Source organism: Eucalyptus grandis, chromosome 7 (genome assembly GCF_016545825.1).
Source record: "Eucalyptus grandis isolate ANBG69807.140 chromosome 7, ASM1654582v1, whole genome shotgun sequence".
NCBI classification, from domain to species: domain Eukaryota; kingdom Viridiplantae; phylum Streptophyta; class Magnoliopsida; order Myrtales; family Myrtaceae; genus Eucalyptus; species Eucalyptus grandis.
Genome location: NC_052618.1, coordinates 42392002 through 42462316, shown reverse-complemented (window position 1 = coordinate 42462316; position 70315 = coordinate 42392002). Strand labels below are relative to the sequence as shown.

Genomic DNA, 70315 nt, shown 5'->3' with positions numbered 1-70315 from the left:
CAGTCAACTGTTCTTCATCAGAAAAAGAAATATCCCAGTAAATTCAATAATTTGTATTTAGTTTTCCTTTATATTATTATATGGTCCGATATTATATTTATGGTATCTTTTGTCTCTTTCTTAGGTTCGAAGAATGTAAGTTGGAGCTTAACTGCCAATTGAAAGGCCATCACAAGAGCCAGGGTCCACAGGGGCCACCAAAGGTCACCAAGTACCACCAGAAATGCTAACATAAGGTGTCATTGAAGCTGAAGGGCTACATACAAAGACAACTAGAAGAAGGCCAGGTGAATGGGTAGTTACAAAAAGGTTATCTAGAAGACGCCCAACTGAAGAATTAGTCAAAGAAGCCTCGGTTGTAGCTGAAAGGCCAAAAGAGGGGCTTAAGAAATCATAGGAGAGAAGAAGAGCTAACAAATCACAAGTTTCTGAAAGTAACGCCCCTCTTCAAACAAAATGGGCACTTGTGAAGAGGATAAGACAATGGGTGCGTTTAGGATAGCTTTTGGGAAAAGCCTTTAAGGAAATGCAAATGCCTTTAGTCTAAAGGGTTTTGATGAAATGCAAAAACTGTTTGGTAAACTATAATTGAAAAGCGCCTTGAGAAGCAACTTTGGAAAAATGCTGTTTGGTAAACACATATTTGGAAAGTCCTTTAGCGAAACCAATTTAAGTTTTTATTTTTATTTTTTTAATTGAAAACAAAAATAATGATTTTTTTTGCATTGAGACTGAGATGTATATATAAAAGAGATATATTAACAAATTCAATGATTTTATATATATATATATATATATATATATTTTTGCACTAAGATGTATATATAAAAGAGATATACTAACAAATTCATAAGTTAAAAAATACATCAAAGTGGACTTTTTCTCAATTAAAAAGAAAGAGTAATTTCATTATAATAAACTTGATTATATATGCATCGAAGAAAGAAATAGGTTTTTATTGAAAATTACAAACATCCTTAAGTATTTACTAAACTCATTGCTATTTGATCACGTAAACATGCAATGTCATAAGATAATTTGTCATTTGAAGTACCGGCCCCCTCATTTGTATTATCAAGGTCAACTGGATATTCATAATTGGGATCCAAATTTGCTCTTGCAAAATGTCTATCATTGGCGGCGTTTCGTCGTATATAATTAAGCAAAATCATTGCTGCTATAACAATTTTTACTTGCTTCTCAAATGGAAAATTAATCATATGCTTTAGAATCTTCCACTTCTTCTTTAAGACACCAAAAGCTCGCTTAATTTCCGATCGCAGCGAGGAATGAGCATGATTGAATACCTCTCGATAGCCTGTAGGGGTAGGACCTTGTTGAAATTCTAACAAATGATATCTAACTTCTTTGTACGGTCTCAAATAATCTGTTGGATTTGGATATCAAGCATCTACTAAATAATATTTACCTACACAAATATAATATAAATTTAATTAACATAGACTACATTAATACATATTAATGTACAAAAACCACTTGGAGGAGGATGAGGAAATTGCACATCACATCTCCCTAAAACTTCATAAAAAAATACGAATATCATGGGCTTGGCCCTCCCAACCAGCCCAAACATAAGTAAATTTCATATTAAAATCACACATCGCTAAGATATTTTGAGTCGGATGTACCTTTTCGACCAATAAAACGAATATGATCTTTTATAGGTATCACCGCTGGGATATGAGTGCTATCAATAGCTCCAATACAATCCTAAAACAAAAACGCAAATATTATTGTATAATCAAAATTTGCTTTTAATTCCTTCTTCCTATTGTATAATCAAAACATACCTTAAAATATGGAAAATATCTTTGATTATTTTTTATCTTCTCTAGAACATCCCTCAATTGCCAATTAGCTAGTTGAATCAAATCTTTTCCCATTTCACATACTTATGGTTTCCATTCTAAGCAGGTACTAAGCTAAAGTACCTGTTTATGGTTTTCCTAGAATGCTGAAAGCGCTCTTGTGTTAACATATTACCTATATCATGTCCTAAAATATGAAAAAATATTTCTAGCATTTCTACAACATCAATATTCCTAGTTCCTTCAAGATCATAACATATTACTAAATCATGCATTAAATTATTAAATACAATCTTTTCTATTCTAAACATTTGATAACACCTTATCGGATTAGCATCTTCGTCCATTAACTCTTCTACCCATGCATTTCCTATATATGATGATGTTCTACAAGGTTTTTTGTTACTGTATATTGCCTAATAAGCGATTGCGGCTTGAGTAATTTTTACAAGTTGCCAATATTTTTCGTCCTCTTTTTCATGATTTCTCTTTCAAGAGAGTCGTCCGTATATGTTTAAAGTAACAAAACAATAAGAAAAATGATGGGTAATCATCCATCAATGAAACAATTATCATCCATAATATATATGCAAACTCCATCCAATCAAAAGAACACAAACTAAAAACACAAGTCTCAAAAACATAATTAAGAAGAGAGTTCACAAGTAGTGCAAATTAGGGGTGAGCATGGTTCCCGGGTAGAACCGGGAACCGGAGAACCAAACTGCAGGTTCCGGCGCGGTTCCCGGTTCTAGAGGGGCCAGTTCCGGTTCCCGGTTCCGGTTTTCAAGGAACCGGCGGTTCTCGGTTCCGCCCGGTTCTTATGGGAACCGGAACCGGAACCGGCCCCTTTAGAACCGGTTAGGGTTCCTTAAAATTTAAAGCCCCCAAATCAACAGTTCAGTTCTCCTCTCTCGTTCTCTGCCTTTGCCCCTTCCTCGACGCCGCTTACCCTCGATGCCACCACCGGATGTCGCTCGCCCTCGATGTCCCTGCCAAACGCCGCTCGTCCCGTCGCTGGATGCCAGTCGCCCCCCGCTCGCCCCGCCCTTTCCTCTCTCGACGCCATTAGCCCCCTCTCGCCCCACAGCTCAACCGTTGGACATCGATCGCCCTTGACGCTGCTACTAGACGCAGCTCGTTCCCCCGGTGGACGCCGTTCGCAGCTCGCCCAATTGCCCCTGACGCCGTTGGCCCAGTCGCCCCCGACGCCTCTCGCCGCTCGCCTTTCATGCCGGTAATCTCTGCCGCCCCCTCTCTCCGTCGTTTTGCGAAGTGTCGCAAAACTGAGCAAAGCCCTTTGCTGTCCTGCAGATTTCAGTTCTCCTTCAGTGTCATTTTTTTGCGTTGCCTGTGCATTTCGTTCAGAAGAGGAGAGTGTAAAGGTGGGTATGTTCAAGGGAGCATTTATAGCATTCAATCAGGTCAAAAAGTTTGGACAACGTAGAAATTGAAGGTGGGTATGAGACTCCGATGTCTACGTGCATTGCTGGTACGCCAAGAAGCGTATATGAACAAGCTGAAATTATCCCCCCCTCCTCTGTATCTTTCTCAGTCGTGTAGATTCAAAGCTAATTATTATGATGATTTCCAGGTACACCAAGTTTGGGGGAGCGGTTCCTTATAGGCCAGCAAAGGATTTGGCATTCTCCTTCGCGAGGTTCATTCAGAACAGCGGTTCATTCATCAATTACTATATGATAATCTTGACTTCCGTAGCATTTGTGGCTCTGTAACAATCACTTGATTTTGCCTTTCCATTATGCTGCAAATTATAATCATTAGTTAACCTTTTTTTTTGTCTCCTTTTAAATGATTGCATACTTGTTCTTTATATGGGTCTTGTTCGTGGTCCTTTCATTGCCACCAGCTATGACTACGATGCTCCTCTTGATGAATATGGTATGTGACTTGGAATAGATTGTTAGTATCCTGGCGTGGGCAAGGCTAACTTTGCTCTTGTGCCTCAATTTGTTTCACTTTGAGCATTTGATGGATCTAACAACTTTAAGACTGGAGTAATTGGTAACACCGTCAGAAGTTTAACCGAGTGAAGGCAAATCTACATCTTGTTGCTTAAACATTAAACCTTTCAAAACTAAGTCTAGAAGTAATTCATGACATCCTATCATGGCGATTACTAAGTCATCTTCCTTACATCAGAATTTGCGTAAATGTTGCAGGTTTACTGACGGAACCAAAGTGGAGTCACTTGAGAGATTTGCACAAAGCCATTAAGCAAAGTGAATGGGCTCTGGTTTCGCTAATCTGCGGTGCAGTCACTTGGAAGTAATCAAGAGGTTTGGTTTCTCAAGCCCCCTTAAAATGAATATGCATGAAAACACTCTCACAGCCTTGTGGGTTGTTAATTAAACTTTTACCTGTCAAATTCTATTTTTCTTAGGCTCACGTGTTCAAAGCTGGAAGCGGATGCGCGGCCTCCTAGCAAACTATGGCACGAAGTATTCTGTCAGAGTCAATTTTGGAAACGGGCAATATGACTTGCTGCCTCGGTCCATCAGCATTCTTCCAGACTGCGAAACTGCTATTTACAACACTACAAGGGTAAGGCACAGACCATTTGGTGTCTCTTTGTGGAAGCTTTTTAATAAGTTTTGTCACAAATTTCCAAAGTAAGCAAATGATGAGTTGGTTGATTTTAGAGGATGCCTTGATATTATTCCACAGAAATGCTCGAACTGAGATTAGTGTTTTTGAATGTCAAATTTTTGTTAGTGCTTTTTCTAGACCTTGTTGTTTTGCCATCAACGATGCTGTTGCTGTTTGGACTTTGATGATGAGCAGCCCGCATGTCGACGAGCTGCCATGGAAAAAAGTTGCACGTGTCGCTGTTCAATTTTATTTGTTTTGTATTCTCTCTCATAAATGACAAACTTGTTTATTATTGTTGCGTTCATTTTCGTTTTGTTTAACTAAAAATAAAAAAAAAAAAAAAGAAAAGAAAAAGAACCTGTTGGACCTTGGAACCTGTGATAGGGTAGGTTCCAGGTTCCACAAAATGAGGAACCTGTACCCGAGGGTAGGTTCCAGGTTCCAGGAGGAACCTGGAACTGCTCACCCCTAGTACAAATCACCAATCCAAAATAAGTTTCACATTACAACATAGATTAATATGAAAAGCTCAAACAAGTAAATAGCATCCTAGTGACGACTATTATGCTCCTTCAACTTATACTTCAGCCACTCGACTTTCTCTTCATTTTCATCCAAGTTCATAAAAATTTGCCTATTGTCTTTTTTCTCAAAAAGATGAGAGAGTGCAAAGAAGAACAACTTTATGTCTTCCTTAATCTCAGGAATGGCTTTCAATGTTTGCATAATCTCTTTGTAAGGGTCTAATTCCCTTGCAATCGATGTTGCATTGTTCCTACTTTCAACTACTGAACAAAGTCTGTCGATTTGCGATGCTAACTTAGCAGGTCCGGTCAAATTTCTCTCTCTTTTTCCTTGAGCTTCCTTCGTGGAACTTTGTACCATTCTTTTATGATTCTTACTTTGACTTGGTTGGGCATTCATTTCACCTACATCACACTCTAAAGTATCATCAATAGATCCTGCACAATCACCAATATCAGCTTATGTGGCCTCAAGATTCTCAGTATTGCATAAACCTTGTGTAGGATTCTAAGTAACACTTCTAGTGGCAACCGTACCCTAGAACATTCTGTCCAACAAAACTTCCATATCCGGATGTATGCCTTTCGTTGAAAGACTTTAAGCTTAGGATTGGCCTGTTATAATAAGATATTTTCATGAGTTATATCACAAAAGATGAACTTATAAAAAAATGTGGCAAAAAAATAATAAACACCTAAATCTTTCTCTCCCACCATTCATCACTTGCATTAATGGTTTTCTTCCTTGAATCCCATCCTAGTCCTGTTTCCTTTTGAATCAATTGCTTCCATCTTTTCCATTCTTCATTTAGATTATCCCACTTACTCTTCATTTGATTTTTATTGTATTTTTTGCCCCTCAACTCTTCAAACTTGATAATTATAGCTGTCCATCCATATCTTTTGTTGCTCACAAGACGATTACCTTTTTCAATTTATTCAATGCACAATCGACAAAACGTTTCTACATCTTCCGGGCTCCAATAAGCCTTTTATTTTGATGAACTCGCCATTTTCCAATAGAATAAATGCAAACACATTTGAAAAATGAAAACAAATGAGATTAACTATGGCCTAATTCCCTATAGATGAATGAACACATGTATAGATAGAACTATGCATAGCACAAAGGTTGAGTTCAGGACGTTCATCCTCCATTTTTAGCTAATTTCCTCTTTTAGATGGAAAGGATCCTTACAACTACGGATGCATTTAGTCTCCTATAAGATTTTGCAAATTCACAATCTATTGAGCACATACCTAAAAACCATATGGGTGATAGGAAAAACATTGTGAACGAGGAGCTGAATCAAGGTTGTTAATTGCATTAAACAAAAAAGAGGCGAAAAAGCTTCACGACGAGGGATAGACAACACAGATACCAAACTGAGACGTTAACAGGAGAATTCTGATTACGATATCTAGTACTAAGCATGCCTAGCTCTATCACTGCAGCAATCTCAATGATCTCAAACACAAGTGTTCCATAAGATTCAGACTTTACAAGCAGAAACAAAGACTCCCTCAGACTATCCGAACCAACGACACATCAGTCGAACCCAAACAACCCAAGAAAATGAACCCAGAGAGCAATTCTACAACTAAAGAAACTCTATGCTACAATCTCACACCAATTGCTAGACATCATCATATCATTGAACAAGATGGAGCTGCTTTTTAGATGATCATAACCCAACCAGGTCCGAGTCACTTTGAGGACCCATCTCTCACCTCAGCTTTCATTTCGCCTCTTCTTTTCTAATATCCCAAGTTCTTACAGCTGCACACCACTTTTAAATCTCCAAAATTCCTCATCTTTACCAAACCATCCTTATTTCGCATCCAAAACCAAGCAAGCTAAATGGACAATTATGCAAATAGAAAGATCACTGGCTCTCCATTCTCTAACTAGCTTAGATGATCGTCACTAAGAAATCAGCAACGCCAATAAAGACATTGAATGACACTTTCTCTTTTTATTCAGTTCACTATCAATAAAGCAAAGTAGAGGAAGGGCAATCTCAAACCGAAGGACTAGCTGCATACGAATCCCACAATCATCAATTTCACATGCCGATTAAAGCCATCTAGATACGCGTAATACTAAGTCAACTTAACACTCGATCTATCAATTACTTACGCAGGAAAACAAATAAACCAAAGACTTGATGTAACAATAATAGAGAGGGAACAAATGTACCGGTGAACATGCCGAGCTTGAAATTGGCGTGAGAGCGCTCTGCAAAGAGCTCGGCGCTGTTGTTAGGGCTAATCGAGATAGCTTGAGTGAAGAGCTATATAGCAAGCTTGTAGTCTCCGACCACAATCATTGCTTTGAGCGCTCGAGTCTCCAGATCCGCATAACGGAAGAATTTGAGGACATATAACCGTAAAATTGTAGCTAGAGGAGAGAGAAGACGGGCAACTCGAAGGTAGCTAGAGGAGAGAGAAGACGGGCAACTTGGAAGCTGAAGACTTGAAGTGAAAGCAAAAGTGAAGCCACAATCTCAAAGCAAGCCAACCCTAGCAAGTCCTCGCACACGTTTCAGTGAAACCCACTAGCACTTCGACCTCTCCCCCACACACCTAGTTTTAAAAATAAAAATAAAAATCAGAGTAGCCCAAACCCAAAAACCTTCCTTAGTTTTCTCTGCATTTTCCCACAACACCCAAATAGAGAGCTTGCAAGCGAGCTAAAAAACACATCCAAGAAAGAAACCCAAATTGATGAACACATGAACAAGGAAAAGGGAACATGCTCGGGCACTACAAGATGAAAATTCCCAACTCACCTAAACACCGGACCTCCTGAAGTTTAGCTTCGAAGTATGTCGGGAAGAACAAAGATGGCTTTACCAGAACCCGGCCTACTTCGACTTCTCTCTCTTTGTGTGATCAAGGAACCACAAACACTTTCTAATTGTATGGTGTGAAGACAGAAGATGACCAAGCGGTGACCAAATAGCCAAGCAAAAGAGCAACAATGACAAAGGCGCAGCGAAACCAGAGGTGTATTCCACAGGAGCGTGAGAAGATGGCTTTCGGGTTGTATGGGGGAGCTCAGTTTGATGGCGATTCTTGGTGCGTGCTTGTGGATTTGAGAGAGAAGAAGAAGACAAGAACTTGCAGGTGGGTCAGGCTCGTGGATTTGAGAGAGAAGAAGAAAAGATGATAACTTGCGGGTGGGTAAGGAAAGGAAGATGAAAGCGTGTGCAGATCTAGGGTTTTCAGAAGGGTTAAACTTGGAATTTCGTTAAGTTATGAGGGCAACAATGGCAAACAAACAAAAATGCATTAATCCCCAGCCAGCTTACCGAGAAAGTTGAAATGCCCAAGCCAGGGTCATCCCTTTCTTGGGCTTTAAGCCTTCAAAAGGCAAACTTTAAGCTAAGGATCTTTATAAATTTTTTTGCCAAACGCTCATTTTTAGCCCAAAGGGCTTTAGAAGCCTAAAGTAGCTTGGAAAAGTCGAATCCAAACACAGCCAATATTGTTATGGCCTTTATATAGATGAACGTACTTGAATAGTCATTTTGAATGTAAGTTTTATTGGCTGTATTTAATTTAATTTATGCAGCAAACTTTTGCTGACAATTTATTGTCTTTTTATAACCTGAGAGAAGTTCAAATGTTCTTATTTCTCAAGGCCCAACTCAAGAATCAACTACTGTGCCGACAAAGAAGAAACATTAGCTACGCCAATAAGAAATAAGAGTAAGAACCCAATTGCAGGTCCATCTAAATCAATTCAGTCTAGGATAGTTGCAGCTCCTTCTGAATCAATTCAACCTGGGGACATTTGCAGCTCCATCTGAGTCAATGCATACTAAGAAGGTTGAAGAAGAAGTTACACATCCAATTAGAAAGAGTGCAATGATTATGAATAAAGTGAAATGCCAATCAAAAGGAACACGAACATGGGACGTGATAAGATTTGTGGAGCTTAGGAATAAGTTTTGTAACGTTTATAATAACTTACTATGGATGATTATCTTTTTTTTTTTTTTTTTTTAGTTTGTCATTGACTTTTTGAGACTTAATTTCAATATTAATGGAATGATCTTGCTGCTTGCTTTTCGTAAGATATGGGTTCTGTTTTTACTTGTTGCTGTTGGTGTTGGGTTTATGGTGGTAGCTGGAGTACTAGTGTGGTTGGTGGTGGTAGATGGTGATGCTTGGTGGTAGTGAATTTGTTGTGGGGGTTTAGTTGATGGCTCGTGCTACATCTGGTTCAAAGTGCAATGGCTGCTGGGTAGTGGTTGGGTGTTGTTGTGGTGGATGTGTGGTTGGTGTTGGCGGCGGCTGGTGATGCTTGGTGATTGTGGGTTTGCAGTGGGGGTTGGGAGCTTATGCTACACCTGGTGCAAGTGTGTAGTGTGTACATCTCACACGAGGTGTATTGATGCAAGCTAGTGCAAGGCTCAACTTATACCAGTATTTTGTGCAACAACACCACCAGCATAGTGGTGACTGGAGTGCCTAGTGTGGCTAGTTGTGACATCCCGATTTTTCTCAATTTTATTTTCAGTCAATTGAGTCGGATGATTCATTTGTGCATGTAGTTCGTCTCTCAGAGTTGGCTACTCACAAGGGAACTAATCTATTGAGTAAAGCAATTAAGGAATTTTACCGCGTTAGACTTGGGAACTGATCACCTCGGGTCGGATGCAAAAAAATTTCCCTAAAAGCTACTCAGTGGATTAGGCGCGCCGAAATCGCACCAGATTGAATTTAACCGTGAAAATTGGGATTGAATTTAGAAATTGAAAGCCCGGTTATGTCACATACCTTATTAGGATCATGGGATAATTTGGTGGACTTTAATTGGACTCAATTAGAAGAGAATTGAATGAAAATTTGAAGAAATTGGATGTACAAGAATTGAACCCCGGCGGAAAATGAAAGTGCAACCATTGAAGAAGTTATGGAGGAGTTAAGTTAGTGGATGATGACATCATGGGATGATGTCATGGTGGGTGGCCAAAGTGAGGGAGATCTTGACAAGTGGAGGGCCAAGATTTGCCCCCACACCCATCAACATCATCTTCTTCATTTGAACTTAGAGGAGAGAGAGAGGGGAGACCGTTCGGACAAAGCCAGCCCGACGCCGCCCCCTTCGCCGCTCGGTTGCTTGCTCACTGTCCGCCCGTTCGCTATTCGTCGCCGTCGTGCAATGCCGCCGTTGCCGTCCCGCACGAAGCCCCGCGCGTGTGCGCCTCGCCCCTCCGCTCCGCTCCGTTTCTCTTCGCCCGCGCTAGTCGCCACAGCCATCATCCCAAGCTGCCATCAGTCGCCATAGACCCCGCCAAGCCATCGTGAGCCACCGCCTAGCTGCAGCCGCCCCTCTCCTTCGCCCCTACCGCCTCTAGTTGTCGCCGTTCTCCCTTCTCCGGCCTCGTCGTGCAGCAAGAAGAAGTGGGTCTCACAGTCCGGTTAAGGCCCGTTTTGGCCGTCTTCCCGGCCCTAGAAGCTAGGCTTGCCTTTGGAAAAGTTGATTCGGGCGTCACCCTCATCATTTTGGTCTAAGCGGCAAGTTAATCAAGTGAGTTTACCTCACTAAACCTTTATTAGAGTGTTAATGATGCCCTAAGTGTTTAGTTTAAATTAAGTAAGTTTAGGTGGGTAGATTAGTGTATTTAATTATAAATTGGATTAAGAGGTTGGTTTATGTTAAAGTGTATTTAATTAAAGGTTAAAAGAAGTTATTTAAAGTTAAGCCTTGATGGGACATAATAGGATTTTAGTTTTGAATTATTTAATTACTTCGAAATTCTGGAAAATATAATATTATATTATAATCCGAAATTATTAAAATATTATTAAAAAAGCGCAAAAATTATTTTTGACCCCGGTTGCTCAGAATTTTGTGCCGATCGCTGCTGTGCATTTAGAATTTGAAATTGATGATTGGTTGTGGCAAATTGAGTGTGATTGCGATAAATAGGGATTCTTTAAAAAATCCTAAGTGTGGAAATTGATGGGAAATTGGCCGTGATTGACCACCTATTAGAGGTCATGCCTAGTGAGATCGTGATTAACCACCTATTAAAGATTGTGCTCAATGGGGCTGTGATGGACCACCTATGAGAGGTCGTGCCCAATAGGGCCGTGATTGACCATCTATTAGAGGTTGTGCCCATCAAGCCGAGATCTACCACCTAATTAAAGATCGTACCAAGTGAGGCCGTGATTGCTACTGGTTATTAAAACTTCCTATAGGGTCATGATTGGAAGCGGTAATTGATTTGCTAGAATGACATGTAATCGGCCAAGTTGATTGATCGCTAAGATGATCCAAGTGATTGAATTGTTCTGATAATGTGATTGTGCCTCAATTGTTTGGTTATCAGAATTGCACATGGTTGAATTATATAAACTGTGCTAACCTGCAGATAAAGGCTAAGGCGAGATAAGTCTTATTGATGTCATGGCTAGGCCACTCTGGGGTGTATTTACTTTCTAATAGGGGTTTATGAGGGGTGAACTTGCTGAGACAAAGTCTCATCCCGGTTTGGGGAAATATTACAAGGCCGTAGATGGCGGCACCCTTGGAGAAGAGTGGCATGCCGACGGAGATTCACCAGACGACGCAAAGTGCTCTTGACCCTGGAAGTCCTTGGGTCTATCAGTTGGTTAGGTCCATTGTCTAGGTCCAAGTGATCGTTGATGTCAGAGTACCTTATATGTTTAGGGCTTAGTTTAGTTCTGGGGCTGATGGCGTTAGGGTTGGCCCACTGGATAGCATGGACATTTCGTTGACCGTAATGGACGCCCTTTTAGGTGAAGGCGTGGCGGATCTTCCTGACGGTGGAGTGATCAACGCATCACCTCTGGTCTCTTGGGTGTCAGAACCTGAGGATGTGGGATCGACGAACGGGTCCAACTAGTAGTCATAGGACCGTTCTCTTTATTTTGTGGACCGATCACTAGTGTGCAGACTGACCCTTTTTGATGCACATAGTTTCTAACCCATTTTGGTTGTATGTAAACCCTGATTGACTATATGAAAGTATGTTGGTTTGTAATTGAATTGTTTTCTTCCTGCTGTCCTATCCCGTAATTTATTTGTTAGGGGTTTCGTAATTCGTTCCGCATGCACATAATAAAATAAATGGGGTCAACGGCACTACCTAGGAATGTCACATTTATACGACCATGGCGGGTTGTTTCACGTGTCTCGGGGCTCGGGGTGTGACACTAGTAGTGATGGCTAGTGGCCGGTGGTGGTGGCTGGCACAATTTTCAGAGAAAACCTACAAAAATTGACACTTAACTTATCACGTTCTAAAAAACTTGGCACTTAAGTGTTCACTTTTAATTATGAGTGAAACTTAAATTATTACTTTAATAATAACTTGACATTTAAGTGATTTACTTTTTCATCGCGACTAGCACTTAAGTGATTACTAAATACAACTTATGACATAGAACATAAGATTAACATGAGAGAGTGTGGGGGGTGGGTAATCACTGCGTGTTTGTCTTGTGTATATGCTGGTTTGCAGCAAAACAAAGAAGATGGTGGTAGTTTAACTTATGGCAACTCTATTCAATTTCAATGTTTGCTGCTGTGGCATTGCGGGGGTCTCATTCTCATGTGGGATGATCAAGTTCATGTGGAAATTCTGGCCAGCTATGAGAACCTAATTGATATTAAGTGCAAAATTCACAATGAGGTGATATGATGAGAATCTCCCTTTTACATGCACCTACTTCTTTCGGGAGAGATTAAATCTATGGAAACTGCTTAGCTCAATTAATTCATCCAACAACCTCCCTTGGCTATGTATGGGCGATTTTAATGAAGTTCTATACCTTTGGGAAAAAGCGGGCAAGCGTGAAGCAGATAGACATAGAATGGTCTCTTCGAGACTTCCTAGACTCATGTTCTCTAATGGATTTGGACAGTAAAGGATGCAAATTTACATGGACTAATAATCGAGAAGGAGCTGACCTAGTCAAGAAGAGGCTAGATAGAGCATTGTGTAACTGGCCATGGAGAATACAATTCCCGAGCGCAGAGGTATATGCCCTACCAGCAATCGGGTCGCAGAGACCCCCTTACTCCTTTCGGCGACAGATGTTTATATTTAGTTCAAGTAAAAAAGCCACCGCAACACATTAACCTAATACACATCCATCATTACTAGTTTATATTCAAGAACAAGCAAAAACACAATATAAGCAGCATTTAATTCACTCATTCCCTTTTCTTAACCTCCCCCACAAACACAAGAGATAACTCACAATACATATGACAACACAAACAACAACAAAGACACAACGATATTGTGGAATAACACAAATTTCTTCTCATCTTCTAAAAAGAAAAAAACCTATATTTAATCCAAAACAATTATATTTGTCCACTCATTTTTAACTATGGCAGTCGGACAAATTTTTTCTCATCTTCAAGTGCTTTATATTTCATCATAAAGTAAGATAGACAACAAAATAATACCATAGTAAACGCTTGGTAACACTTTCATTCAATTTTTATCCTTGAAACTTCATTTTTGAAAATTTTAGCCGAAGACGCTTGAACTTGCATTGAGTCAATATCATCCAAATCGTTCACAAACATAGATAGAGATTGATGTCGTTTATCAAGTAAATTCAATATTACCTTTATGATTCGGTGAAAGAATTTTGCATTGAGCCATTTAAAATATTTGCACTTCGACCCTTCTTTATATTGAACGAATCTATAAAATCTTCTACAAGGATTCATTCGAGTCTGCGATGTTCTTCTTAGACTCAGTAATGCACAAAAATAGAAACTCTGGCCTTCTCATTCACTTCGATGAGAGGAATTTGAGGCACTACTGAGAGTCCTACTCTCCATTTCCAATATTCAACAATAGAATTTTGGGCAAATCAAAATTAGGGTTCGAGCATTTCAATAGGGATTTTGGCCGATTTAGGGTTTTGGATTTATGGCAATTTGGAAGACAACGTCATTTTGGCAAATTCAGGGCTCTTTTTTTTTTTTTTTTTTTTCAATTACGGAAACAACGTCATTTTGGGTGAGTTAGAGCTGAGTCAGCTCTCCGGTGAGCCACGTAAGAGAGCAAAAATAATAAAAAATTATCATGTCGGATTTCCAACAAGGTTTGCCAAAAGTAGCACTTAAGTGCCACTTTCCTAACTTTTGGCATTTGAGCTGTACTTCTTCAAACTTTTATATTATGACAATAAGAAAATCCATATTCATCTTTATCCAAGCATATAAGATATTTTTGTCTATATTCATTTTATGATGTCTTAAATAATAATCAAACATAGAGATGATAAAATTTGTTATGTTCCGACTTTTATCATTAGTTTATCTAATGTTACCTTTGAGAATTGGGTAACAGAGCACCTATCGATGTCAAATTGGGTACGGTGGCGATGGCCTTTTTTTTTTCCCTTTGCAAAATCAAAGTATAAATAAATTTCCAATTAAATCGCGCTAAATATGGAGAAAAACGAACACTTTTTTAAGTAATAGATTTTGGAGAAATGGAAAGGTCGCTCCGTAAGATCAAGTGAATTCCACGAGATAAAATCCTCCTTTCCGCTCTCTCTCTCTCTCTCTCTCTCTCTTTGTGATAGAGAGAGTTCCATCGAATCCAGACAGTCCACGCCGCGCAATGTCGTCCACACATCTCCGCCCCATCTCCGCCGCCCTCCCTCTCCTCCTCCTCCTCCTCCTCATCTCCGCCGTCGCATCCCCTCTCCTCTCCTCCGCCCAGGCCCCGGCGGCGACCCCGTGGCCGCCCCAGTTCCACGCGGCCCTGTTCATGAACAACTCGAAGGGGACGCTCCAGCTGGTGGACCTCTGGTACGACCTGCCCAACGGCCGGAACCTCAACGCCATCCGGGACCAGCTCTCCCCCTCCGTCCTCCACGACGTCGAGTGGGACAACGGCACCTCCTACTACTACACCCTCGGCGACGGCGGGAGTTGCCAGACGATGCACTTCCCGGTGGGGATCCTGCGGCCCGACTGGCTGGACGGGGCGAGCTACCTGGGCCGGAGCCGGGAGGACGGGTTCCTGTGCGACGGGTGGGCGAAGGTGGACTTCATCCGGTACTACGAGGACGTGGCCACCAAGAGGCCCGTCTTCTGGGCCTTCTTCAACGGTGAGGGCTCCCCATTCTTTCTGACTTGTATTTGTTTAATTGCTGTGTTTTTTTTCTTTAATTATTCGAGTGATAAGCGTGTTCGTTCTTCTCGCATTTCGTTCTAAAATGTGTTCGATTACAAAATCTGGGTTTGCCCTAATGATCATCTGGCAAGTGTGAAATAAGAGAGTGTCGTATTCTATGAGTTTGGTCTGATAAAATTGGACTAAAAGGGAATGATAGGAGGGAACTTGATTCTTTTGTAAAAAATGAATAATTTATAAAATAAATTTCTTAAACGTAATATTTTCTCATTTTTTATATTTGTGGATGAAAGGAATGGTATGGATTGCTAACCAGTTTGTTTGTTTTTTTTTTTTTTTTTGGTAAAAGGTAAGTAGGATTGCTGACCAGTTCATATGCACTCAAGTTCATTTTTTCATATTAATTAAGATTAATATTATGAAAACGTCAAATTGATATATCTTTGAAAAAGTTACTTTTCATTAATTTTCGTTAAATTGTATCATCAAATTGCTAAATTGATTGGTAAATGATAATTGACCTAGCTTGGAGTTTTGCTCTCCATTTGTCATAAGTGGATAGTAATTCAATTTAACGAAAACTGATGAATGATAAATTTATTATAAATGTATTAATTTTGAATTTTTTAATAAAAAAACTAGTTTGAGATAAATTTATTATAGGTATATCAATTTAAAATAAATTTATTACAGATTTACTAATTTGAAGTTTTTCATACTATTAATCATTTTCTTAATTTTGAAGAGTCAACTTATTAGACGTTGGTGCCAGGGTGTATTCATTTTGAGCACATCGGATGCCGGTGTCATCGCTAGCGGCAAATTTACGATAAAAGTTGTCTACTTCGTCGCCTCCATCTCATATAATTGTCGGTAGGACGATATTGACTACATAGTTAACTTGGGTTGCGGTGTGTTAATGTGTGAAGGGATGACAGCTCATGTGATGACATTTGAAGTGGGAGCTGTTCTGGAAGATGCAGGGTGGCAAGCCCCTGCCCATTGCTTCGGGAAGGAGGAAGGAGCGGATGGTCCTAAACTCGCCGCGGCTTCCGGCGTTTCTCATGGATATCCGATGGCCGGACTCGGAGCATTGGGACGTTCGATGAGTTTGTGAACACGAGCGAGCGAGCTCTTGGTCGTGTAATAAAAGTCATATTCCGCCGTGCCGAGAGAAAAAGATTGCGTTTCGATAAACGTTAGTCTGAACTGAACTAGTGTGGGCGTCATCAAACTATTGTCATATTGTTATGGTGAGCATTGGACCGTGATGCTCTAGACACTGATAATGAAAGGTTGCTACGGTATTGGAATGATCGCCGGATTGGTAGAGTGCTCCAATTGATCCCGATGTCCCTAAGTCTTAATGAAAGAGGTAGCCGCTTTTTTAGTTGGTGACCTCCTCATGGCAGGCGCTCTCTTCACGCGATCATCGAGAGGTGGTGATCACAATTGATAATGGCTTATGGCGGTGTGCAACATTCTTGTTTGAGAGAGAGAGACATTAGCTAAGCCATGAGCAATGGCTCTCAAATCTAAATAGGGAAAATGATCTGAATATTCTTAAATTTATTACATTAATATCGATTCAGTCATAAACTTTTCAATTGAATTAATTTAATTTTAATATTTTCACTTTGGTATCGATCCAATCCACTTGATCAATTAAAATTTAAAGTTGTTAACGTGGACACTAGTCGTGCAATGTAGCGCGGTCACCTGTCGATATTGAAATGAACATTTTTAATTATTTTTTGAATACTTTATAAATTTTTTGTTCTTTTTCTTATATCGTTTCTTTCTTTTTCCTTTTTCTCTTCATTTTGGCTAGCAAAAGGTCACGCCCTTGCCCATGCCCTCGCTAAATCTAGGTGGGGGCCACCTTGCTCATAAATTCAACCTCAGCATGTATCCTCCTCTAACCATTTGCAAGGCAATAATCCCTCGTTGAACTAATGATTTCTTTATTTTACAAAAAAGTAAATAATTTGAAAAATATTTTCTAAAAAATAAATCAGTCATTTCACATACAAAAATGATCAAATGAAAAAATATTTCCACCTTTTACCAAAATATTAAGACATAAATGATCCTTGATAATGAAAAGATTTTTTATTAATTTAATTATTTAAAAAATATGAATGCTTACTTCTATAATATATATATATATATATATATATATATATATATTTAAATTATTCAATTTTTTTCGCGAAATAAAATTAGAAATTGAAAGAGACGGTTTTGGTAAAATGCAACGAGTGGAGCTCGGATAACTTCCCGGACGGCCTCATACCATTGGAAGCAAAACGCCATAGCCTAGAACTCCATCAACAGTCGCATTCCCCACCCACCCAAGACCCAAAAAAAAAAAAAAAATGCCATTCTCCATCTCCACCCCTCCCTCCTCCTCCTCCTCCTCCTCGCCGCCGCCGCCGCCGGGCGCCGCCGGCCGAAGCCCAATCCCGGGCGGTCGAACCCGACCCGACCACGACCCCGACGCCAACCCCGTGGCCGCACCAGTTCCACTCGTTGATGGTCATGAACTTCTCGGGCGCGCTCCAGCTGATCGACCTCTGGTACGACTGGCCCAACGGCCGCAACTTCAACATCGTCCGGGACCAGCTCTCCCCCACCCTCCTCTACGACCTCGAGTGGAACAACGGCACCTCCTTCTTCTACACCCTCGGCGGCGACTCCCCCAGCTGCCGCACCGCCCAGCTCGAGGTCGGGATCCTCCGCCCCGGCTGGCTCGAGGGGGCCGCCTACCTGGGCCGCCGCCGCGTCGACGGGTTCCTCTGCGACGGGTGGGAGAAGGCCGACTTCATCCGGTACTACGAGGACGTCGAGACCAAGAGGCCCGTCCACTGGCGTTTCTACACAGGTGAGCTCCCGGCGAGCGAGGTCTATCGTCTTTGACTTGACAATTTGATCTTAAAAAAGAAAGATTTCGACCAATTTTGAGCAAGATTAGAGAATAATCGACCCACTGGATTTCAAGTTCCAACTGGGTCAAACCCTTGTGTGAATTTTGATTTCAAAAGAACTTCTTGATGCATTTGCAAGTGGGTTTTGATTGGGGAAGAGAATAAGGAAGGGGCAAGTGAGAGTACTTGCCTCTTTTTCTTGGTGAAATCGGGGTCTGCGAGTTGCTTCATGAAGAATTCGGTTTTGCTCTCGGTTTCCGATTCTTGATCTTGAGTAATGTGCATCTGCAACTGGGTTCGTGTTTTTACTCACTTGGGATTGGTGTTTTGTTGACAATTGAAGGGAGAGAAGCTCATGTGATGACGTTCGAAGTCGGAGCAGCGCTCGAAGATGCCAAGTGGCAAGCCCCTGCATACTGCTTCGACCAGAAGGAAGCGGAAGAAGATGATGAATCCGAGGTGAGAGGACGTTCTGCTAGTCTCTGTGACGTGCGAGAAAGCTCTTGTTTCGATCCCTTTCTCAGTTCTCTCTAGTTTGTTTCGAGAAGGCTAATGATCAATTCACGGTCATCATCGGCGGTTTCAGTGCTGTGACTATGTCATCTACTGTAATTCCTGTTGGTCTGATGCCAAAACTAACTTTTTCTATCACATCTGAGCAATGAATAACCTGAAGAACAACACATCCAAGGGAGTAAGGACTTTGGAAACCAACATGGGTCGTTCCCATTGAACTGCTTCGAGGGCTCATAAATGCTCCCGTCCTCTCTGGTCGCGCGCGCTGTGACAATTTCACCACCTCTCTGCGCGACATGAGTGGCGAGCAATGAGCCGTCGCTTTTGGTGGAACCCGGTCGAGAATAAATAGGTTGCAGGAGTGGTGGTGTGAAAGGACACTGTTGAGTTTTGAAGGATTACACGAAGAGATGCTCTTGCATTGATGTGCCGGTGGTACGAAGCGATACGATTGATCTAAATCGATCTGACGCGAATCTGATGAAGAAGCGATTGGGGAAAGCGAGTTTCAGCTTGTTCCCATTTCAAACTCGACCATAAAGTGATCAAAACTCTCAGGAAAACAAGTTGTTTCTCCAGAGATGGGAATGGGATGGGTGTGAATATCCGTGAGAAAGGCGTCTCGGCTCCTCAGAGCAGAAGTAGTGTAGAAACCGCTTCTCGGCGAACAATTAATCTGAAGATATTGAGAAGCGGGTGCTTGAATGGAAACGGACTTCACTAGAATAGAGATGACCAAAAAGTTATAGATGCATCAACGCCCAAATGGAAACATGGAAATGAACATAACATTGATATTCTCGCTGCACATTCTGAAGAATAAACTTGATCCTAAAACAATGACTAAAATCGGAAAACATCGATTCGAAAACAAAGAAAAAAGTGTGGCCGAATTATGAATTATGGCATGGCTGGAATGAACAGAACAAGGAGAAACTCTGTTGTATTTGTAAATAATCTGCGGATGATAGAACCTCTTGACACCTGAAACCCCAATGATCTACGCTAGAATGAACAGAGCAAGGAGAAACTCAAACCCTCAATCACAAATTAAAGATATAATGCAGCCGCTAATCGATGCATCATCCTCTGCGTCGTGGCGAAGCTTGCATCGCTCCAGTCTACGGCTTCAGCTTCCTGTCCTGTCTAGTGTTTCTGGATTTCTATTTTAACCGGTTCCCTGGTCTCGGTTTTGTGCCCTCCCCTGTACTTATACCTCCGAGCCGAGTACAAGAAAACACCGAAATTGATCAAGCTTAAGACGGTGAGCAGCCAGTAAAAATAATCGAATCTCCCAGTGTTGATGTTTTGGGAAAGCCACGATGGTCGCGTTTCCTTCTTGTCACCTGTCACCGAGTTCACGATGTTGTTCAGTATAGAGGCTGCGAAGCAACCTAATCCGCCGGCCAGAGCAGCATAAGCAGACCCTATGCTTTTCATTGCATCCGGTGCTTCCTCGTAGAGGAACTCCAACAACCCCACGATGCAGAACACTTCGGCTATCCCGATCAGGCAGTACTGAATTAACAACCAGTACGCACTCAGGTTCGGCATCTGGCTGAGGAAGATAGCCTGGTACCCGTGCTCAATGGCGTAATTCCTCCTGAACCTCTCGAAAAGCCCTGCCCATGCCACGGACAGGATCGAGACCACCAGCCCAATCCCTACCCTCTGGAGCTGAGAGGCGCCGTGCGGATGGCCCGTGACACGTCTGCACAGAGGGACGAACAGGGCATAGTACAGAGCTAGTATGAGGAATATACTGAGGCCCGGGAAGACGGGCATGCACGTCACAGGCAGCTTGAGATGACCCATGTGGGTGTTCATCGTGTAGGCCTGCTGGACCGATAGAGTCAGGTATTCGGTCAGGACGAGGCTGAGCACGATTGTGCAGGCTGGGATTGGGATGAGCTTGATCAGGATCTTCACTTCCTCAACTTGGGTCACAGTGCAAAGCCGCCATGGACTAGGATCTGGACCATCCTCTTTCAGCTGCAGAGCCGCCTTGTCCAAGCACCTGCGAGGCCATGAACATGTTATTCATTGAGCATGAGCCGACCGACCAGTCCTGAAGGACTAAAAATTAGTAAAAATGTCTGGCTTGTCTAAGAAAGGCAGCAGCAGAACAGTTTTACCTGAAATCATCTGTGTGGGCAATTTTTCCGCTACCCTTTATGGTGGAATGTTTCCCCGGAACTTCATAGAGGCCTACGAGTTCGCTGCTCGAGAATTCAGCTTTCCTCTTCCGAAAAGCGGCAACGAGAACTTGGGCAACCCTCGTCAAGGGACTGCCTCCTGGCAACCTGTGCCGGTACAAAGGCGTGCCCACGAAGAACACCATGTTCGATATTCCCATGGCAATGGCCAGAGAACCAAAGGCCAAGCCCCACCCGTGTTCCATCTGAATATAAACAACCAAAGTAAATGCCACGATCGCACCGATCGTGACAGAGAGATAAAAGAAGTTGAAGAACCTATCCAAGTGGGACTTGTAGTCTTTACTTCTCTCGTCGAACTGATCAGCCCCGAAAGAAGAGACACAAGGCCTGATACCAGCAGCACCAAGCCCGGTTATGTAGAGGACAGCATATAGATAGACCATCTGCCAGTGTTTGGCGGGCTTGCAGTTTCCTAATAGAAGCGCAAGCTCATCGCACCGCTCTTGCTCCGGCGTGAATATGCCTATGCTTGCACACAAGGTGATTCCCGTCAATCCCTACACACGCAGATTTTGCACCAAAGAAAAAAAATCATCAGAATCCTGACGCAGGTTGTAGCAAGGAAACTTGAAATTCACACTGATGTGCTAAACTAAAGGATGCACCAGAAATTTGATCTTGCAACAAGACAGCAATAAAAATCGAGCTAAGACAACTAGATCTGGATCGAGATTATACGGTCTTTGATTTTTCTTACCGCAAGATAAATCGTGGTGAAAATTGCTATGGTCCAATATCGGCCTAGGTATGCATCGGCTATGAAACCTCCTAGGACGGAGGAGGCTTGCGAAATCCCGAGGAAATTGTTAACCGCGTTCGATGAACTGGAGAAGGGTTTGTGCATAACGTAGAACATGAAGGCCACCATGTTCACAGAAAGGCCAAAATATGCCATCCTCTCTGCCATTTCATTTCCTGCAGAAGAAAACAGCTCAGCTCCTACGGGTTTTGCAAAGGAACAATAACCAAAGCAATCCTGTCTATCTCATCGGCTTAGAGAATCAATCACCATAATGTGAATCTCAATGGTGTCCGATTCACCGGTCATCCTTTTCTCTTTTCGAAAACATTCACTTTGCTCACCGAAAATGAAGAAGGCTGCAATCCAGCCACCCGTCTTGGACAGGTCGGCAATCCGCTTCCCACGGATATTGACGGGTGTATTGCCGCCAGTGTAACCCCGCCCAAAAGCCGTCCTCCTGTCATCGGACTCGACAAAGAAGACGCCCAGCTTCTTCCTCCTAAACGACTCGGAATTCACGTTCACGTTCACGCTCGCGCTTGCGCTTGCACTCGCACTCGCACTCGCACTGGCTTGAGTCTCCGGGAGACACTCCGGCGACTTTATCTCCCCGGTACCCATTATCCAAAACTCCCTGAACAACAAAGAAGAACAAGAAGAAGAACTACCAACGTCCTAAAACCTTGTCGCTTTCTGAACAAACAAAAAGATTCGCGTCGTCAGGACTGGTGTGACCAACAACTACAACTGAAAGGAGAGAAAAAGGAGCATAAGTATTAGTTGCAAGAACAGATTCACACACCCTTTTAGTGGGAAGATGAACTCAACCATGCCATTCTACTTAGTGCACAAAAGCAAGTGCAACGCCAAGCCAATGCCTAAATATCTAATAACGACGACTGCAATCCCAGCTTAAAGCCTTCAAAGGCTATTCCGGACGAATGACGTTTTTCTTTCCAGAAGTTACAGCAGAGGGAGACAGGCAATTAAAGGTCATCCAGCTGACAGCACATGGTGACCCATTGAGGTTGGAGGAGTCTGCTGCATTAGTTGCTGCACAGAGAGAGGATGTATGGAATCGGAATGGATAGAGACTGGGCATTAATGGCCACCACCGGTCTTGGAGGCTGCATCCATTATAGGGGTTGATGCTGCCTTCGTCTGAGGAGCATTTCACGCAACTACTACTGTTACGAGAAAGTGCATGATATTTATTTCGTCCCGTCGGAGTGTTCTCATTTGATAATTTTTCAGAATATGCTTTGAAAATGATCATTCAAGGTCGGCATCATATCATTGTATCACATTACATATGCGTGATTATCATGGATTGGAACCCTTCGAAGAAATGGTACGATGTGGCGAAGTAGCGATAGCAAACAAGGGCATATTTATTAGAGTTATGCAAGTAATCAGCCTAGCTACCATCCAACTTTGAATTCTCATGCCTATCTTTCACATTGAACATTTGAGTAATCGGATGATGATAGTTGCTAATGAAAAATCCTAAATCTATTATATAGATATCAATTTAATTTTAAACTTTTCAATTTCGTCAATTTAATCTTATACTTTTGACGATTTGCTAATATAGTCATTTTGACCGATTTTTTTTCTAAAATTGTTGACGTGAATGTTGGTCATTCTACATGATGGCTCGTTAACATTGATAGTTTTTGCAATTTATTTAACCAGTTTCTAAATTTTTATAATTTTTTTTCTTTTTTTCCTTCTTTTCCCTTAAATTTCTATAAATAAAAAAATTAAAAAACAAAAATAAAAATTATTCACATCAGCAATTTCCGATTAAAATTGACCGGAATGATTACATTGCAAATTCATCAAAGTCTAGGCCTAAATTGGTCAAATTGAAAATTTAGGATTGAATTAGTATATGTACAATAAATTTAAGATTTTTTTTTTTTTTTTGTAATTTTTCTATAATCCAATTTCCATTAATGAGTCGATATAACCGGTGAAAACGCGTCGAGTACGCTTCTTATTTTCAACTTTTGCATAGTTTCTATCAATAATTCAATAACTGACCCCATGCAATGGGACTCTCATCAGAACGATAATCTGTCCTGTTCAAGCATTATGTCCACAAACTGCACAGCCGATGAGGAGGGATAGAATTTGCTCAAAGCCAGGATTTTCTGGGTGGCTTTTGATGTAGCATAAGTCGAATAATTGAATGCCATCTTCATCAACTATTGTTTTCAGTTTGCTCAATGACCCAGAAGCATTTAAACCTTCAAAATTGATAGAGATGAGGTTACTGAAGGTTATCGAGAAAACGGATCTTTTTTTGGGGGGTTTTTTTAAAGACTTGGTAATTGAAAAAAAAAATTATTAGGGGAAAAATTTACGGGTCATCTGATTCCTCAATAATTTGTTCGAATTCTATCAATAGTCTTATAAAATTACCAACTCTTGTTTAAATTTACAAATTACCAACCATTCTTATCCTTTTAATTTTGTCTGCCTTTCCTTACTAGCTCCTAAAAATTTACTTGCTCTTATGTGAATTTATCTATCGTTATTTGAGCAACTTACCAGCTTTTTTTCTGATTAAATTAATGTCTATAAATGCAATTCGTTCAGGTAAGTTATTCTTTTCACCTAGAGGGAAGCATTCGCGAGGTGAGATGGAAAATCAGAAAGATTATAAGTATTATCCACGACCTAACTTTAAAATTGATTTTTTTTTCTTTCACATTTTGATAAGCATCGCAAGTCCAAAGCACATTTTCGACAAGCATGATACTCCTAGTTGGTTTTCTAATAATGTATTTATTGCTTCTTGAAGCTTGTATAGCGTAGTGAATCATTACTTGGAGAAGAGAAGCGTTAGCAACCTGGCTACATTAATCTTCCTTAAAGGATGGGGTAGCACGTCTCAGTCAATAGTGAATCGACCTCCTTGAATTGCAAATTCCATCTTGTTCCTTGCCTCTTTCGTCCGTTGGCTGCTGCGGAAAGAGACAGGAAGTATATCTAGAGGATTGGACAACCTCTGGCAACAAGAGATTTCCCTTCTACGTCATGAATTCAATAACCTTACTGAGGTCTTCCGTTCCTTTGTAACAAGATATGACGCAGTTAGTACGTAGCGATTACGTTTGCCGAGGTCTTATGTTCTCCTTTCTTTTGTGTGTTAGTAGAGACTAACATGCGATGCGTGAATTTCAAAAGCAAAGTAAAGCCACCCTATCAAGAAATAGAATTCACAATGAAGAGTAGAAATTGGACACAGATATATATGGAAAGAGAGAGATCATTTTAAGTTTTTTGGAAGGTTGTTGTTATATGGAATTACGCATTTGTAAAGCAAATTCGGCCTTTCGTGCGAAACGTAATATGTGGACGGGGGGGGCTACTATGGTCATATGACCTCACCGTTAGGTAGAGGTCATTTTCTTCGAATATAAAGTCAAAAACTCATCCGAAGTAAATCATTTTCAACAAAAAGTAAAGTGGGCCCCTTTTTTAGCAATTCTTTTTTTTTTTCAATGGAAAAATGAAATTTCCGGTGTGTGATTATTGTCAGTAACTTCATCTATTTTGGGTGGTGTAGCGCATTCATCGAAGAGTAAAGCGAGTCTATTTGTTACTAAAAATTGTTTATTCGTAATGAACTTCACTTATTCACAGTAAATCTTCTCATTTTTGGCAAACTTTATTCATTCTTTGGTAAAACCTTATTTGTTAGTAAAAATTCCAAATTTGTTTTCTTCCATTTCTTTCTTCAAACAGTTACTCTTTTTTGATTTTTTATCTTGGTTTTTTTTTTCTTTTTTTTGCTTAGTGTGTTGAGTGACTATTTTTTGGTTTAGATCATTAATATTTGTGCCTAGTTCACTCATAAAAAGCAGATATTATTATAAAAATAATATTTGTGACGTGTAGGAGGCATGAGTTGCTTATACTAAAAACGATGGACAACTTAAGGTTAAGTCACTCGACCGTACAAGCCTCTCATGGCAACAGAGCTGCGTTGTACCACCCAGTAGTTTTTTTTTTTTTGGCTCATTGTACCACCCAGTAGTCCGCGAGTATAATGACGAACAGAGTTGTCAAGTGGGATTAACAGCAAAAAGCGAAAAGAGTTGTTGGTCCAACTGTCTAACTTGTCCATGTTTAACGATTCGCAATGCATCCATTTAGCATCCAGAGACTACTTCAAAGGCAAATCTGTGAAATGCCATACCTGTGCCACCCTTATCCCAAATAGCAAAAAAACGCAAGCCATGTCTTAAAGCTAATCGCAAGGTATAGGTACTTCTCAAGTTATAGCTTTAGATTTCTAGTTCATCCCTCAGCAGTAAAAGTAACTTTCGGTTTGCAGTCGAAATAGAACTTGAAAATTCCCAGGGGGGTCCATGTTCATTGGCGTGACCGCTTAGACATAGAAATGGCAGCATGAGCTTAGTGTGAAGCCTATCCTTAGTTTTAGAGAGAATAAAATCATAGAACCTTGACGCACTTGCACTTCTCTGTAACATCATAGAACTTAGCTAAGCACTCGCACTTAGCAAAAGAATGGATGCACCTTGGGAAAACAGTGATAGGATACATAGCCAGCTAATTCGGGCAGCATAGATAAGGAATTCGTACTTCCTAAAATGCAGCTTACAGAACAAAAGAGCCTCTCCAAGATTGACAAAGAATTGATTAGGTGACTTCCTCAATTTCCCTTCGCTTGACAGTTGACTCTAATATTATAGAGTGGGCGCTGAACTAGATTGATGCACTCTAGGCTCTAGGAAAATGCCCTCTCCATCACTTGTTGCTTCTTGTTGCCTGGATTAAGTGACTGGTTCAATTACTCCGCGAACTACGAAAGTTTCACTTCAACTGGGAAGATACGCTGCAAACCAAAGACTAACCTCATTCGTTAACTGAAGCGTGTTTCAGTTGATCAGCTCTGGATGATTTTAAGGAGCTCGATATCAAAAAGAAGTGTCTTGTCTATCAGCCCTTGGTTCCTCAGGACAAAATCGAGAGCTCGCTGACCCTGTTAAAAAAGTTGCTTCTAAAATTTCGTTGAGTTGATAGACTAACCATTCCGATGTTATCAGAAAAAGACATTAATATTACCGAAAAGGTAGTGGGCTTTGGGCCACTTTTGTTGTAGTCGTTCTCTGGATATCCCAGTTCTGGTGGCACTATGATCCTGCATTGCTGTGAATAAAGATGTGAATTTGAATGTAACCAGTAGAAACAGTAGAAGTATGACTCTGGCCATTGTTTCACTCTAAAGGTATTTATTTTTTTGTTGAATTCTAAAGGTAATTAAATAGGATACAAGCAAGAAGATCTTCACTATGAATTTTATTAAGTAAACAATATAGAACTGCATCAAGTATGCTGACTAAAACTTCAAGGGAAACCACAACATACTGTTAACATTGCGCTCATTGTCAAAGAAGCCAGCCATTTAAAGAATATAAGAACTGAAGCTGCCATTACCTTTAGCAAAGACTTTTTTTCAGACATTTTGTCCTCTCTTGTCAGCATCAATCATGATTCGTTACAGGCATGCATAACTAACGAGCATTTGGATCATCAACACAACGAGCATATAGACCAGATACAGATACACTACTCCATACACTTGAACAGGAACAAAGTGAAAGACTATGTAGCCAAGATACAGATGCAGCACCTTCTAACACCCCCAAGGGCCATGCCAGCAACAGCTTCTTCAAATGCCGGTATTACCTGAAAATGTGAACAGTAAGCATGCTTACCTATCTAACTCGCTCCAAGTATTAAACAGAAGCACTTCAAAAAGAAATGCTCAGTTGGGATAGATTAAAGTATAAAAGTACATTTTAATATTTGTAAAACCAGGGACATGCTTGAATGATACAGAGGATAGCTGAACAATATCCTAGATCACACAAACTATATGATAAGGGAGTAAAATATACTTTTTGCTTCCATATAACCTACCATAGCCGTTAAAAGGGAACCATAACTAACCTCTTGAGATCCTACTTTGAATTTGAAGAAGTCCTTATCATTTCCCTGCATAAGAGGAACAGGGGATATTGCTTCAAGTCAATGACTCTGAGATGGAGAGCATAAAAAAGAAACCTATATACCTCAAAGGAACCGCCTTTTGTCTTGTTACGAGCTTCAAATATGCGGCCATAGTAACCAATAGTATAACCATCCCAGTCAACCTGTGATTTATTCAATCTGTCACTGACATCATTGACATTAAATATCAGACAATCCTGCAATGATATCACACAATCATATGGAATAAGAAGGCCAGTTATGTTCACTCATTATTTCTTCTAAAGCGGTTTCACCCCTCCAAATTGAAAAGTATCAAATGTACGAAACTTCACCATTCATTCTGTCAAAAAAATACAGTCTCCAACATACACAAGGTATAAAGAAATAAAAGGTTATCCCATTTGCAGACAATCCCTTCTATCAACTAAATAAAATGAGCAGCACCACAAGCAATGCTTAAAACACCACCGGTAAAGGATCATCACTCACCACTACAGTCTCTCCCATTTTGGGGGTAGGACCATCTCCAACTCTCAAGTCCTGCAGTCCCTTAAGCAATGAATTAAACTAGACGAAAAAGGTTTTCCTTTAAGCAATGAATTATAATAAACAAACGAAGTATAAGTGCTTCTAGATGGAACAAAAAAGAAAAGTTTCAAATACAACACTGGCGTATAGATGACCTTGTACTGAAGACCTGAATCTGTTTCCGTGTAGTCTGGATAACGCATTTTTGACTTGCCATAATCCTTCCCTCTAATTGCCGGCACTGTGACCATACAGCAACAATTAACTACAATAAGACTACCAGCCACCTTGAAACACTTCAATGTCGAGTCTTTAAACAATTGAAGTAGGCATAAACAGTCTCACGAGACATCCATTCATTAGTTTCCGATGAAGTCAGTCATTAATAAATGTCGCAACTCGTGAAGCAAAACCAGTCAACGGGTGGATGAATTTTAACAAACACGGATAGCAGAAAATGACGCGCCACCAAGTAAGTAAGCCATGATATCTGCAAATGTATATCATATCAACTTACAGATCGACACTGGGATACGAGAACCTGACAGGCCGACGGTCCTCAAACAGAAAAAACAAACATTCAGCCAAAGCCAACGGCACCCAACAGGACCGACTTTTCACACGGACACAAGTCGCGATTACGACCTCATTTACATCGATTTCATCTCACGCGGTAGAGCAATGTCTTGACAAACATGAGCAAATTCACACGACAGCCTCTTTCAATTCGAATGGAAACACCGAAGCGGCGCAACGACATCGAGATAGAGAGAGAGAGAGAGAGGAAAGGGGAGGATAAGTTTACTGTCGGCGAAGTCGGAAGCGAGGGCGACCCGATCGCGAGAAACGCTCGACAGGACTCCAACCAGCGTCCCCGCTGTGGACGGGACCAGAACCTCCCGCCGCCGGAGCCCGCGCGCTCTTCCGCTGCAGCTCGGCTCTAATGCAAAGACACGCGATCGGAGCTTAAGCTATGACGTAAGTAGTCATCGCTAGCTCGTAATTGGACGAAAGCAGCATAGCCAATCCGATACTGACCAGAACCACCAGAGGAGGAGGAGGAGCATAGAGACAGCCGAGGGCGGAGGGGCGTTCGCGGTCGCCATGGGGAACGAGACCTCGCGGGCCCGCTTCGGCTCTGCGGAGATTCAAAGACGAGGAGGGGAAACGCGTCAGTCTTCTTCAGCTTTTGTGAAAGCGGAGAAATAGGGAGAATGGAATCGTTTCGGGCAGAGAGAGGGGGAGAACCGCCGTCGCGGAAGGTCTTGGAGACGGCGGCGCGGGCGTTGGCGGTGGCCCGATGGCTGAAATGGACGCCATCGACGCGCGCACATAGAGAGAGAGAGAGAGAGAGAGGAGGAGGAGGAGGAGGAGGGGAGACGGGCTTGCGCGGGCAGATAACGGCCTCAGCTTTCTGGTCCTTCTCAGAAAAATATAGAAAAAGTTTTCTGGACCTTTCGTTTGACAATTCTGCCCTTTACGCACTTTCTCATGAAAAAAAGAATTAATACCTGAAAAATCTCGAATCGATATACATATAATAAATTTACTTCAAATTAAATTGTTGACTTCTAAAAACCTTTAAAATGTTATGCATTTGACAAATTTACCCAAAATTGATACATTTATGACAAATTTACCATTTATTAATTTTCATTAAATTTTATTGTCAAAATGTTAAGTTGAATGGTACGTGATAGTTAACTAATATATCAATTTGTGATTATATTCTCTATTCATCACAGTTGTACAATTTTTATGATATTTTGTAATATTAATCTAATCTATCGGATATTATATTTGTCACAAATATATCGGTTTGGGGTTTTTAGCAGTGGAATAAATTAGTTTGGTATAAATTTGTTATGAATATATCAATTTAGAATTTTCCGTTGTCAAAAAAATTAATTTAAGATAAATTTGTCACAGATATATCAGTTTAGGGTTTTTCAAGGTATTAACAAAAAAAAAACACAAATGATTCATAAGCTTTAACTCAATATATAATATTATGCCCACTAAATTATTAGTAAGTGTTCAATACGGTCCTTTCATTTGCTCAAACAACAAATCATGCATTTTTTGTGATGTAGATGATGAATCAACATGTTTATCTTTTTACCCATCTACTTTAAAAAATGAAAAAGAAAATGTTAGGGTGTTAAATTATCCATCATTGTTCAATGACATAAATCATTATATTTTGATTGAAATGAATATTTTATTACAAAAATCAACGTCTAACTTTCATTTTTGTTTTTGTTATCCATAATTCAAACCTAATGAATTGGGAGTCTTATTAGCAAATTTCGTTAACTTGAATTACCATAAAGACAGCATAAAACATTTTCATATACCCTAAGATTAAATTGAATATTTATTAGTAGTTCATGAACTACATGAAATAAATTAAAAAGTCGTGGACGATATTCAAATTAGACCAAAGTTCAGGATATCTATTTCCTTATGGGAGATTACTAGTTTCGTCGGGTGAATATGAGTTTAACTTTACATGCCGGGCTCGGCTCATATTACACCAAAAAAACAAAAGACTTTGAGTGCACCCAACATTTGTTCACTTTTGTGAATCTGCCAAGCGCCAAATAAGCATCTGCAACGACAGCATTGCTCCTCCGTCGCCACACGAACCTTGCCATCGTCGCCTCCCCCCAAATCGTCACTCCCCGGTGTCGCAAGGCCATCGCCCAGCTCCCCCCATGCCTCTGCCAATATCAAGCAACCATTTGTATGGGTTCATCGAGGCGAACGTCCTCAATTTTTGAGGTCAAGAGCCTCACATGCACAGGCCTCGTTGAGGCGTTGTAGGAGGCTTGAGCGATCCCGGCGGCCACTGGTAGGTAGAGAGAGGGGGAAAGAATTCACGATGAGGCTCTCGTGGCTGATGAAGCGGATGGCAGCTCGTGTGAGGTTCTCGCCTAGGGCCTAACGACAGTGGCTAGATGGGTGGGGGTTCCTAGGTACTCATGAATCAAGCGATCGGTGCGTGTGAATAATGCAAGGGAATGGACTGAGACAAATTAGAACAACCAAGGACCGAGACAAAAAGAAAGAGAAGGAAATGAGACAAATTAGAACAACCAAGGACCGAGACAAAAAGAAAGAGAAGGAAAGGAAATGAAGGGAAAAAATGGAATTTTTAATGTGGGCTATCCAAATTATGTTTAAGTATGGTTTGAATTAATATTAATATTACCTGGAGTGTGGTCATATTTCCTGACACAACATCCCAACAACTTATTTGTTCGTGAAATTTTAAATTTCTTTACCATTTCTAGTCTCCCACCTGCATCCGAGTGTCTTTTTCTCTAGAAATCCTAAATAGTTAATTTCATTTGCACAACTATGGACGTTGAACGTTGCTTGATCGTTATTTTTTATTTTATAAAAACTCTTCTTCTTCTTCCTCTCATTCCCACCATCACACCTCCTCTCCCATCTTTTCCTTTTGTTAATCCAAATTCGAGCATTTCTCAACAATATGCATACTCCTTTGAAAAATGAAAAAAAAAAAAAAAGGATAAGTTTCGAGGTAGGAAATTGAAAGTTCCTATGGAAATACTATCAAATCTTTCGTAATAATGCATGTGACAGTATCATACGAGAGGTTTTCAAGAACAATGGCTTTCGTAACAAGGAATGTTTTTAGGAGGATTTTGCTAAAAATCCCCTTCTAGACAAAGAATTATCAAGGTAAGTAAAAAGCATTTCCTCATATCACTTTTTCTCAAAAACTCACTTATTCTCAAATCTTTTACTCTCACTTCATCTAAGGCTAGCGTTAGAGCTCGAGTTGAAGGAGGATCAAGTTTGATGATAAAAGATAGAAGACGTTTATGGGAATAATATAAATACCTTAAGAGTCGGGAAGTATCTAAAAATATCATGCAAAAAGTATACAGAGATAATGGTTTCTAAAACAATGAAAGTTTTCTCGTTGCATTCCTACCTCTTCCACCTCCTTCGTAGCTGTAGCAATGGAATCATCATCAACTGATCATCAAGCTGTTGCATCTTGAACCGAACTATCGCCAAACCACCTATTGAATAGCCTCCTATTACTAAGCCGTCGCCTCTTGTACAGCCTCTGACCTCTGAACTTCAATATTCATTTATATTTATGCTTGTTGAATTTGGCTACTTGTTTTCCTTTATATTTATGTTTATTGAACTTCGATATCCGTTTATATGCTGCAAGTAGTGGTATGTTTAGGTATGCTTCACCTAATTGTATGTTTAGGGTATGTTTAAGTATGTTTAAATATGGTTTGAATTTATATTAATATTACGTGGAGTGTTGTCATATTTCCCAACCTAACTTTATAACAACTGATTTGTTCATGAAATTTCAAATTTCTTTACCATTTCCAATCTCCCACTTGCATTCGGATTTTTTTTACTTGGAAATCCTAAATGGCCGATTTGATTTGCACATCTATAGTCGAACGTTGATCGTTAGTTGATTGTTATTTTTTATTTTATAACAACTATTCCTTTTCTTTTTCTCACTCCCACCATCTCACTTCCTCTCTTATCTTTTCCTCTATTTTCATCCGAGTTCGAGCAATTCTCAACAACATGCATCATCTTCCAAAAAATGAAACAAAAACAGATAAATTTTGAGGTATAAAATATAAAGTTTATGTGAAAACACTATCGAATCCTTCGTAAAAATGCATGTAACAATATCATGCGATAGGTTTTTAAGGACAATGGCTTTCATAAAGAAGAATGTTTTATGGAGGATTTTGTCAAGAATCCCCTTCTAGATGAAGAATCATCAAGATAAGTAAAAATCATTTTCTCGTCTCACTTCTTCTCAAAGAGATCACTTATTCTCCAATTTTTTACTCTCATTTCATCTAGAACTAGAGTTAGAGCTCAAGTTGGAGGAGAATCAAGCTTGATGATAAAAGATAGATGACGTTTATGGGAATAATATAAATATCTTAAAAGTCCGGAAGTATCTGAAAATATCATGTAAAAACTATACAAGAATAATGATTTCTAAAATGATAAAAGTTTTCTTGTTACATTTCTGTCTCCTCCACCTCCTTCTATAGTTGTAGCAATGGAGTCATCATCAATTGATCACCAAGTCTGCTACATTCTGAGCTGAACTATCGCCAAATCTCCTACTGAACAGCCTCTTATTACGAAGTCGCCACCTCCTGAATAGCCTCCACCTCTGAACTTCAATGTTCATTTATATTTATGCTTATTGAACTTGGTTGCTCGTTTTCCTTTATATTTATGCTTATTGAACTTCGATGTTCGTTTGTATGCTCGTTTGTATGCTACAAGTAGTGGTATGTTTAGGTATGTTTAACCTAATGGTATGTTTAGGGTATGTTTAAGTATGGTTTAAATTGATATTAATATTATATGGAGTGTTGTTATATTTCCCAACCTAACATTACAACAATTGATCTATTCGTGGAATTTTAAATTTCTTTTCCATTTCCAATTTCCCACCCGTATTTGGGTGTTCTTTTTTACTAGAAACCCTAAATGATCAGTTTGATTTGCACAGCTGCAGTCAAACGTTGATTACTAGTTGATTGTTATTTTTTATTTTATAAAAACTCTTCCTTTTCTTCCTCTCACTCCCATCGTCTCACTTCCTCTCTCATATTTTCTTCTCTTTTCATCCGAGTTTGAGCAGTTCTCAACAACAAGCATCATCCTCCAAAAAATGAAAAAAAAAAAAGGACAAGTTTCGAGGTAGGAAATAGAAAGCTCTTGCGGAAACACTATCAAATCATTTTTAAGAATGCATGAGACGGTATTGTGCGAGAGGTTGTCAAGGACAATGGCTTTTGTAACGAGGAATGTTTTTTGGGGATTTTGTCAAGAATTCCTCTCTAGACGAAGAATCATCAAGGTAAGTAAAAATCCTTTCATCATCTCATTTCTTCTTCTCAAATCTTTTACTCCTACTTCATTTAAGGTTAGGGCTAGGGCTTGAGTTGAAGGAGAAGCAAGTTTGATGATAAAAGATAGAGGATGTTTATGAGAATAATATAAATACCTTAAAAGTCAAGAAGCGTCTACAAATATCATGCAAAAACTATATAGGGATAATGGTTTAAAAAACGATGAAAGTTTTCTCATTACATTTCTACCTCATCCACCTCCTTCTGTAGTTGTAGCAATGGAATCATCATCAACTGATCACCAAGCCGCGCATCATGAACTAAATTATCACCAAACCGCCTCCTAAACAGCCTCCTATCACCAAGCCGCCACCGTCTCCTGAATAGTCTCTACCTCTAAGTTTCAATGCTTGTTTATATTTATGCTTGTTGAACTTGGCTGTTTGTTTTCCTTTGTATTTTTACTTATTAAATTTCGATATTCATTTGTATGCTGTAAGTAGTTGTATGTTTAGGTATGCTTTGACTAATGGTATGTTTATGGTCTATTTAAGTATGTTGAAGTATGGTTTGCATTAATATTAATATTACGTGGAGTGTGGTCATATTTCCCAACCTAACATCATAACGACAACTAATCTCTTCGTGAAATTTTAAATTTCTTTACCATTTCTAGTCTCCCAACCTGCATCCAGTTGTCTTTTTTACTGGAAACCCTAAATAAAATTTTAAATTTATTTACCATTTCTAGTCTCCCACCCGCATCTAGTTGTCTTTTTTACTTGGAAACCCTAAATAGCAGGTTTCATTTGCATAGCTATAGTCGGACGTTGATCACTCTTCTTCTTCTTCCTCTCACTCCCCCGTCTCACTTCCTCTCCCATCTTTTTCTTTTGGTTCATCTGAGTTCGAGCATTTCTCAACAATATACATCCTCCCCCGACAAATGAAAAAATAAATAAATTTCGAGATAGGAAATAGAAAATTCATGTGGAAACACTATCAAATCTTTCGTAAGAATGCATGTGACAAATATCATGCGAGAGTTTTTCAAGGACAATGACTTTCATAACGAGGAATGTATTTTTTGGAGGATTTTGCCAAAAATCCCCTTTTAAATGAGAATTATCAAGGTAAGTAAAAATTATTTCATCATCTCACTTCTTCTCAAATCTTTTACTCCAACTTCATTTAGGACTAGGGATAGGGTTCGAGTTGGAGGAGAATCAAGCTCGATGATAAAAGATAGAGGACGTTTATGGTAACAATATAAATACCTTAAGAGTCGAGAAGTATCTAAAAATATTATGCAAAAACTATACATATTTAAAAAAAAAGGAAAGTTTTCTTGTTGCATTTTTGCCTCCACCTCCTTCTACAGCTATGGTAAAGAAATCATCATCAACTGATCACCAAGCCGCCACATCATGAACTGAACTATCGTTAGGCCGCCTCCTCAACTGCCTCTTATCACCATGCTGTCGCCTCCTGAACAGCATCTGCCTCTAAACTTAGATGTTCGTTTATATTTATGTTTATTGAACTTGGATGTTCGTTTTCCTTTATATTTATGCTTTTTGTGCTTATTGGACTTTGATGTTCGTTTGTATACTCCAAATAGTGATATGTTTATAGTATGTTTAGGTATATTTAAGTATCATTTGAATTGATATTAATATTACATAGAATGTGGTCATATTTCCCAACCTAACATCACAACTGATCTAACATCACAACAACTGATCTGGGGTCAAAAAAAGGATGGTGTGTGTTCCTATCATATGGACCACAAGCAGGGCACATGCCCCCCAACTTAGTCGGACGCTGCCCTACAATAACTAGGCCATGTAAACAGAACGTCATAATACCCAACATGCACATAGGATATAGCAGCAGTAGAATGATTTTTGGCTCTACAGCAATAGGCAATGTCACGACAATCCCAGTCGTCTATGAATTGAAGCCGTGCCACCTGTAAACCACGATGCTTTACCAAGTTTCTCGAACATGGACGCTGATGTGGCTCAAGGTGATGATAAGCAATGGCGATCTAAGAGACATCTACCCAAACAGAAGAGCTCGTCAACTCCTAGTCCTAGACATCTACCCAAACAGAAGAGCTCATCAGCTCCTGGTCCTAGCCACGCAACACGGTTAATGTTCTGTCCCAAGCTCGCTCACATAGCAACAAACCAAGACAATCCTATATTATAGCACTTGGAGAGCAAAGAACACTGGCGAGACTGGAAATCTAAAGGCTGTATGTGCCAATCTAGAAACTGGCGAGAGCCTCACATTATATCGTAAGGGAAGGGCATATCAAAGTGACAGCGTTTGTGTCAAGCGACCACGTCACCATCACTGCTTGAAATCCCTCCCTTGGCCATAATAGCGCCCAGGATTTTGGCTCTCCTTTCATCCTTGAGCTGCCTATGCTTCTCAATAAGGTCTTGAAGTGCCTGACAACCGTATGGTGGAAAGTTGTCACACTCGGTCCTTCATTTCCCGTCAACGACTTTACAGTTCTAGACAGTGTGAACAAAGAATCCGACTTTCGACTATGAAAATTCTTAAAACTCGTCCCCACAAGGAAGACAATGTCTAGTCGATGTAACAAGCCAATCTACGAACCGTAAAACCTTGACGGAAGAGCAAAGCTCTTTCGTTGTGCTGGGCAATCTTCTCACAACATATAAGACAAAGAGAGCCTTCGAAAATAATCTTTGATAGACTTTCTTTAACCACAGCTGAATATAAATCACTTGAAATACAATATTGTCTTTGAAAGTCACTCATGCACCAACTTTACAGCTGGAATACTTCAGACAATAAGCTTTATTGAGCCACACCAACAGCACGTACATGAACCATAAAAATTACAGGCTAACCAGGTTAAGAGAATTTGCCTTTTCTTGCAGGGTATCAAGGAGGCTGTCAAAACTCTTTTTGAAGGAATCCACTCCTTCAACTTCAAGCTGGGTTCCAACATGATTCCAGTCAATTCCCAATTTCTCAAGTGCACTGTAAATACCTTCGGCTTCGGAAACATTCGAATCAATTGTCCTGGATACAATGCCATGATCAACAAATGCTTGGAGAGCTTGGTCAGGCATGGTTGAAACCTGTTAAGATGGTTAATAAGAAAAAATTGAGTTAAAACTAGAATACTACTCAACAAACATACAAACGTACAACAATTTTGAGGTGAAGACGTGAAATTCTTTCATTTAATAATTTAGTATCTAAAAGAGTGCAACGTTACTTAAATGTATCCTAAAGAACGCAAGATAAAAGAGGGGGAAGAAGCAACTAACAGTGTCTGGTCCAATGAGAGGAGCAACATATAGGGTGTCGGGATATGCCGGGTTCTTTACGCTAGTGGATGCCCAAAGAAGCCTCTGTTTCTTTGCACCTTTCTTTACAAGAGCCTCCCATCTTGGACCAGAAAATTTCTTCTGGTAGAGCTTGTAAGCTAGAGCTGCCTGGGCCACTGCAGCCTGCAGTGATCAATGCATCACAACATGAGCATATATTTACAAACATAACTTAGTTGCATGTCCTGAGAATTTACAAATGGTTGTAGTCATGTACCTTCCCTCGAAGATCAAGAGCCTCAGGTGTTCCAATCTTCTCGAGCATCTTGTCAATGAGGGTGTCCACACGACTGACAAAGAAGGAAGCAACACTTGTAACCTTGGAGAGATCATCTAACCCAGAGGCTTCAAGGCCATCCAAGTATGCATCTATGACAGCTTCATATCTCGCCACTGAAAATATCAACTGCACATGGACAAAAAGCGTATTTCATCAGTACAGGGATGGACTCTGTTCTTATTATTGCGTGGAAGGCACTAGCCAAGTAATACAGCAACATTAAGATGCAGTCTGCAAGGTTTTTACTCCAAGGAAATTTTTCCCTAGTTATTTCAGATAACTTAATTCTAAGTGCTGTAACACCTCTCATCAAAGTGTCAATACATGTATATCATTAAGCAGAAAGAGAACTCGTTCAGATAGATGTCAGGGGTCAACATTTTAATACCCAAAAAAATGTAAGCGCACACCAATGCATTTAGTGAAGCATCCACCGAAGCATATATATCATCAGAAAGAGGGAAAGGGATGGTCAAGGTTAGCCATCCACCATCCACTAGAATGCAACACTTTAATTGTTTCATGAGAACTCCGGTCATGTACCCTGCCATTATATACTCAGGACCAGCACAGGTAGTAACCACATGCTTCTACTTCCGAACCAATAAAAGAGACCAAAGACTCTCGGGGTTTGAGAGCTCCGTTGACAAATCGTCCTTCAATATACTTTGGGTCCAATATTACGTAAACAGCCCCTACTAGTTAGAATCCTTCTGATAGCACTAGCACGCATCCATGGAACTTAGGACAACTATCCAAGATGCCATTGTTTGGACTTACATATGACGTTCTGTCCTACAAATCTAAGCACCATAATTGATACAGATGTTATGAACAGAACAACTTACAGTCACATTGACACTGATACCATTGGAGATGACTTGCTTTATCGAGGGAACACAAGGTGCTGTGGCAGGGATTTTAATGTAAACATTACGGCGATTAACCACTTTATGAAGATATTTTGCTGCCTCAACAGTCCCTTCTGTATCATCTGCCAGTCTAGGAGAAACTTCAACGGAGACATAGCCATCGCCACCATCAGTTTGATCGTATATTGTCTCAAAAAGCTTGCACGCATCTTGAATATCCTTCACCACAAGCTCCCAATATGCACTCTCAATGTCTTTCCCTGATTGCACAAGCTCTCTGCAAAATTTGGCATATATGTATAAAACAACAAGATCAGAAGTAATTTGGCAAAATGAAATAAAAGGATCAAGACAATCGAAGACTGGGCCACTAGGTACAGTCAATGGTTCTAAAAAACATCCCAATAATGGGCACCAAATTAAAGAACACAGGACAAGACACGGATTTGAGCAAGATCTTCTTAAGTCAGTGAAGCAGATCCAAATTCAAGATGACTAAAATGACATCTCAATTTCCAGACTCCATTGTACTCAAGCTTTGAACTAAACCAAAATCATCATTTAGAAGAGTCACTAAAAAATAACAATATCCGCAGCCTTTGAAGCTTTTTGCGAGCTTTTTGTTAAAATGATAGGTTTTGAGCAACTCCCACGCAACTCCTTAGGTTTATTTACCCTTCAGTAACAGGTAAAACGGGGAAGAGCTACATACCTGAACTGATCATTATAAGCATTTGAAGATGATATTGCTTTCTGGAAAATCTGCAAATTGATTTCAATATGTCATCAGCAAGGATAAAAACTAATAAGAGAACAACCAAAATACTGCTATGATCATCGACTTTTCACGGTTTCATTCTTTTAAATTGTTATGCAAATTATCAACACTTGCAAGGAGGGAAAATTTCTGACAAGTGAGAACACAGTTAAGGCATGGCAATTGCTCCAATTACCGCAGGGTTGCTTGTCACCCCTCTAACGCCGCTCTCAATCAGAGGGATCAGGTCCGTCACGGGTCTGCAGAGGTTGTCGTACCAGGGGCTCTGGCCTTCCCGCTCGTACAAATCATGCAGCGTGGTTCTCTTGACCACACCGCCGTTCGCACCGTTCTGAGAGCACTTGACCCTGCGACAAGAAAGGATAATATACTCTCAGCCAAAGCAAATGAGGAATAAGATACAAAGAGCGACAGAGCAGCTCATGCAAAATCCAATCTAATTCCACCGGCACTTTCCGAAAGCAAAACAATCTCCGCCGAGAACTCCAATTCGAAATACAGAAATCACAGATTCACCGCAAGGTAAACATCAGAGCATTCTAATAGTAATAAAAAGAAAATCGAAACTTCAGGACATCTAACACAAATTCCACACTCCAAACTAATAACACTCCCTCGAAGAGTCCATCACCCGCGTGGAGAGAGCCGGCTCACTGATGATGTCCGGTTATCAAAACCAACGAACTAAAAACCAAAAAAACTTGATCGAGCAGCGATAGCCGAGATCCATGGCTAAGTCGACGAGATCGGCCACTTCATCGTAAAACCGCAAACGGAATCGGACCACGGAGAAGCACATCAACAACAAAAACGGAGGCAAAACGAATGAATCAGAACAAGCGCGGCCGCGCGAGAGCGGGATCACGACCGCCGCCAACACGGAAGCACGTATTCCACGAGGGAGAAGACTCACACGAGCGAGCTCCGGGAGGAGCGGTCGCGTTTCACGGACAGCCCGGAGGCGGCGGCGGCGGCGGCCAGGGACCGGAGGGCGGTGCGGGACTGGACGAAGCAGAGAGGGCGCGGCGATCGGGGCTGGCCGGTCGAGGACCGCAGCGAGGACGAGGGGCCGGGGCTCGAGAGCTTCGAGATCGTAGACATGGCGGCGAGGGAGGGAATTAGGTGAGGTGAGGTTTTTCGTATTGCGATACGAACGATGACGCAGGAGCGAGGGGGAAGAAAAAGAGAAGCGGAAGACAAGGAGGTTGGTGGGGGAGAGGGGGGTTTGATAAAGTGACCAGCGGGGGGTTCGTCGTACTTATACGCAACGGCTTGGGGAGAAGAGACGGACGCGCCACCTTTTGGGTTGACCCAACGGGCAGGTGGCGAGAGGGATCGCCACTATTTCTCCCCGTCCCTTTTTGCTTTTTATTTGTTTTATTTTTGATCTTTTTTAACTAAGTTTTATTTTATTTTTGATTTTGCGTGAACATTTGGTGGAACTTTTTTTTTTTTTTTTTTTGGTCCTTTTCTCGGGTGTCATGCTGGATCATTGCTGATGCGCGAGCGGCGGATCGGCTCGATGACCTTTCTTTGCCTTTTTCGCTCCGATTAGTTGGATAAGTATAGTGCGTATCTATGCCTTTTTCTTTGCCTTCGTTTCGTGTGTCAACTAAAACTGGTAGACAGGTAATAAAATCTATTTTTTTTCTCCTTTCATGGATATGAATCGAGAGCACATCCTTGATTACGTTTGCACGGTTCGGTTTCAACGGGATACGCTAAATTTATAAAAGAGACACTATATTTGAGGGAAAAAAAATAGAAAAAGAGACTTTCGAGGACTGTGTCGGATTCATCATTTGTGCCAAGTCAGGTGAAAGTCCAAAAAAGGAAAAAAAAAATCTCCGAGCAGATTTGCCATTTTTATGGGCTACTAATGAAAATCTATATATATATATGAACGGCTCTTCAAATGCAACGATCGCATGAAATTGAACAAGAGGGTCAGGGTGACGTCCGAGGCTAAGGCAAAACGGATGGCGACAAGGAAAAGACTTTCGGATGTTGCAAGTGCGCACACGGAAAGGATGCGGAAGATCAGAGGAATTTAATGCAGGACGATGATGCTTCGAAACTATGCACAACCACAGCGAAAATTTGGAATCGAATTCGGCATGTCGTGTTCAGACAGTTGTAGACAAAACTATACTACGGCCGTGTGGAGTTTAAGTCGGATTTGAGCCTTGTTGGGATCATTTTCAGGTATGAAAATCTCGAATGTTCTAGGCCAACGTAAACAGGGTGCGTAAGATTGTCCAAAAACTAGATCTAACGTGATGATGGCAGTACATCGCCAAGTTAATCAAGAGTATATATCCACGTCATATCGATGGTCACGAGCACAATCATGTCGAGTTTTTAATGGACATATGGATGGAATATTCGGGTCACGGATATACTAATTTAAGGGTATCGGTATGACAAAGAGAAGTTAAAAAAGCATTTGAATTTTGATGAAACTATTCGACGAGAAACCCAACACAACCTGTTGACAAAATTCATGATAAGTCTCCTCAAGGAAACAAGCCCTACCAAGGTTTGCAAAATGAGAAGATGGCAAAAGCAAGATGACCCAGTAGCAACTCAAATCAGACCCCATAGCCTACAACAGATTGGCAAAGGAGAGATCTTTGAAATGCAGTTCACCGTGGGTTGGGAACTTCAGATGCACCCAAATTTTGTGCCCCATCACCCAACGATTTTGGGTGTATTTATTCGGGCTGTGTGAGGTGAGCTAGGGGTCAAATTAGCCGAAAAGAAAAATGAGATTCAGTCAACGCCTACCGGACCTTCAATCCTTCATTTCAAACGAGCCCTATCAAGAATGTGCAGGCAGGGTAGGCTCCGTTTTTGCATGAAATGCTGTAATGCTGCTACCTTGGATCTTGGTCCCCATTGATTTGTTTAATGACCAGGAATCAAAGCTTGTAATGTCTGTATCGAGGCAGCAAATTGTCCGCGTCCCATTCTGTGTGCTACCTACCAGAAAGCATAAGATAGAGAGAGAGAGAGAGAGAGAGAGAGAGAGAGAGAGTAGGTGGGACAGTGAAAGCATTAGTTTATGTAGATAGATCTTGGAGAAGTTGAAGAGAGGGAGGCCAAATGTTGAGGGGTCAGTGGGGTTAGATAGCAATTTGGCCTGTCCTTTTGTCTTAAGAGAAAGTTTGCTTAATCATCCACTGACCTTGACCCTCTTTGCACCTCAAGAGATGCTCTCAAGTCACTTCACAGATCTTACTCATCCACTGTTTTCTTTTTTTTACTGCTTCTGCTGTTGGTATAGTATTGTATTATTTTTTTTTAAATATATATAAGATGAAGTCATGTCATCCTTACTTTCTTTTTATAAGTAAAAGGATGAAGATGAGCAAAAGGGGTCAATGAATAGCATCGATACTCAAGTCTGATTTATAATTACTGTTCATTTTGAGCAAGCCTGTTGCTACTACGCGACTTGATGCAAGTTGAGATGAAGTCGAAGTCATCCTATGGCTGGTGCACGATAGGATTTTTAAGATGAAGTAGTGACTGGGGGTGGGGGATTCGAACTAGTGACAAGAGAAACTCCAATCTATATAAGAGTAAATTTCATCAAATTTGATCCTACTTGTGGATTTTGGTGGGGAAATTCCCCACCTATACAGGAGAGGCCTAACTGCTGCATCCAAATTAAGGTAGGAATAGAATTCAGCGACCGAAGGTGGAACCGAAGCAGCACTGCCACTCGCGGATCAGTCGTCCGACCAAGTTGGACGGTCGAGGGATCACAACACTCAGCTACCGTTGTTCTTGCATTGATATGATATCATCAGTACAATAATGAGAAAATACAACTCAATTTGTTGATGTTCTCAATTCAACAAGGCTAAGTTCATCTTCAAAACAAAAGCCGGGAGAGGCCATTTGACATAGGCCATACACAGCATTTTACGTGAGTAGATCATCACTCCAGTAACGTTCAATGCTACTCGATATCTAAGACAGGCACAAACATGTACAGGTCTTGAAAGCTGCAGCAGGTCAGGTTTTGCTCCTATCGAACTTTCGGAGCATCGAATTGCCTCGGGAGATGATTGACATCGAAAAGAGTCTGCCAGAAGGACGGGATGAAGCTATCTAAAAACGTGGGGGCAGAGAAAGTTCGCGGCCCAAATTCAAGGAACTTCGCCCGAGCCCGAGCTCGAGAAGAAGCAAGAGATCAGCAAGAGGACGAAGAAGCTCACCAGCGTTCGTCTTCCAGAACTTTTTGAAAATCTCAATGAATTTTTAGACTGCACGCTCGACTCGAAAAGATGCTCGAGTACCATGTAGCCGCTCGAAGGGACAAGAGCCCCGGCCGAGGGAATGATCGACTTCAAGCTCTACAACCAAAGTCCAAACGTCGTCTCCTACTTAAAATCGTGGCGGCAGAGAAGGGTCGCGGCCCATATACAAGGAACTTCGCCCGAGCCGAAGCTCAAGAAGAAGCAAGAGATCGGCAAGAGGACAAAACAAACGAATAGCCGCCTTTATGTGTAGCTGCTCAATTGGACTCTCCGTTCTCGCATCATCAAGATTCGATCATACTCTCAGATGCATCGGTCCATTGCTGGGACGAGTGCCGCGGACAAAAGGAACAATCAACTTTAGGCTATACGACCAAAGTTGAAACTGTTATCTATAATGTGACTCCACATTCTTAGGAAAAACTTATCCTCCAACATTGACCCACTATTTTTTTTAACCGACAGTTATTCCATGGTTTGGTTTTCACATTCGTACCTTTTCATGACAATCGTTCATTAGGAAACCACATTGATGGGAGGTAATTTATAAAGGACGTCATTCATTTACGTAAAGGTAATCACAATGTCTAACATAAATCTTCTCATTACACAAGGATTGAGTTAGTAGAGTGTGCCCGTAATTCCTTTGAATCTTCGTAATTTTTTTACAAATGCAAACTTGAACAATAACTGGAGGTCTGTTTTATTTTTTATCCTGTTTTTCCCCATATAATTCTAATCAATACTTGAATTTTGTTTCAATGAGTCATTAGAATTGCTAGTTTATATCTAATAAAAACATCATCTCCTACACAAAATCCAGAAGATGACCGCCTTGTCTTTCCCTGGAGATCACAAAAGAAAGGCACGTTGTTAGTTTCACGCGGGGAAATCACCTCCTGCGACATCACCTCCTGCGACATTGACTATATGCTGATCTCTGTTTTACCAGCCACGCCCTCTACGTTGAATAATCTTGTCTGAGCCTTATTATAGTGCACGGAAACTTGGCGGGACGGTCTTCCCGTCCAGTTCGCTGCAATGGAAGCCCTCCAAGTGGCCAATAAACTCAAAGTTCCTGCACCATGACTTGTGGCAATAGCCTCAGAGCTACAGTTCATGGTAGTTGAAGTTTTGGCAGAATAGTTCCCACAATAAATATCTTTCTCCGGAAGTCGTTCTTTGGCTTATATTTAAGGAAATTAAGGTTCTGTGCTAATTCAGGAAAGTGGATATCTCATGCAAAGGGGACTGATTTCTTTGATTCAAGCAAAGCTGTACAAATTTCAAACCAAGCTAGAATTCAATCAACGGTAAAATCTAGAGATTACAGACTCAATGACGTAACAAGATACAAACAAACTATGCCGGAACTCAATCGATGACATACTTGAGAACATAAAAGTACAACATCAAAATTTAATTAATGACACAACATTAAGATAAAGATATGCGTCAAAATTTAATCAACAAATAAATCATTTCCTTGTATCTGAAAAGTTTTTCCATATTAATAGAAAGGAAGCTTAATTTGAATGAACTAGAATTTTTCTTCCACGATCGATCTGCATAAATATTAATAACTCTAAATTGGACCAGTTTCTTATCAACAAATAAGTGCTTGGGCCAAAAAAAATCCTACCTAATGGAGAGATAGTTGGAGAGGAATCAAATTAAGAAGTCACAATTAGGGAAATTTAAAATACAAGATGGGAAAAATAATTGAAAGATAATATTTTGTTTGATTTGCGCGGGTCCTTAGGTGGGCGAGTGGTGATATTTATAATGATTAATGATAACTTTTCGACGGTTCTTGACAGTCACGATCTCTCGTGTAACTCCTACAAATTATCTCCATGTTTCTAAATTTCACATGTACAAACTGCTCAAAGACTTGGTCTCTTGTGATTAGTGTATACTCCACGATCTTTCTTTCGGTAACTACCCTTTTTCAAAAGGTGTCTCTGACTTCAACCAACCCATTGGACGACTTGGTCTTCAAACAATCCCTCCAAAATTATGCACCTAGTCTCAATTGATCTATCAAATGACTTGGTTCCTGAATGGTAACTATTTTCTCCAAAGCTATGTGCCTTTAGTCTTATCGATCTTAAATTTCAGAACAACCTATGGACATTCTATTAACAAATATTGCTAATATTCATATTAGCAACTATCTATGATTCATCATCGTATTTCAACAACTGAACACGTGGCGTCAATGGGTACCACTGTCAATTGATATATATTAATCCTCATACTCGTGGATAAGTTAGCACACTTGTATTAATACCCACATGGTATGCACATGATCATCTATACCATTCTCATGTAATGTTCACGAACTTGTGCTAGACAAGTCATATTTTGGGTGCCAACGGTAGTTGAATTATATTGAGGAGAACTTTCTCGCGAAGATTCCATGGAAAAAAAAAACTTTCCGACTACACTTTTCGTGATCTTCCCAACTCATTTGAAAACGGCGCGCCCGTTTCCTTGCACGGCAAGCGACTTCATCCACACTTCGAAAGCTTCTCTCTTGTTACTCATGGAGAGCAAGAAGCATAAGCTGTGGTGATCGGCACTCCAGAATGAGTCATGGCCATCTCATCCGCTGCGCTTCGTTTTGCTGTGAGAAATTTCGTCTCGTCCTAGTCACAATTCTTTTTTTTTTTGGATTCATTCATTCATCCTCTACATGCGGAAAGAAGATCACACGATAAACCACTGTGCCTCCGCCCTTCCGGCTGATTCTACCGTGGAATTCGAAGGCGAAAAGTGATTCAATTTGCCCTAACGAAAACCATAATTTTCAAGTTCTCGAACATGGTTCTCGAGGGAAAGTACTATTGATTTACCTATCTCGATAAAAAGCCTAACCACCCTTTGACTTCGAGTGTGTTCCAAAACTGATAGGTGAAGGCTCTTTTTTGAGGTATAAACTAGCCAAACATGGGTCCCTCTCGTATTAACATCCAGTCAAGACTCGTTCTTATCTAAGTGGAATTTCTTAATACATCTAGCATTTCTCTTGTATATTTTGTGCAATCTTGTACACGTCAGCGGCATTATTAGTATTTGTGACTACATCATCCTTCATATATAACAAGAAATTAAGTCACTTTGCAAGCGATATCACTCTAATCCATAATTTACTCGTAGTCAATGCGTGACCCTGTCCATACGACCAAGAATGTTCATCATATGGACTATGTGATGTCCTTGATTGTCCCATCTTGGCAGCTTAATTAGTTCTTTGGCGAGATTGAGTTACTCTAGGTGAGCATGTTCACAGGACTAAATTCGGGTCCTTGATCTTCCACGATTTGGCCCAAGGAAGGCGACCACAAGCGAATGCATGCATCGCGCATTATGAGTAGCTACTGGGGCCTTTCGCAGCACAAATATATTCAATCCAATTAAAATTTATCAGTATGGAAACTATGATTGGTTCTTAGTCCAATCCAGTATCAAGGTACAACTAGAAACCGAACTAATTCTCAAAAATTGAAACTGGGAACTAGACTGGACTAGTCCAATCCATTGAAACCGAACACTTTTTTTCCCTTTACTTTTTTTCAATTGGACCAACAAAGTATTTACTTTGTATTTTACTAATTTTTTTGAAAAAATAATTAATAAAAATATATATTTAGTCGATCCGGTCCAATTCCTCTTTAGAACCAAGAACTAGACCACCCAGACACCGATGCCACCTTTTAGAAACCGAGAATCGGACCAACACTCTCGGGAACCAAATCAAACCAACTGATCTGGTCCAAGTCTAGTCCAGGCAATTCCTGATTCGAGTGGTTTATTTTGCACACCCCTTATGGAAACTTTCAGATGATTCCCCAACCAATAACTTCAATTCGTTATTGAGTTATGAAATTCTAATTCAAGACAAGAGTGAGATAATTTGAACAAAAGAACATGAATTATGACACTTACATCAGCAAAATATGAAGGTCGTTATCCGCCCGATGGTTTGGCTCAGTTGCGAGTTCAGCATGGAATGCCGAAATTAAAACTGAAGCAAAGTTGCCGATTTAGCTATTTTCCAAATCAAAACCAAACCAACAAATCGATAGATTGAGAATTTCAGGCCAAATCAGTTTGGTTTGTTGATTTGCCTCGGACACCATCGGCAGCCTAGTCGGAGCGCTAACTAAGGATGGAGTCGGTTTTTTGGTATAGTTTCTTCCTTCTTGTAGAAAGTACAGAAGATTCGCTCTCAATTCTATACATCTTATGTACCATGCAAAATGATGTACCAAACGAAAAGCTCTGACGAGAGACGACCTTGTTACCATGGTTTTAGATCCCCGACCGGGCCGGCCGTCCAGTTCAAGACCTTTTCGCCAGGCTTCAGGTAAACACTCCGGTGGTGCGGCAGCTTGCGAGCCAGTCCGTTGAGTATCTGGTGGAAAGCATCTCCTGATTGAGCGGGTTGAGGGAACAGCATCGCCCGTTTCATCGAAGGATTTGCGAGCAACCTCTGCTTTCTCAGGATCACTTCCGGAGAAATAGATGTCAGAATCGTATCTAAGTTGGGGACGTCTTCCTCTGCGACGAAAACTCCGATTTCCTCCCATGGAATGGCGTCTGCGAAGGGCAAGACGATGTCGTCCGCTATGATCACGGGGATGCAGCCGAACACGACCGCCTCCACGAGCCGAGGGCTCCAGGGCGCCCACCCCAGGGGGCACAAGCAGAACACGGCCCGTTGCATGTCTTCATAGTATGTGGTCGGATGGTCGGTTGAGATGTCAAAGAGCGGATTGTCCTTGAAGTTCTCCCAAACAGCTGCCCTCGCTCCTCTATTGGTCAAACCAAAGGAAAGTTCAAAAGCAACGCTCACACCAAACCATCATAAAGGACAGCTCATAAGGGAGTAACAACACCTAATAATCGAATCCACCTCAAATCACTCCGTAAAATTGTGAAAAAGAGAACTAGATTTGTACCTTGCATAGTAGCCACCTTCAGGGTCATTGTTCACGTCATAGAATAAGCCACGGAAGTACACAAAGATGGAACGAGGAGTGTCTTGAGGAATCAGGTGAGCCTGCATTTTCTGAGGAGGGGCATAAGGAGGAATCGTTATTGAACCATCCTTCAAGCACACATGGTTCCTCTGTCCAAAAGTCTGGACTAAAGTAGCACGCCGGTGTAATGACAGAATCCCACGCTCAATAGCTTTCTCTTCCTGCATAAAAAATTCCCAGCAACAACCATAGATGTGTCTTAGCAAGACCAAGTCACCCACTGATCTTACAAGTTCACGAAATGCCAATCTACTTAGAATAAAACTATTTGTAGAGGATTTCCAACCGGATCATATAAAGACAGCTACAAAAAAACCGAGGTAAAGGATAGACCTCCATCAGCCTCATCTCTGTCTCATTCTTCTTAGTGTCAAAAACAAGGGTGAAGATGATGATGAATTATTAATATCAGAATTCCTCATTCACTATGTATACAGATCAGGTCAACTAAATCTCAATTGAACATAAATATCATCGACATTATAAGAGCTGGGACTTCATATCGTCTATTTCTTTCTTCAAGCAAAAATTAAATGGCTTCATTTGTCATCCAACATCCAAGCACAGTGTTCTACAGCAGGAATGTATAGACAATTTTTACCTGATAATGAAAGCAGGCTCCAAAATCATGTGGTACAACAAAGAAATGATCTGCCCCTTCTGTTCGATTCCAATATGGCCAATTTGAAGAAATGAGTTGGATCGCACTTCTCATCATTCTAGGAGATTTGAAGGGTAACGGCAAGCCAGTGGGTGTAAGATCACAGGTGGTGTAAATAGGGGTATAAAACCAGTCTGCTTCCTCGGGATTAAGAGTGCGAACAGCGCTCGATAATAGGAATCTATGCATATAGATTTCAGCAGCAAACATGTGGTTGAGGCATCGAGGGTCCTTCTGGAGGAGTTTTTTGTTGTATTTGCTTGGAAGCTCGTAAACATACACTTTCAATCTTCCCACCGGATTATCCTCAAGGACATCACCAGCGCTTCCTGCCAATCATTATCCAAAGCACAAATAAATTCCCAGCTCTCTCAGAAATCAGCCATCTCACATCCATGTGAGAGTCCAAGGACCACTGATCTTTACAAGATTTTAGCGACCAAAGTCTCAGGTAAAAGCAGATTCACAGTCGACAGCACCCAGAAAACAGGATAAGGTCCCCAATTCATATCGATCAGTTCATGTAGTCAAAGAAGCGTTCTTCGACAATTAGAAATGTATCAGGGCCTAATACACAGTTATCCTCCATAAATGTAAATCCTACCAGGCAATCTATAATATATATACATATATATGAGCATAATAACTCTTATCCGACAGGATTATCGCATCAAAAATTGTTCAAAAACAATATTCATGCTCCGACCTCATGGAAAATCAATGTCTGATCAGCAACATCCGTCCAAGAGATGTAGGTGAAATGGTTTTAAGTGATGAATCATCTAGTCCTATGCACATTACATACGATGCATCTCATCCACAGAGGAACACAGTCAATCAATCATCCGTTATGTCTCCCGTCCCTGGTCTCAACACCCTCATAAGCTGCATCTGGGACCACCTTTAGCTCAACATTTTCTAGCCCTCCCCCCACATCAAATACCAATACAGATAAACATTCCACAGAAGTGACTACTCATCAGCCGAAGCTCATCTTTTAACCGAATAACGACAACAATACATCACGCAGGACACGACCAAACTCAAGCACGCATTCAAAAAAACCATCCAGGGGATCATTACCTGAAATCCGCTCCGTGTGCGGCCTCTGCTCCGCGCCAAGACTCCCGGCGAGCGCGTGAACGAGGGCCACCGCGAAAACCCACGACCAAGTCCTCATCTTTCGACCTCCAACACAACCCGGGGGGCCAAAATCGAAATGGGTCGCGAGCGTTAGGTGAGGAGGAGGACCGTGGATCAAAGGGTCTTATATGAAGATGTTGGTCATCACCACGTATTATCGGTGGGACGTCAAGAGGAGTAGGGGGGCAGTAGTTGAGGGGTTCCCTTAGAGTTTAGTCTTCAGTCCCCAACGGGGAGAGACTTTCGGAAGCAATATGAAATGGAGGTTTCCAGGTCAGGACGGATTGATGGGGAGAGCTCAAGGGGGATTTTGCTTGAAGAAACAGAGAAGGATGGAGGATGGCGTTGTTCGGAACGAAGCTTGTTTTTTTCAAATGGATCCAACACGTTTAAAAAAAACTAGGGGGGTTTTTTTTCCTGCGTGAAAGCTGTGTTTCTTTTGCCGGTTCGATGGCATGTCCATCTCATCATCAGCTCCGACAAGGATTAAGAAAATACAAAATCGTCTGATTAGAATCAATCACGTTCTAGGCTCTACACCTTTACTAACGTACAAAGGGAGGGATTTTGCATTTAGCTTTTTCTTTCCTTTTTGGTAGAATTTGTTAATGAATAATCTTAAATTGGATGGGTTTTTTTTCCTAATACAAAATTCGTGCACTTAATAATTATATTGACGAAAAATAGATTAAAATTAGAGTTGAGAGGATGTTTCCATATATGACCATCATATGGCTCATTGACTTTGTCTCTATATTCATAATGTGTTGTGTGATTGATTTAAAATAGTGTGTAAATTCATCGCGTGGCATTTGAATAATCTTAAATTAATAGAATTTGTTAATGAATAATCTTAAATTTGATGTTTTTTTGTTTTTCTAATAGTGATTCCTTGTTAGTTATATTGAAGATAAATAGATTAAAATTATAGTTGAGAGAATGTTTCCATATATGGCTTCTATATGGTTCATTTACTTTGTGTTCATATTCATGATGTGTTAGTCGTGTGATTAGTTTCAATTGCATCACGCGACACTTGAATAATTTGTTTAGAGCGATTTTAAGTTGAATATCAAGTTATATGGTGAAATATATGATTTTTTTACTTGAATGTTTATATATATTTGTGTGTGTGTGAGTGTGTGTGTCAATAGTATTAGGATGAGAGCACATTCCACGCCAGTGCTTTAAAAAATTACAAGATGCCAGATTGATGGAGAATAATGGAAGGAAGGGAGAAAGTAGGAAGTTAAGAGAGTGGTTGAGAGAGGTATAGAGGGGGAGAGAGTCAAAGAAAGGGCGTTGGAAGTTGGCATCTAATCTAATAAACAATTATAACCCGAGTTTTTTATATGAGGCATTTTATAAGGAAAAAACATGGGTGGGACGGCCTGTGGCCCTGTCATACAATGTGTATTTATAGTTTAATATTTTTCAAATAAATAAATAAATATGAAAACTACATAGAAAAAATTCTAGTGTTTTGCCGTGTTTTATTTAATATTTTGTCCATGCGTAATGTACTGTTTTTCTTTTGAGTATCCATAATTTGAGCCCATCTTTGTTTTGCTGTTTACAAATTTTATATGTCAAGAGAGAATAACTAACAGAAAGCATCTCTTAATTAATTATTCGATAATTTTATATGGCAAGATAGAATGACTAACAAAAAGCATCTCTTAATTAATTATTCGATAATTTTATATGTCAAGATAGAATGACAAACAAAAAGCGTCTCTTAATTAATTATTCGATAATTATATCAAGAGCCCAGGTCGTGCGTGAAGTACTCGCCAGGCCCAGCCCATTCATTGTTGGGTCTCAAGGAAATGGTCAGCCTCGCCCAACGGGCCAACAAGGAGTCCAAGTCACTCCACGTTCTAGCCGAGATGTCGGCCCGCCGAACCGGTTGACGGCTTGTTGAAAAGGTTGCAAACTCAACGCCAGTTCATGGCCCACTTAGGTTTTGATTCGGGTCTTATCCTATCTACAAGATCAGTAGAGTATTCCATAAGCTTGAAACTAACCTACTTGGGCATAGGTTTCTGCTTCTGGATTATTGAAAATATATCACTTGCATGGACAATAACTTAAGAATTTAAGTATCAAGAGACATCGCTTCAACATGACGTTCAAAGTTCTAGATCTAAGGGACTATGCATATATTTTTTTACTAGGCTGTCGCCAACGTTGACCAAATTGGGTCCTCCCCATGTGGTAGCTGCTTTTGAAAAGCTTGAACTTGAATATACATATGTGAAAATCAACCTTATCCTTTCAACCATGCAAGGGATTAAGAAGAACATTATAAGACATTAGTGTTAAATATGTACACCAGATATTAAATATGATCACGAACTGATCCATAGAAAATTTGATTAACTTACAGAAGATCAATGCACCATGCAAATGTGTTTTGATGAAGTTTGTAAACATGTCCTAGTTCTTCTATTGCAAGGGTGGTTTGGGTTTCCATCGTCTGGTCGATCCCATTTGGACATGAAGGGGTGTGAAGTTCATAATCCATGCGCAGCATGTAAACACCGCTGAGGAGATCGACTAGGAATCATCGCCGGCGAGTGGAACCTGGAATCAAACCGGCGAGGGTCATGTTTTGCTGATCAAAGAGCAGTTCCAGATGAGATGGAAGATGCATGTGTGTGGTTAGGGATTGGCGGTCAAGGGTTGACTTTGATCTGAGATACCCATCCGGTGAAAATTTAGGTGACCGTCTCTTGGGGTTTGGGTTTTCCTTATTAAAATTAGATTAGATTGTATTGGATTCAGAGCTAGTCATTAGAAGGTTGTTGGCAAGTCAACGTCCCTCTTTGTTCATCACAACTCAATGACTTGTCCCATGCTAATTTTTAGAGTAGCACCTAGCGCAATGAATTTTTTTTTTTTTTTTTTTTTTTTTTGGGACAAGAAAAGAGATGACTCATTCATATTGACTGCTACCCCAATCAATTAGGTCTCGATTAGCCGGTACGACGTGAGATCTAAGTCACTTAATTGGGGAAAAACCTACTTAAGTTAATGTGATGGGTAGAGAATTTTCAAGAAAATTGAGGTCATACCAAGGGTATGTCTCAGGTAGATAGGTCATGGCAAAATGCCGGACGATTCCTACGTCTCTTATTGTGCAGAAAGAACTTTCAACGGTGGTTCATAAGGCACCGAAAAAAGCCCAACTCTATCCGAACCGAATCGAAAGAACCGACAAATTAAGGACGATCACTAATTGCTGAAGTAGGTTATATTCGGGTCGGGGCCCGCTCGGGCTACTCGAAACGCACCACCTTCATGTGTCGGTGCCGATCTGAATCGAACCGTTGCCAACCCAAGTGACTAGGCCAGCGCATGGTATGGAATCTCCTCTAGCGTGTGGATATCCCTCTCCAGATATCCAGGCACGTCCTTACTGGGCGAAGAGTTCTCGTCCACACATTCGCTCCGACTGACCAAGAAGACGGCCCACATGTATTCATTGTCGCTCAGTGTCGTAATGAATGACAGCTACCAATGTACCACAGAGCGCACAGGCTATAAGATACTGTCAATTAGTGTCGCAATGGATGACAACTACCAATGGACCATAGATTGCACAGGCCATAAATTATTGTCATTTAGAGTCCGCCCAACCCCCTCTTTTTTTTTGGTAAGGGTCATTTAGAGTCCCTTTAGTTTGCATAAAAACGAATAATTGGAAATACATTTTTTGTAAAAAAAAAATCGCTCCTGTAATTTGTAAAGATGAATATATGAAAAATATTTTCATCGTCCACGAAAATATTTGAATATAAATTATTACTGACTATGAAAAAAAAATTATTGACTAATTATTACAAATTATGCAAACTATCATTTTTAAGATTTTTCATTTTCCAAACCATTCATTTTCCACGAAAGAGACATAGCTTTGGATTCCATTTATTCTATGAAAAATAAATAACTTGGAAAATACATTCCTAAATCGATTGCTCATATAGTATGAAATAATCGATGATTTTTTTTTCATTATCAATAACAATTTATGTCTAAACATTTATGCCAATGATGAAAATACTTCTCATGCATTAATTTTTGTAAGTAAGACAAGTATTTTTTTCAAATTATTTATTTTTCGCACAATAAATAGATCTTTGTATCAGATCAAGACATGCATTTCCATTAAATTGTGTCGTATTTCTTAACATGCAATTCCATAACAGTTAGATAGATCATTGTTGCATTCGTTGTATGATGTAGCAAAATTTTAAATGTAACTGACAAAATTATTGTAACATTGAGAGAAGAGTTGCCAGAAGAAAATGTTGGAACTTGCAATAGTTGCTAATTCTACCACTTAAAAACTCGTCCAAACCAATGTTCTATCTTTGGTCGAACAAAAACTCATGTTTTCTTATCAAGCAAAACGTGCAAATTCTAGTCGCAAGCAAAATTAGTGCTCAAGATATCAGAAAGTCGCCGATCAAAATTGCAAGGATGTGTATTTAATCTCAATTTACATTTAAAGAAAAGTTTCCCTATACACGTTAGGAAGTTCCCCTTCATTAATACATAGACCCCCACAAGAAAGGCACAAATTTCCCAAAGAGGAGGGGGACAATCCCAACAGAAATTGCCAAAAAACAATATCCTGTTGACTTTCTCTCCCCCAAACAAGCAGTCGAGAAGAAGTCAACAAAAGACTTCTGGGACCGGCACACGGCATCGTCAAAAACGAGCGACGACAAGTCTTGAATTTCAGACCCGCAAATGCCCCTAGACTTTTACTATCAGGCGGCGGAAAAAGTCTCAATTTCAATTTCTAAGACCTTGACTCTCACCATAATTAGATCCATAAAATATACGTATTGGAAAGTTTCCTTAAATTTCGATAACGAAACTCGTCTACATATACATCATTTTAAGTATAAAAAAAAAAAAAAAACCTTTTGCCTTGCTTTTCACCGATGTTTTTTGTTGGGTCGTAAATTTTTCACTAGCGTTAATAACGTCTCTTTTAACATTCTTCTATGACGGTGAAAAATTAGGTATCAAAATATCACCGTGTTTGGTCGTCCATACTTTATATGTATATTCTCTTTATTTTCCGAACCTATAAAACAAGTTAGAAAAAAAAATAAATTTTTTAATCACATTATAATTTTTGTCTTACCCCAATCCAAAATGTTTGTTTCGCAAAACCATCATTAGTGAAAACTGGAATAGTTATTTGAGTTTTCTAGAAAAGAGAAAGAAATTTTTGAATTTGTGAAAATTTCGAGATTAAAAAGAAAAAAAAGTCAATCTAGTCAGGCCGCAATACAATTACAAAAATCATCATGGAGAAGAAAAACATAAAAACAAAAAAGAAGAGAGAAGTTTATTGCCTGGCATCGCTTTTGTCTAACCTACGTTCCGATTCCTCGCATCTTATTAAGTACGCTGAATAAGCGTATACGAAATACTCATTAAAATAAAATTTTAAAAAATATTTAACAAAAAGCTAATATTTTTTATATGTATATATATTTCTTTTCTATATAACAATTTGGCTAACGGTTTCGTGAACGGAATCTACAAATTCCGTTATATTCGGCAGCCGCGGGTCGGTCCACCGGCTCAACTGCACTCCATTTAAAACCCGTCTTCGCTCGGTCATTAATATCTCCTTCTTCTTCTTCTTCTTCTTCTTTCTCCTCTCTATGGCGGACACCGCAACTCGAGCGATTCCTCCGAGAATGGAGTTCTCCGACGAGGCTGCGGCCGGCGGAGCTGCGGCGGCGGCGGCTGCGGCGGCGGCGGAGGAGCAGGAGGAGGAGGGCGCCGTCGCCGGCGGAGATCAGCGAGGTCGAGAAGAGCAAGATCGGCATCATGCGGGCCGTCGTGGAGCGGGACGACCCTTCCGCCAAGGTCCTTCCCTTCTTCTTTTCCCACCTTCTCCCCGAATTCCTCGTTCCGTTTCCGTCGCCTGCTCTTCTCCTTGTGCGTTCGCGCGGGCTCTTGAAGCTTGCATTCGAGTCTTTTTGCTAGCTTGGATTTTTGCTTTCTTAGAGCTTCGGTTGGATTCGGAGAGTGAAATGCGAGCGAGGGAAGTGAGCTGATGTTGCTCTTCTGCTGTCCTTAAACTAGAAAGCAAGAGATTGACTGTGATTTGAGTCGAAGCTGCGTTCGTCGTCGATATTCCGTCAGTCAATTCGTCGGAATCGGAGCTGCATTATCCAGTGCTCTGTAACTAGGTGCCGCCTCACATGGTCGCAATTTGCTCTAAAGTATGGTGTTTTTTTATTCCTCTGGGGGGGGACAACGCTCGTACTTCAGTCCATACCGGATTTCGGTCTTACGTGAGATCGGTAAAGCCTTGTCTTCCTGTGCAAGACATGCCACCGGACCGGATCATCCAAATTCGGATGTGTATGTATATGAGCAGATGGTTTACAAGGTGTATTGTGGTTTCCTTTTCATGTAGTCTTGAAACAGAGAACTGGGCTGATCTAAATCGGGAGACTGGTTTTTGGGATTTGGTTTCTTGAATTTAAGTTTCCTCGTCACTGTGTTATGATTTCTTGTCGCAGGATGTCGATGATTTTATGATACGGAGGTTTCTGCGAGCTCGGGATCTAGATATAGAGAAGGCTTCCAAGCTATTTCTGAAGTACCTGAGCTGGAGACGGTCTTTCGTCCCCAATGGGGTCATATCGGCATCAGAAGTTCCAAATAACCTTGCTCAGCGGAAGTTGTTTATGCAAGGTCTTGACAAAAAGGGACGGCCTATAATAGTTGTGTACGGGGGTAGACATAATCCTTCAAAAGGAAGTCTCGAGGAGTTCAAGCGTATGATACTTCTCTGATTCTTCCGGATTTTCTTCTAATCAATATGAATTTATCGCTTCATGCAAGACTTACCATCATCATATTATTGAAAAGAAATTTAGGCAGAAAAATACTGAATTTGGCTAAAGTTGAGTTGTTTTTTACTGTGCGAAGGTTTTGTGGTCTACACTCTTGACAAAATATGTTCCAGGTAACTCTTCTCCTTATTAAGACTCTGCACATCACGGAAATCTAAAAACATTGCAAACTGAGGATTCTTCCAAAAATGAAATCCTTCAGAAGCATTCTGGTTAAGGTGTCTATCTTGTGAGGCACAAAAATTGCATGTGTCACCTAATTGCATCATTGGAAAAGAATGGCCATATTAGTTGCAAATGAAGCCCTTGAAGACTATATCTAGAGCCACCCTCCTCAATGGGAAGTATCGGAAAGTTTTTACCTGGTCCCTTATTGGTTTCTCAATTCCCAGTTTCTTAAGAACTGTGATCAACCCAAGTCTTTCTTTTGAATTCGCTATCCAGTGTTGGTCAAATTTTAGCCAATAATTTAAGTTGTTTTCTTGGGTGTTGATCTTTCAGAATGCCTGGAGGGCAGGAGAAGTTTATGGGCATAGGAGATCTTGAAGGATGGGGATACAAAAGCAGCGACATTCGTGGATACTTAGCAGCATTGTCAATCTTGCAGGTTCAATCTTCTGTCTCCTGCTTTTCTTTTGTATAGAGTTGATGCTGACGAAAACATTAAACTAGAATCCAATCCCTCTGTGAAACGTAAAAATGTCAAATTTTGTCTTCAAGGATTGCTTGCACCTTACCTGAAACTAGGTTTTAACAGAGTACAGAATGTGCAAACTGCAAATTGTAACTATTTTGCTTGGTCGACACCAGGACTGCTATCCGGAGAGGCTGGGCAAGCTCTTTCTTATTCATGTGCCTTACATATTTATGACTGCATGGAAGATGGTTTACCCATTCATGACCCTAAGACGAAAAAGAAGGTATTGTTGGATTTATTATTCTTTGCTCACTATTTGAATCCTGTATGTTAACTTAATTTCAGAATTCTTAAAATTTGATTAGTAAATGAAGATTGGAACTTTTGGAATTCTCCTTCGTATTTAATTGGAAGAACATATAAACAGAACATAAGAGCTCAATGAACTCCTATTGCGGCTGCAAGCATTAAAGATTAGCAATTTGTACTTCATTGATTTGTTTGGACATAAGGAAAATTAGTACAACGCAACTGACCATAGTTATAAGTAAATCTATATCAGAAACCATTGCTTCATTCCTGCTGTAGATGGCCGTCAGGTTTCAACTGTTCACACTGTCACAAGATTAGCACTCTGAAGTTTTACCTTTTAGTGTTGGAGCATCATGTCCGCCCTTGAAACTGTGGAAACTGCCTAGGTGATGCTAACCGATTATGATCTCATCTCTCAGATTGTTTTTGTCGATAACAAAAAACTGAGAACTACTCTGCTCGGGGACATCGATGAAAGCCAGCTCCCGGATGTATATGGAGGCAGGTTGCCACTAGTTGCCATTCAAGACAGCTAAATTCTGCTCAAATTACAAGAATTTTCTCCTCATTTCTTTTCTGGCCGTGGGTCTATATTGTAGAATATAATGAAGATATAATTTGATAAAATGTGGAACAACAGCCAAATATTTCATGGCTGAACTCTCTTGATGATAGGTATTTCTCGGTATTCATATTCTTTGTTTGAGGGACTTATAGGCATATACCAGGTAGTGATGTCCAATGCACCCTACTTTTCTTGAAAAAATGATTGGTTATGCCCCCTAGGCTATGAAGCATAGACACTTTGTCGGAGCTTCCATGTTGTTTCCGACACGTGTCGATGTGTCCGATACGCTAGGACACAGCTTGGATAGGCGAGTCAACGCGTGTCGGATTTTTCGACACGTGGTCAACTTTTTCGACATGTTCCGATATGCGTGTCCAAGAAAGGATCGTTGAAGAAAATGATGGAGGGTGGAGACAAGGGCGGGAGCGGAGGCGACCCCGTGATGGTGAGGGAGGGCCTGCTGCGATGAAGGGCTGGCGGCGGCTGGGAGGTGAGGCGGTGAGGTGACTGAGAGAGCAGAGAGGATCGTGTAAGAAGGAGGAGGAGGTCGTAGTCAGCAGGTGATGGGGTGGAGGGGGAAGAAAGGGAAAGAACTGAGGGGGGAGGGGGGGAGAAACCACGGGTGAACTAATGGGAGGGGTGGAAGAAAGGGGAAGAAACAATAGGTGATGGCCCATCACTAGGGGGGGGGGACAAATGAGGGAAGGCGGTGGGTGGGGGACAAACGAGGGAAAGAAATCAAAGGGGTGGCGTGGGTGGGAGAGAAAATCCAAGGAAATGGAAATGACAGATCATTGGGGGAGAAAGGAGAGAAAATCCAAGGAAATGGAAATGACAGGTCATTGGGGGAGAAATGAGGAAAAGAAATTGAGAGGGGTAGGTTTGAGGTGGTGTGTGGGGGAGATTGGGGAGGGAAATAAATTTTGGGGAATGATAGTTTGGGAAAAAGGAGGAAGGAAAATAATTTTTAAACGACAATGTTATATTTGTTTAAAAATAAATAAATAAGCTAAAAATGGTTTTCAAAAATTAAAATACTAAAAGTTAAATAATTATAAATTTTAATTTTTATAGAAGATCATAGATTTTTTTTTTTTTTAAAATAAGTTGATTATAATTTTTTGTTAGTCATTAGTTTCATTTATAATTTTTGTTAAAGTTAGAAATATGTACTCAAATATGGGTGTGCATTAACTATTAATATGTCTTTCAAATTTCCTATGAATGGATTTATTAATATTATTAGTGCAAATTCGTTCTAAGCTTTAATTTTTTATTATTTATTTATTTCATTTAATTTGAATCAAATTTCAACATATTAACTATTAATATGTTGAAAACCGGCTAAAATTAGCTTGTTCAATTTGATATAAAGCAAGTTTTTAGAAATGATGCCTCTTCATCGCGATCGCGATGGAGGAAACCCTAAAGTTCGCTCGAAGCCGCCGATTTCTCTTTCCTCAAGTACATTCTAGCTCTTTTGCACGCGTTGAAGACTTCAAGCATACGATAAAGGTGATTTTACCTTGAAATTGGCTAAAATTAGCTTGTTCAATTTGATATAAAGCAAGTTCTAATCCTCCCCTCCCTTATTTGATCTTCTTTGCACTGACGCTACGAGTGTAATTTTCCCTTGCATTAAATAGTAAATCAAGCGAGGATGTTTGATGAAAAGTTCTTCGGAAAACCAATTTGATTAAGGATTTTCAAGAACCCTGAACCAACTTAGGATAAGTTGACTTCTTGATTCCGAGGTCGAAATAGGCGGTCCAACCAGAAAGCCTATGATCCTGCATAAATTGATTACCCTCTAGATTGAAGAAATAAGTTTTTGCGCTTCCAGGTATTTAAGTCATGGGCTACAAATCACCTAATTAAGGATGTCCTTAATTAGACATAGTTTTTCAATTAAGAAATGAGATGATCAACTTGTAGTTTTACAAATGATAAAGGAAATTGATTAGCTTTGGTACCTAGGACTCGACTCGGAGCTAGCAGGTTCATTTCTTGATTCTTAGTCGAGAATCAATAACTCCAATGTCCATTAAGTATGAAATGATAATGGAAGTATAAGAAATCTTTTTATGTTAAGCATACTTTTAATCAACCAATTTCTATCTAATATTAGGGGTGAGCAATATAAACCGACCAATCTAGGAATTTGCCTAGATCGGACTAACCGGTTCTGGGAAATTCTCGGAGGTTGATTTGATTTGTGGTTTCATAAAATTGTAACCAATAATTTCCAGCTAGTCCACAATTCCAAGAGAACCGAACCAATGATTTTAAATTTTTTATTTCTCAAGTAAGAATTTTGTCCCTCACCTTCTCGTGTCTCCCACTCTCCTCTCTGTCACGCCCCAAACCTCGACCGCGCCAACATCCCACCATGGTCATGCAAATGCGACACTACCAGTAGTGTCGCTGACCCCATTCATTTTTTTTTTATTGCACAAACGGAACGTATTATAAAACTCCTAACAATAAAATACGGAATAGAAAAGTATGAAGCAAAACCACAACATAATATTTTCATAATTCAACAGAATTACAAACAGAGATTTACGACCAAAAGTCTACAAAAGACTGGCTCTTAAAAAGGAATTGTCCTACGACCTACAAGTCGGAAAAGTTCGCCAATCCTTATGACTTCACCTCCGCAACTCGTAAAGGCCAACCAAAGTTATCTTCCTGCTCCGTCCACCAGGGACCTGAAATTTTAATCCCACAACCAGGATAAGACATTGTCTCAGCAAGTTCAACCGCTAAACTCCTATTAGAAAGAAAATACGCCCCGGGTGGCTTAGCCACATCACATAGAAGACTTACCTCGCATTAGTCTTTATCTGCAAGTTAGCACAATTTATATAATTCAACCACGTGCAATTATGATAACCAAACAACTATGGCACAATCATGTTATCAGAACAATTCAACCACTTGGATCGTCTCAGCGATCAATCGACTCGGCCGATTACATGTCATTCTAGCAAATCAATCACTGCTTCCAATCACGATCCTATATGAAGGTTTAACAAGCAGTGGCAATCACGGCTTCACTCGGCACAACCTTTAATTAGGTGGTAGATCTCAGCCCAATGAGCACAACCTCTAATAGGTGGTCAATCACGACCCGATTGGGCACGACCTTTAATAAGTGATCAATCACGGCCCTATTGGACACGACCTTTAATAGGTGGTCAATCACGGCCCCACTGGGCACAACATTTAATAGGTGGTCAATCACAGCCCTATTGGGCACAACCTCTAATAGGTGATCAAATACGGTCGTTCTTCCATCAAATTTTAACATTTTAGATTTTATAAAAAGAATCCATATTTATCGCAATCACACTTCATTTGCCACATCTATTCATCAAATTCAAATTCTAAATGCACAACAAGTGATCAGCACGAAATTCTAAGAAAATAAGGTCCCAAAATAATTTTAGAAATTTATTAAATAATTACATTATTTGGAAAATTAATTAAATAATAATATCCATATTTTTCACAATCCACACTCAATTTATAATATCCAACCATCAATTTCAAAATCTGACTACATAGCAGCGACTCGGCACGAAATTCTGAAAATTTAGGATCCCGACAAAATTTTCGGAATTTAATAAATAATTAAATTTATTCCGAAAATAATTAAATAATAATATATTAATAATTTCGAATAATAATATATTATTAAATTATTTAATAATTTCGATATATTTAAATAAATCAAAAGTAAATTCATTTATGTCAAATCAAGGCTTATTCTAAATAAACCTACTTACCCTTAATTAAGCACACTTTAAATTAAAACACCACCTTAATCTAATCTACTCTTAAATAATTTAAACTAACAACCTAATAATACTTAACATAAACTAAACCTCCCTAAGTATAATTAACACTCTAAGCGAGGTTTAGTGAGCTAAACTCACCGGATTAGCGAGCCGAGTGGACCAAACCGACGAGGACGACGCGAGGATCGACTTTCATCAAGGTGGGCTAAGCATCCAGGCTCGGGAAGGCGGCCAAAATGGGCCAAGATTGAGCTACCATACCCATTTTTTTGGCTGTATTCACAGTCGGAAGAAGGGGCGCTAGTCACTGGTCGGGCGAGGAAACGGCAAGGAGAGGCGGAGGTAGCTCAAGCAGTGACCGGCGATGACTCACGGCGGCCAAGGAAGACCTCTGGCGGCCTTGGCGAAGATGAGCTGCAGTTGGATGATGCAGGCGACGGTGCTAGAGGCTCGAGCGGAGGCGGAATGGCGAGCTGGCCTGCGAGGCGCATGCACGGACGAGCGGCAACCCCGATGGCTCCGGCAACAACGTGCAACAGTGGCAACTTTGGCTGCGGCGTGCGGTGGCGATAGCTGCCCTGGCTTCACTTGTCTTCGGTTGCTAGGTGTCGAATGTAAAAGAGAGGGAGGAGAGAAGCTGTACGGCAGCCTGGATGGGCGAGTGACGGTGCGGACGAATGGCAACGGCGGGACCTCCGGCTGGTGGGCGAGCGGGTGGCTGAGTGGGCGGTTGGGCGGACACAGCTCCTCCTTGAAGCTTCACACATCTTCCCCCCCCAACCGAATTCCAAGGAAGAAGGAGAAGATTGAAGTGATGTGCTTTTTGGGGACCAATAAGCATTCGACACTTGTCAACACCTCATTTGCTTTGGCCCCAACCATGATATAAGCTGACCTCACATTCCACTAACTTCAAATCTCCCACAACAATTCTCCAATGGATCCAATTTCCTTAGCTGCCGTGGCACACGAATTTTAAACTTTGTACATCACATTCTTCAATTCTCTTATAATTAAACCAAGTTAATTCGATCTCAACTCAAGGTTAATTTCACTCTGGCACGATATTAGCACGTCCTAATCTATTGGGTAGCTTTTAGAAATTTTTGTGCATTTCACTTGTGGTTGATCAAGCCACAATGTACATCTTTGATACATCGGCGACTCTCGGTTGTTGGGGTAATCTCAAAGTTTCAAATACGAACACAGGGTACCAAATCGATAGAAAAGCCGGTCCAGTGTCGATCGACAAGAATTGTGTGATCTGGTGGAATCACCCACACTGGATCGCATGCCTCTGTCGAGTCGACCTATCTCCGGTCTCTAATTGATTTTTAATTGTACCGTAATGACCCTTGCAGATTAACTCGGTCGAAAGGTCATTTCCTAGTCAAATTCTCGAGTTTGATGCATTAGAAACTTTTAACCGCTTCACCCGATGACTAGTTTTCACATGAGTGGCTCGAAAGTTAACTATATGCTGCCAACGAAATACCCATCTCAATTTATTGAAAATAGAATTGGAAAATCGGAATGTTACACTCCCTCCTCTTTCCCTAGTTCTAAAGGGGTATTACGCATAAATCAATCAGTTCTATTGGACAACTTGAAAACTGGACCAATTCCAAGGTAAGACGGTCCAGTCTTCTATCATGGAAACTAGGAATTGGTCCTTTCGATGTGGTTCTAAATTTCTTTTGTTTTTATTATTTTTGTAATCGAGTCATCTATCATCCTACGGTGGAGGTGGCGACAATTCCAAGATAGACTCCAGACAATGTATTGATTGATGGTTCCTATTTTGTGTGGGTGGTTGTGTTTGCGCGTGGAAAGAGAGAGAGATAGTTTTCTGGCTTTCTCATTTATCCTTTTTAGGAGAATTTACACAAAAACCCTTATGTGGCGGTACATGTTCTAGCTTTCACCTATTAAACAATATTTTTAAAATTGTCATTTTGATACGATCGTTAACTCTCATTTTTTTTTTTTAATTTTTTTTTCTGTTAGTATGTGTTAGCCAAATAACTTTAAGGGTAAGAGTATATTTTCATCTCTTTTTTTATTTAATGAAAGCTCTGTTTACCTTAATTGTAGTCAAGAAATTGAAAATATAGAAACTAGTAGAAAAATAAATAAACTAAAATTAATATTAATAGAAGAAATGAATATAAATAATAACATCAAAGTAATAAAAATTGTAAAATCGTTTTAATAGAGTTAAATGATACTTTAAGAAAAAGAATAAACACAATCTAAATAAAAAGCGCAAAGTAACAAAAAAGTCGAATGACAAAATTTGATTGCTTATTTTAAAGGGTTAACTTAGATAAAGAGTGATTGATTAACAAAAATGTTATAAAGATTTACAAATGGAAATGATATCCTCAACTCATAAAAAGAAATGGTTAACTGATATTTAAGGTGATTTTCTTAGATTTTTACTCTTTTTTCCATTAATTGATTATCCAAAAATATATAATGATTATCCAATTTTGCTATATGTTCTTTTTGTTATAGGGCTTTTTTCGTCTTACTAGCTACTTAGTTATGTTTCTTTTTTTCTTTTATAAAATTATTTTTTTTATCAATTTTTAACAAACTCAATTTCAAACTAATTATTGTTATTTTATTTATTATTCCAATATTTCAAATAGTTTATTTTTGTCAATTTCCTCTCTTTTTCTTCATTGCTAAAAAAAGAAAGATTGAAAGAGAGATTTCTAATCCAAAAATGAGATGAAAATATATATTTACCGCTTAACAGGTTATGTGCATTACACATGCTAACAAAAAATATAATGAAAGTTAATGGCTATACCAAAAAGGGTAATATACAAAACAATTAAAATTTTAAGCATAAATATGCATTATCCCCAAGGTTCAAGGGAATCTGTGTAATTTTCCCTTTTTCTAAGTGTTCAATTCCTTTTATTTTATAAAAAATTCAGATTTCTTTTTTGAAAAAAGAATACATTTTGGGATAAAGTATCCAAAAGCATGAAGACTATTTTCCTCTCAATTTCATGGACACTACCTGTTAGAGAAAGGATCTAATTTAGTCCGAAGATTAATTCCCAATACAAATTCCAATCTTGTGATTGATTTAGCAAATCGTAGATATGATTCATTTTAGTAAAGACAATATTGTGTAAATTCTTTCTAATTCATTTATTATACTACAAATACAGCCACATACCTGTACATTGTAGTGATGAGAAATACATAATACAAATTTCTCTTTATCCTTTTTGTGTTTCTTGTTATGATATCAGAGTTAGAAGTCCTAAGTTCAAATATTTCTAGACCCTAATTGCTCTCCAATTAAATTTCCATGTTTATTACTTGGCAAAAGAGCAAACTAAGCATGAGGGGGAGTGTTAGAAAATTAAATATTAAACTACAAATTTATCTAATAGCTTAAGCTTTTAGAACAATTGATAGTGATCCTACAAATTCTCACATATGTTAGAATAATCAAATATTAAACCATGCTATCATAAAAATTTAAACTTTTAGAACAATTGGTAGTAGTCATACAATTCTCTCATGGTATTGGAGCCTTGCTCTTGATTCACTTTCCACAAATTTTTTGAATTGCCTTCGATTGTTTTCTTGTTCATCGCTGCAAATCACTACCTGCAAAACAGAATTGGCACGTCGAAAAGGAATTTCAACATGCAGAACCCAAACGATAGTGAAGTTTAAAATCAAAATCCAATCCCACCTGCATAAAAAGAAATATCCGATCAAGTCTTCGGAACAAGTTGAACAAACTGCTCAACACCCACCTGCTCCAGTCACAAGTCAATTCTCCCCTTCAATTCAAAGGCCATATATGCCATGGGTTCTAGTTCAGGGCCCATGGGCCATTGGAACTAGTCAGTAGATCTTTGGATCTAGTCAACAATGGGCAAATTACGACTAATGATAACAGCTGAACCCAAATGGAGATCCAAATCTCACTTCCCCATGTCACAAACCCAAATTCATCTCGAGTGGATTGGGGACAAGCCCTTACTTGAGTTCTCTACTAAGGTTTGTGCCGGTTCCCTTTTCGACCACCATCGGCCGTCCATAACTTGGTAATTTGCTTTATACTTCACCAGCTGACAGGCTGGAATTGAGGTTGATCGCGCTCTAGCTTGCTGGACTAGACCATTATTCGACCTGGGCGAGGGATTTCCAGCGATCTCTCATCACAAGAGACAATGATGAATTCTTTGATGGATCCACTCCTCTTCCGGCCGACGACCACATGCAATGTCACTTGTAGAAATGCAACATTTGGTACAAACATGGATCGGGAATTGCGTGACAGCCGAGGTCACCGCCAAACTTCCTCCGACGGAGGATGCAAAAACAATTTGGGAAAATATTAAGGAAATATATAGGAAGCTTGATTGGGTTAAGGTTTTTTTCTCTATCCCAAGCTGTTAGGGAATTGAAGAAAGGGAACCTCTTAGTTACACTTACTTCAACCACCTGTCAATCCTCTGGAACGAACTGGAATCCATGAAGGAGTAGCTCGAAGGCCCAAAGTCAACAATCAAGCAGTACAAAAAGATTAAGGAGAGAGAGAGAAAGTGACCCACTTCCTATTAGCCTTAAACAATAGTTGGTCACCTTTTCGATCGCAAATGCCTGGAGCTAGTGCAGCGCTTGGCAGCACTTTCCAACTTGTTTAAGAAGAAAACTAGCACCTCGCGACCATCGGACATGAGAGGGAAGGAGAAAGCATGGTCCTTACATCATTGGCAAAGCTCTTGGGTCGCCTTCATGGCGGCTTCCACATGCCGAAGCGAGCGGCTAGCTTTGGGTCGAGCTCGAGAGGAAATCCTCAAACGATCGAAGGAAAGGAGGAAGACAATTGTGTTAACCCTAGAAGTTACCAATTCAATGGCCAAGATTAGAAGCATGGATCATATGACACCTATGCACTTTGAACTAGGGGTGTGCAAAATACCCGGGAACCGCCCGGACCGCCCGAAACCGCCCGGAACCAGCGGTTCTTGAGGGAACCGGTCCAGTTCCAGTTTCAATTTTTCAGAACCGGTGGGTACCAGTTTGGTTCCCCGTTCCATGAGCGGATCCACCCACCCGGATCGGACGAGAACCTTTTTAATATTAAAAAAAAAAATTTACTAAAAGAAACCCTAGATTATATCTCATCTCCTCACTCCCTTCGTCTTCGGTTCCCTCTCTCTTTGTCTCTTCATCGGTTCCTCCTAATCCTATCGCCATTTCGATTCCTCCCTGAGCATCGACGCAGCCGCCGCTGCTCCTCCGTCGCTGCTATTTGCCCCCTCGTGTCGGCCGCCACCCGCCACAACCGCAAAAAATTGTTTCGCGACCGTTCTATGTTGAAAACCCGACCATAGACCTTCTCCCCTCTTTCCCAACTCATAGACCCGACCATTCTATGTTGAAAACCAAAATTGTTTCGCGTCAAGATCGGTTCCATGGATCCACTTGGGAACTAGACCGGACCGGCGGTCCGGTTCCCGGGTGGATCCATGTAACAAATGGGTGGATCCCGGTTCCAATTTTTCGGAACCGGTCCTTAGCGAGCGGTTCCTGGTTCTAGGTCGGGAACCGCTCGCCCGGACCATGCACACCCTACTCGAACCGACGATGGAGATTACAAGCATGGAAGTGGATCTATGGCTCTTATCCTCAGCGATCCAACGGTCTAGATCAACGTTGTCCACGCGGATATAACGGCTCTTAGAGCGCATTTGGTAACGATTCTATTCCCAGGAATAGATTCTGATTAGAAATGATTCTTTTTTTATTCTGTTCCTGGAAATAATTTCTAAGCATTTTAAGCCGTTTGGTAACTATCCAAAATTTCTTATTCTGGAATAAATTGCGTTTGGTGTTCGTGCTCATTGATTTTGCTCCAAATCAATTTCTTTTAATTTTAAATATTTTTTTTTTTTACTTTTTTCTCTTTTTTCTTTTTTTTTTTTTTTTTTCCTTTTTCTCCTATTCTTCTTCTTCTTCTCGTGGCCGGTTTCTAGACCGGCCACTGGCCAAACGAGGGCTAGTAACCTCATCGGAGTGTCGCCAGCCCTCATTAGCCAAGCCTTGCCGGTGGTCAAGCTAACCTTCGCCAGGGCTAAGCGAGGCCCACTTGGCCACCAATGAGGCTCACCCAGCCCCACCAAGGCTCGACCTCGCTTGATCTGGGGAGGCTGAGCCTCGCCAGAGTTGGATGAGGCTCGCCTAGCCACCAGTGGGGCTGGTTGTCGTGAGGCTTGCCCAGCCCCAACGAGGCTTGGCCTCTCCAAATCTGGTGAGGTTGAGCCTTGCCGAGCCTCGCCATGGCCTGGCAAGCTCGCCAGACTAGTTGCCAGCGACTGGCGCCGGATGGCGACAGACAACAACCGTGGGATGGCGGTCGAAGAAGAAGAAGAAGAAGAAGAAGAAGAAGAATCAAATTTAGAGTTGGTTTTGATTATTAGATTTTTTCTCGAAACAAGAATCAAAATTTAGAGTTGGTTTTGATTCTTAGATTTGTTCTCGAAACAAGAATCAAAATTTAGAGTTGGTTTTGATTCCTAGATTTGTTCTTGGAACAAGAATCAATTTTTTTTTTTTAATTTAATTCTTGATTACATTTCCAAATCTAATTCGGGAAAAAAATAGAAATAAGAAGAATAAGAATAAGAAGAAGAAGAAGAAGAAGAAGAAGAGTTGGTTTTGATTCTTAGAGAACAAGAATCAAAAGAGTTGGTTTTGATTCTTAGATTTGTTCTCAAAACAAGAATCAAATTTAGAGTTGGTTTTGATTCTTAAATTTGTTTCCGGAACAAGAATCAAATTTAGAGTTGGTTTTGATTCTTAGATTTGTTCCAAGAGCAAGAATCAATTTTTTTTTTTTTTAATTTTTGATTATGTTCCAAATGTAATTTTAGGAATAGAAAAATAGAAATTTGTTCTCGGGAATAAAAGTTTTACCAAACGCGATTCTCGTTCCAAACGCTCTCGAGAACAAAAAATCATAATCAGACATTGTTTGGATGGTTATCAAACATGACCTTATTTGCTGCCCTATGGAATTGAATTTAATGGCCCTTATGGTGCCACATCATCACAAAAGGAGGAAGGACAATTTTTTTTTTTTTTTAAATTCAAGAGTGAATATTGTGAATATTGCCGGCATCCGCATCACACTATTGAAAGATGTTAGAAATTACATAGTAAGCCCACTGACAAGGAAAAGAAAGGGAAAGAATTTCTTGTCTATTAGGTATCAGCACATGGAAATGACAAAGCTCATCACCGCTCACCCAAGATCAATATGAGCAAATTATGACGGCACTAAATCTATTCAGGACAATTGACAAGACTGCCAATTTTTCAAGTACTTCATTATGCAAAACTAAGAAAATTTCAATTGATGCATGGATTATTGATACAGGTGCTAATGACCACATAATTTACAATGTATGTTTAATTTATGATGTCCATGCAAAACCTAATTCTTCCATTTTTGTTCGGCTTTCAAATGGGACTGTCACTAATAGTTAATATATATATACATTGGCATTGTACGCCTTAACACAAACATTATCCTAAAAAAATGTGCTACATTTTTTAGTTTGAATTCAATCTCATATTTGTTTCCAAAATTTGTGAGGATAATTATTGTCAAGCCAATTTCAATTGTAAAAATTGTTTTTTTCAGGACCTTTTG

The 70315-nt window shown here is 40.2% G+C and overlaps 7 protein-coding genes across 8 annotated transcripts; 3 read left to right on the top strand and 4 right to left on the bottom strand.

Annotated features, from left to right (window-relative positions):
• The first annotated feature begins 14526 nt into the window (after positions 1–14526).
• LOC104453569 (uncharacterized protein At4g14100) lies at positions 14527–16461 on the top strand. Its single transcript, XM_010068171.3, has 2 exons — positions 14527–15094; positions 16050–16461. The coding sequence occupies exons 1-2, from the start codon at positions 14602–14604 to the stop codon at positions 16235–16237; spliced, it is 681 nt and encodes a 226-aa protein (XP_010066473.2). The 5' UTR covers positions 14527–14601; the 3' UTR covers positions 16238–16461.
• A 124-nt stretch (positions 16462–16585) lies between these two features.
• Positions 16586–18734, top strand: LOC104453568 (uncharacterized protein At4g14100). Its single transcript, XM_010068169.3, has 3 exons — positions 16586–16591; positions 17347–18004; positions 18391–18734. Exons 1-3 carry the CDS (start codon positions 16586–16588, stop codon positions 18579–18581), a joined length of 855 nt encoding a protein of 284 aa, XP_010066471.2. The 3' UTR covers positions 18582–18734.
• A 595-nt stretch (positions 18735–19329) lies between these two features.
• On the bottom strand, positions 19330–22572 carry LOC104453567 (protein NRT1/ PTR FAMILY 6.1). The gene is made up of 5 exons (XM_010068168.3): positions 22327–22572; positions 21866–22217; positions 21480–21697; positions 20699–21279; positions 19330–20580 (listed from the first exon to the last, which is right to left on the bottom strand). Exons 2-5 carry the CDS (start codon positions 22143–22145, stop codon positions 19710–19712), a joined length of 1950 nt encoding a protein of 649 aa, XP_010066470.1. The 5' UTR covers positions 22146–22217; positions 22327–22572; the 3' UTR covers positions 19330–19709.
• A 3398-nt stretch (positions 22573–25970) lies between these two features.
• Positions 25971–29475, bottom strand: LOC104453565 (peptidyl-prolyl cis-trans isomerase FKBP19, chloroplastic). Of its 2 annotated transcripts, XM_010068167.3 has the most exons (11): positions 29331–29469; positions 29121–29220; positions 28888–29022; positions 28238–28323; positions 28044–28094; positions 27635–27715; positions 27513–27557; positions 27193–27248; positions 26625–26700; positions 26414–26541; positions 25971–26327 (listed from the first exon to the last, which is right to left on the bottom strand). In XM_010068167.3, the coding sequence occupies exons 1-10, from the start codon at positions 29400–29402 to the stop codon at positions 26446–26448; spliced, it is 798 nt and encodes a 265-aa protein (XP_010066469.2). In that variant the 5' UTR covers positions 29403–29469; the 3' UTR covers positions 25971–26327; positions 26414–26445. The 2 variants fall into 2 exon arrangements, 1 of the variants encoding a protein (XP_010066469.2); XR_001979777.2 differs by lacking the exon at positions 25971–26327 and having other exon boundaries at positions 26468–26541; positions 26625–26708; positions 29331–29475.
• A 7207-nt stretch (positions 29476–36682) lies between these two features.
• On the bottom strand, positions 36683–40513 carry LOC104453564 (transaldolase). The gene is made up of 7 exons (XM_010068166.3): positions 40194–40513; positions 39456–39627; positions 39215–39264; positions 38479–38779; positions 37568–37756; positions 37291–37473; positions 36683–37098 (listed from the first exon to the last, which is right to left on the bottom strand). The coding sequence occupies exons 1-7, from the start codon at positions 40379–40381 to the stop codon at positions 36853–36855; spliced, it is 1329 nt and encodes a 442-aa protein (XP_010066468.2). The 5' UTR covers positions 40382–40513; the 3' UTR covers positions 36683–36852.
• Positions 40514–47463: 6950 nt separating this feature from the next.
• LOC104453563 (probable beta-1,4-xylosyltransferase IRX10) lies at positions 47464–50704 on the bottom strand. The gene is made up of 4 exons (XM_010068165.3): positions 50341–50704; positions 49198–49586; positions 48516–48757; positions 47464–48368 (listed from the first exon to the last, which is right to left on the bottom strand). Exons 1-4 carry the CDS (start codon positions 50435–50437, stop codon positions 47855–47857), a joined length of 1242 nt encoding a protein of 413 aa, XP_010066467.1. The 5' UTR covers positions 50438–50704; the 3' UTR covers positions 47464–47854.
• Positions 50660–58987, top strand: LOC104431819 (sec14 cytosolic factor). Its single transcript, XM_039317823.1, is given in 8 exon segments — positions 50660–50744; positions 55988–56298; positions 56961–57219; positions 57373–57409; positions 57798–57903; positions 58107–58191; positions 58194–58216; positions 58665–58987. Coding segments are annotated over 8 exon segments (1023 nt in total). The 3' UTR covers positions 58782–58987.
• The last annotated feature ends 11328 nt before the right edge of the window (positions 58988–70315 follow it).

Excerpts from the sequence above, each read along its gene's own strand:
- LOC104453569 (XM_010068171.3), top strand. The coding sequence starts at position 14,602 with ATGTCGTCCACACATCTCCGCCCCATCTCCGCCGCCCTCCCTCTCCTC. Across the intron at positions 15,095-16,049 it reads CTTCTGGGCCTTCTTCAACG|GGATGACAGCTCATGTGATG; the intron begins GTGAGGGCTCCC and ends TAATGTGTGAAG.
- LOC104453568 (XM_010068169.3), top strand. Across the intron at positions 18,005-18,390 it reads CCACTGGCGTTTCTACACAG|GGAGAGAAGCTCATGTGATG; the intron begins GTGAGCTCCCGG and ends TGACAATTGAAG.
- LOC104453567 (XM_010068168.3), bottom strand. The coding sequence starts at position 22,145 with ATGGGTACCGGGGAGATAAAGTCGCCGGAGTGTCTCCCGGAGACTCAA. Across the intron at positions 21,698-21,865 it reads TGCAGCCTTCTTCATTTTCG|GAAATGAAATGGCAGAGAGG; the intron begins GTGAGCAAAGTG and ends TTTCTTCTGCAG. Across the intron at positions 20,581-20,698 it reads GCCCACACAGATGATTTCAG|GTGCTTGGACAAGGCGGCTC; the intron begins GTAAAACTGTTC and ends ATGGCCTCGCAG.
- LOC104453565 (XM_010068167.3), bottom strand. The coding sequence starts at position 29,402 with ATGGCGTCCATTTCAGCCATCGGGCCACCGCCAACGCCCGCGCCGCCG. Across the intron at positions 29,221-29,330 it reads CAAGACCTTCCGCGACGGCG|AGCCGAAGCGGGCCCGCGAG; the intron begins GTTCTCCCCCTC and ends GAATCTCCGCAG. Across the intron at positions 27,558-27,634 it reads CAAAAGGCGGTTCCTTTGAG|GGAAATGATAAGGACTTCTT; the intron begins GTATATAGGTTT and ends CCTCTTATGCAG.
- LOC104453564 (XM_010068166.3), bottom strand. The coding sequence starts at position 40,381 with ATGTCTACGATCTCGAAGCTCTCGAGCCCCGGCCCCTCGTCCTCGCTG. Across the intron at positions 39,628-40,193 it reads TCCTCCCGGAGCTCGCTCGT|GGTCAAGTGCTCTCAGAACG; the intron begins GTGAGTCTTCTC and ends TTCTTGTCGCAG. Across the intron at positions 37,757-38,478 it reads GTATCAGTGTCAATGTGACT|TTGATATTTTCAGTGGCGAG; the intron begins GTAAGTTGTTCT and ends GTCCATGTGCAG.
- LOC104453563 (XM_010068165.3), bottom strand. The coding sequence starts at position 50,437 with ATGAGGACTTGGTCGTGGGTTTTCGCGGTGGCCCTCGTTCACGCGCTC. Across the intron at positions 49,587-50,340 it reads GCACACGGAGCGGATTTCAG|GAAGCGCTGGTGATGTCCTT; the intron begins GTAATGATCCCC and ends AATGATTGGCAG. Across the intron at positions 48,369-48,515 it reads GAAGGTGGCTACTATGCAAG|AGGAGCGAGGGCAGCTGTTT; the intron begins GTACAAATCTAG and ends TTTGACCAATAG.